This window comes from Castanea sativa, chromosome 5, assembly GCF_040712315.1.
Source record: "Castanea sativa cultivar Marrone di Chiusa Pesio chromosome 5, ASM4071231v1".
Taxonomy (NCBI): domain Eukaryota; kingdom Viridiplantae; phylum Streptophyta; class Magnoliopsida; order Fagales; family Fagaceae; genus Castanea; species Castanea sativa.
The window spans coordinates 74,417,460-74,478,407 of NC_134017.1; the positions used below are offsets into that span (position 1 = coordinate 74,417,460).

The 60,948-nt window shown below is 36.1% G+C and overlaps 5 protein-coding genes and 1 non-coding gene across 9 annotated transcripts; 4 read left to right on the forward strand and 2 right to left on the reverse strand.

Moving 5' to 3' along the window:
* The first annotated feature begins 14,371 nt into the window (after nucleotides 1–14,371).
* Nucleotides 14,372–18,523, forward strand: LOC142636666 (uncharacterized). The gene is made up of 5 exons (XM_075810944.1): nucleotides 14,372–14,830; nucleotides 15,776–15,839; nucleotides 16,097–16,261; nucleotides 17,620–17,685; nucleotides 17,888–18,523. The coding sequence occupies exons 1-5, from the start codon at nucleotides 14,538–14,540 to the stop codon at nucleotides 18,086–18,088; spliced, it is 789 nt and encodes a 262-aa protein (XP_075667059.1). The 5' UTR covers nucleotides 14,372–14,537; the 3' UTR covers nucleotides 18,089–18,523.
* A 902-nt stretch (nucleotides 18,524–19,425) lies between these two features.
* Nucleotides 19,426–23,179, reverse strand: LOC142633588 (glycerophosphodiester phosphodiesterase GDPD6-like). Of its 4 annotated transcripts, none has more exons than XM_075807834.1 (8): nucleotides 23,019–23,179; nucleotides 22,553–22,728; nucleotides 21,837–22,026; nucleotides 21,579–21,653; nucleotides 20,956–21,065; nucleotides 20,531–20,791; nucleotides 19,903–20,058; nucleotides 19,426–19,812 (listed from the first exon to the last, which is right to left on the reverse strand). In XM_075807834.1, the coding sequence occupies exons 1-8, from the start codon at nucleotides 23,035–23,037 to the stop codon at nucleotides 19,633–19,635; spliced, it is 1,167 nt and encodes a 388-aa protein (XP_075663949.1). In that variant the 5' UTR covers nucleotides 23,038–23,179; the 3' UTR covers nucleotides 19,426–19,632. The 4 variants fall into 4 exon arrangements, with proteins under 4 accessions (XP_075663949.1, XP_075663946.1, XP_075663947.1 ...); XM_075807831.1 differs by having other exon boundaries at nucleotides 22,923–23,177; XM_075807832.1 differs by having other exon boundaries at nucleotides 20,531–20,761; nucleotides 22,923–23,176.
* A 10,725-nt stretch (nucleotides 23,180–33,904) lies between these two features.
* LOC142636950 (uncharacterized) lies at nucleotides 33,905–36,652 on the forward strand. The gene is made up of 4 exons (XM_075811241.1): nucleotides 33,905–34,025; nucleotides 34,344–34,507; nucleotides 34,666–34,795; nucleotides 35,965–36,652. Exons 2-4 carry the CDS (start codon nucleotides 34,372–34,374, stop codon nucleotides 36,500–36,502), a joined length of 804 nt encoding a protein of 267 aa, XP_075667356.1. The 5' UTR covers nucleotides 33,905–34,025; nucleotides 34,344–34,371; the 3' UTR covers nucleotides 36,503–36,652.
* A 336-nt stretch (nucleotides 36,653–36,988) lies between these two features.
* On the reverse strand, nucleotides 36,989–37,062 carry TRNAT-AGU (transfer RNA threonine (anticodon AGU)). Its single transcript has one exon. It is a non-coding gene; the product is annotated as a tRNA-Thr (tRNA).
* Nucleotides 37,063–42,980: 5,918 nt separating this feature from the next.
* On the forward strand, nucleotides 42,981–45,651 carry LOC142633495 (uncharacterized). The gene has a single exon (XM_075807738.1). The coding sequence runs from the start codon at nucleotides 43,041–43,043 to the stop codon at nucleotides 45,486–45,488; it is 2,448 nt and encodes an 815-aa protein (XP_075663853.1). The 5' UTR covers nucleotides 42,981–43,040; the 3' UTR covers nucleotides 45,489–45,651.
* A 14,237-nt stretch (nucleotides 45,652–59,888) lies between these two features.
* Nucleotides 59,889–60,275, forward strand: LOC142635793 (uncharacterized). Its single transcript, XM_075809875.1, has one exon. It carries the CDS (start codon nucleotides 59,889–59,891, stop codon nucleotides 60,273–60,275), a length of 387 nt encoding a protein of 128 aa, XP_075665990.1.
* Nucleotides 60,276–60,948: the final 673 nt, after the last annotated feature.

Consider the following 60,948-nt stretch of genomic DNA (forward strand, 5'->3'; position numbering starts at 1 on the left):
GAACAGTAGAACTGAACCTTCCGGTTACTATTTAAACACTTGAAGAAGGTGGTGTCAAGGGGAAAAAAAAAGAAGATTTGTACAACACGTGGATAAAGGACCAAGAGAAAAAGTATTTAAGGAGGGGGGAGGCCAAAGAAAAAGGGGGGGGGGGTTAGTCATCAAAAAAGGAACTAAGAATTGTAACCTTTAAGGGAGAAAGAGAAATAATACAGAAATTGTCCTCGGCTTATGTCCGAGGAGGCTCCATTGCAATAATCATTTACCATTTGCAAGCATTTTTACGCCTTAGCCTGTTTATTAAGTTTCCAGTACCCCTAACTAGATTTCAGATCCACACTCTATAAATTTCATTGTTTAAGGCTCATTGGGCCTGAGCCCATAGTTGTCTTTGGGTCCAGGTGCAATTGTGCGCTTACAATTGGTGCCGTCTGTGGGGATTTCTAGTCTTGAAGGAGCTGGAATATTATGGCAGGCTTAGGTTCACAGCACGTAGAGTCTCAAGGATCACAACTTGAAGATCTTTTCGAGCGTCTTGAGCGTCAGAAGGATCGAGAGGGAAGTGTTCATACTGAATACCTTAGAGCGAGTCATACTCATAGCAGAGGCAGCACCACCCACGAGGATGGTGCTAAGGCCATGCAGAAGGAGATTAATCATCTTAAAAGGAAACTGCGCCGCGTCAGACGGAAGCATTCACCATCCTCATCTAATCCTTCTTCAGGGGAGGCCCGGGGAAGTAGCTACAGCTCGAGGTCATGGTCGCTTCCCAGCGCAATGACCTCTTGTAAGGAGGACGACCCACCAGCTCGTAGGCGCAAGAAGCTCCCTTCCAAGGGCTTGGGGAACGATGCCATGAGCCAGGCATTGTACCAGCTCTCTAAATCGCCATTCTCACGGAGGATTGAGAAGGGGAGGCTCTCTAGGAGGTTTACCCAGCCTACCTTCACCATCTACAATGGCTGGACTGATCCGGTGGAGCATGTGAGTCACTTTAACCAGAGGATGGCGGTGCATTCTCATAATGAGACCCTGATGTGTAAAGTCTTCCCTTCTAGCTTGGGACCTGTTGCTATGAGGTGGTTCAACGGCCTTAAATCGGGGTCTGTGGGTTCGTTTGGGGAGCTTACTAGAGCATTTGCGTTGCGGTTTATCACATGTAGCAGAGTTCCTCGATCGTTGGACTCACTGTTATCTATGGCCATGAGGGAGGGCAAAACGTTGAAAGCGTACTTCGACCGGTATTGGGAGATGTTTAATGAGATAGATGGTGATTTCGATGAGGTGGCACTCAATACCTTTAAGGTAAGCCTTCCTATTGATTATGACTTGAGGAAGTCCTTGACCAAAAAGCCCGTTCGCAGTGTACGTCGCCTCATGGATCGCATTGATGAATACAAAAGGGTAGAGGAAGACCAACAGCAAGGAAAGGGTAAGGCGAAGATTATCCCGCAGGAGAGAAGGGATTTCAGGTCGGACAGATATCACAACAACAAGCCGAGAAGAGATTACACCGGGCAGTCTGGCTCGGCAGCACCTCAAGACCGTAAATACTGTGTTCCGAGAACCAATACACCAGCTACTGGAGAAAGTCCGTAAGGAGCCCTACTTCACGTGGCCTAGCAAGATGGCGGGGGACCCTGCGAAGAGGAATCAGAATCTCTTTTGTCAGTACCATCAAGACGTGGGCCATACTATCGAGAAGTGTCGGACCCTTTAGAACCACTTAGAGCAGCTTGTCAGTCAAGGAAAACTGAAGCAGCACCTTTATCAACCTAACGGGCAGGGCAGTCAGTCTAGCTCAAATAATCAGAAGAATAATTCATCTCAGCCGGCACTGGGAACAATTAACGTTATCTTTGCTGTACCTGGTAGGACCGGCTCATGTCCCACCAGGGTGATGGCAGTTTCGCATTCTCAGGCTGAAGAGGCAGGCTGCAGGCCGAAGAGGTTGAAGGTGAATTTGCCCGTCTTGGGATTTTTCGAGGAGGATAAGGTTGGGACCATCCAACCCCACGACGATACTCTTGTGGTCACTCTGAGGATAGGAAATTATGACGTAAAAAGAGTGATGATTGATCAGGGCAGCGGGGCAGATATCATGTACCCTGATTTATTCAAAGGGCTAAGGTTGAAGCTGGAGGATCTTACTCCTTATGACTCGCCACTTATAAGCTTTGAAGGTAAAGTCGTGATAACGAAGGGACAGATTCGTTTGCTCGTTCAATCTGGCTCAGAAACGGTTGAGGTGAATTTCATTGTGGTCGACGCGTATTCCCCATATACAGCCATCCTTGCCAGGCCATGGCTGCACACTTTGGGTGCTGTCTCCTCTACCTTGCATGTTAAGGTCAAATTTCCATCGGGGGAATATGTTGAAGAGATCCTTGGAAGCCAATCGGTGGCCAGGCAATGCATATCGGCTGCAGTGCTGCATCAGACAGAAGCCGAGTCCTCGGCTTTGATCATCAAAGACTTATAGCAATTAACAGCTCCGGTGACAGGAGAGGAAGCCCTATGTAAGGATTTGGAGAAGTTTTTGATAGCGGATGACCCTGAAAGATTCTTTCAAGTTGGCATACGTTTGCCACACCAGGAGAAGATGGATTTGTTGGAATTTCTGAAAGGCAACATTGATGTTTTTGCGTGGGATCCTTATGAGGCTCCGGGCGTAGACCCAAGCTTCATTTGTCATCATTTGAATGTTAACCCCGCCATTGTTTCGAGAAGGCAGCCACCTTGGCGTTCCTCCAAGGAACACTCCGAGGCTGTCAAAGAGGAAGTGCTCAAGCTCAAAAGGGCTGGGGCTATTAAAGAAGTTTTCTATCCCGAATGGTTGGCGCATACGGTCGTGGTCAAAAAGAAGAATGGGACATGGAGAGTATGTGTAGACTTCACGGATTTAAACAAGGCCTGCCCAAAGGATTCGTTCCCGATGCCACGTATTGATCAGCTTGTGGACGCCATGGTCGGACATCCACGGATGAGTTTTTTGGATGCCTTCCAGGGTTACCACCAGATTCCATTGGCGTTGGAGGATCAAGAGAAAACTGCTTTTATCACTTCAACTGGGAACTACCACTATAAGGTCATGCCGTTTGGTTTGAAGAATGCTGGGGCTACCTATCAAAGAATGATGACCAGAATGTTCGAACTGCAACTTGGTAAGACCATTGAGGTATATGTGGATGATATGGTGGTGAAGAGTAAAACAATACCTTCGCACGTTAAAGATCTGGACGACACCTTTCAAGTGCTTAGGAAGTACAAGCTGCGCCTTAACGCCTCAAAGTGTTCTTTTGGTGTGGGTTCTGGAAAGTTCCTGGGGTATATGATTACTCATAGAGGGATAGAGGTAAACCCGGCACAGGTTAGAGCTATTCAGGACTTACAGCTGCCTCGGAATCCAAAAGAAGTCTAGAAGTTGACCGGAATGATCGCTGCTCTCAGCAGATTTATCTCTCGGTCAGCTGACCGGTGCCGTCCTTTCTTCCAATTGTTGAACAAATGGAAAGGGTTTTAATGGACCGAGGATTGTGTGCTAGCCTTCCAACAGCTCAAGCAATACCTTTCTTGGCCACCCATTTTGTCTCGGCCTGAAGTTAACGAGGTCTTGTTTGTGTATTTGGCAGTGGCCGTCCACGCAGTCAGCCTGGTCCTCATAAGGAACGAAGGTGGGGTGCAGAGACCGGTCTACTACGTTAGTAAGTCCTTGAGTGAGGCCGAGGTGCGCTATCTACTTTTGGAGAAAGCATTGCTGGCCGTAGTCCATGCCACGCGGAAGCTTCCTCACTATTTCTAGTCCCACACCGTGGTGGTTCTGACCCACCTGCCCCTCAAATCAGTGTTATGCAGTGCCGATTACTCTGGGAGGATTGCTAAATGGGGAACCATTTTGGGAGCCTTTGATATCAAATACATGCCGCGCACCTCGGTGAAAGGCCAGGTTCTTGCTGATTTAGTGGCAGAGTTCGCCGAACCCTTATTACAAGAAACTCTGAAGGAATCACACATGAATGAAAAATCAGTTGGTATGATCACAGGTGCAGCGCCTTCAACTTGGAAAGTGTCTGTTGATGGGGCAGCTAATCAAAGAGGGTCTGGTGTTGGACTTGTCCTGATGTCTCCTGAGGGAATTGTCTTCGAAAAATCTCTGAGATTGGCGTTCTCGGCTACTAATAACGAGGCCGAATACGAAGCAGTCTTGGTGGGCATGAGCATGGTACGTAGGATGGGCGGAAAGGAAGTTCATATGTTCTCGGATTCTCAGCTAGTGGTCGGCCAGGTCATAGGGACCATAGAGGCTAGGGATCCAAGAATGCAAGAGTACTTGGCCCAGGTCAAATGTCTGCAAGCTAAATTTGATTCTTTTGTCCTATCTCATGTTTCCAGAAGTGGAAAAACACATGCAAATTCTTTGGCCACGTTGGCAACATCCTCGGCTCAGTGTTTGCCCAGGATTATCCTTATAGAGGATTTGCTAGAGCCAACTCTTACCACTATCAACGCGGCCCGTATCCATCTGATAAGGCCAGGACCTAGTTGGATCGACCTGGTGATATCATTTATGAAAAACGACATCCTTCCTGAAGACAAGTTTGAAGCAGATAAGATTCGTCGAAAGGCGCCACGTTTCTGGTTGTCCGAGGATTAGAAACTGTATAAACGATCCTTCTCCGGACCATACTTATTATGTGTACACCCTGAATCAACGGAAACGCTTTTAGAAGAATTGCATGAAGGGATTTGTGAGAGCCACACTGGGGGAAGGTCCTTAGCCCATGGAGCCCTGACTCAGGGATATTGGTGGCCCAATATGCAGAGGGAAGCTCAGGACTATGCAAGAAAATGTGACCAGTGCTAGAGGTTCGCCCATAACATTCATCAACCTGGAGGGGTTCTCAATCCTCTCTCCAGTCCTTGGCCTTTCGTGCAATGGGGATTGAACATAGTGGGGCCATTTTCGAGGGCTGCAGGAAACAAAAGATGGCTGCTCGTGGGGATCGACTACTTCACTAAATGGGTCGAGGCTGAGCCCTTAGCAAATATTAGGGACGTCGATTCCAAGAAATTTATCTGGAAAAACATCGTTACCAGATTTGGTGTGCCACACACATTTATTTCGGATAATGGCGTTCAATTCGACAGCAAGGCTTTTAGGAAATATTGTGGTGATATGAGCATCACAAATAGATACTCCACTCCAGCTTATCCTCAGGGAAATGGGCAAGCCGAGGCCGTTAACAAGGTCATAGTCAGTGGGCTCAAGAAAAGGTTGGACGATGCGAAAGGCAAATGGGTAAAAGAATTACCACATGTTTTATGGACGTATCGAATTATGCCACGTAGGTCCACTGGAGAAACTCCATTCTCTATGACTTACGGAGCCGAGGCAGTAATACCTCTTGAATTTGGTTTCCCCACGCTAAGGACGAGTTCTTTTAGCCCAGAAAACAACAATGGCCTTCTGGAGAAAGGCCTGGATTTAGTTGAGGAACGACACGAGGCAGCTATGGTCCAAATGGCTTATTATCAACAGAAGCTTAAGCGGGGGTATGACGCCCATGTGAAGCTAAGACCACTCGCGCCTGGGGATCTTGTACTAAGAAAGGTCGTGGGCATTGCTAAGAACCCAGCTTGGGGTAAGCTAGGACCAAACTGGGAAGGGCCTTATCGCATTATTTCTGTAGCAGGCATAGGGTCGTATCGGCTAGCTGACCTAGATGAAAAAATTGTACAACGCCCATGAAATGTAAACAACCTTTGAAGGTATTATTATTAATAAAAGATGCTTTGGTTGATTCGCAGTTCAAAGTAATGAGTTCATATGGGCTTACAAATACCATTCTTATCATATGTCAAACAGAAACTTGGTAATGCATGGTCCTCGGACCACATTCTTTGTGGAAATTGATATCTTATCATTTGTTAAACAGAACCTTAGTTATTCTGGGTCCTCGGGCCTTCTACTTTGGGAAAATTAACATCTGAAGTTCTATTCTTAAGTATCAAACAGAAACTTGGTAATGCATGGTCCTCGGACCACATACCTTGTGGAAAATGATATCTTATCATTTGTTAAACAGAACCTTAGTTATGCCGGGTCCTCGGGCCTTCTACTTTGGAAAAATTAACATCTAAAATTATTATTCTTAAGTATCAAACAGAAACTTGGTAATGCATGGTCCTCAGACCACATACCTTGTGAAAATTGATATCTTATTATTTGTTAAACAGAACCTTAGTTATGCCGGGTCCTCGGGCCTTCTACTTTGGAGAAATTAACATCTGAAGTTACTATTTTTAAGTATCAAACAGAAACTTGGTAATGCATGGTCCTCGGATCACATAGCTTGTGAAAATTGATATCTTATCATTTGTTAAACAGAACCTTAGTTATGCCGGGTCCTCGGGCCTTCTACTTTGGGGAAATTAACATCTGAAGTTACTATTCTTAAGTATCAAACAGAAACTTGGTAATGCATGGTCCTCAGACCACATACCTTGTGGAAATTGATATCTTATCATTTGTTAAACAGAACCTTAGTTATGCCGGGTCCTCGGGCCTTCTACTTTGGGGAAATTAACATCTGAAGTTACTATTCTTAAGTATCAAACAGAAACTTGGTTAAGTATGGTACTCAGACCACATACCTTGTAGAAATTGATATCTTATCATTTGTTAAACAGAACCTTAGCTATGCCGGGTCCTCGGGTCTTCTGCTTTGGGGAAATTAACATCTGAAGTTACTATTCTTATATATCAAACAGAAACTTGGTTAAGTATGGTCCTCGGACCACACACCTTGTGGAAGTTGATATCTTATCATCTGTTAAGCAAAAATTTGGTAAGGTATGGTCCTCGGACCTCACACTTCACTAAAATTAGTGTCTCAGGTTACAAAGTTTAACTATCACATGGGTTTCCAATGTGAGGCGCTGTTTACCATCTAAATTAAGTTAGTTCTTGTCAGGTTCTTAAATGTTTTACTTTGCAAAGCAAGTATGTGCATGGCTGTTTAAAGTTGTAATTGTTCAAATGTTGAAATTGGACTTATTTATTTCGTTCTTACTTTCGCTATGTGCTAATGAGAACTTTCATGGCAAGCGTAGAAATGACAAGGGAAAATAAACACAACTCAGATGAAAATCAAATAAAGCTGTTTTTCATTAATTATCTTGGTGTACATCATTACATGGAAAATTTGAAATACAGAAGGAAAGAAGCCCTAAGTTTGGCCCTAAGCATTCGGAAGGGGGTCTTGATGGGAAGTACTACCAGCCTCGGTGCTTTTCAACTCCACCTCAAAGGCAGACAAGACTTATTTCCCTTTGTCTGTTGTAGTTGTTGGAGGAATGATGGGCTCCACACTCTGGCTTTGTTCCTTCTCGACACCTCCACACCCATCCTTCTCTTTATTGGAACCTTCAGGTTCTGTAGGATCAGGGATGAGTTCTGGCATCAAGGGAGGAAGAGCAGGAGAGGCAACAACAAGAGTCTCTTCTATCTCCTGTATGTCAAGGGGAAGCCAAACGTTCTCGGGCTTCCTCAGCTCGGAAACCCCTGCTGCGTTTAAAGCCTCCCCCCAGACCTGCTGACAATATTCTCGGCATAAGGCCGCAAAAGCTTCTATCAGCTGGTCCTGTGTTGCAGTCACACCCTCCTTATAACTGGCTTGCTTTGCAGCCTCCAGTGAATGGCTGAAGGTGCGAGCTTCCTCCTTCATCCGCGCAAGTTCCTTCTCCAAGTCAGAGCATTCCCGTTGGGCTTGGGAAAGCTCATCATCCTTTTGGTGAAGAAGCTTACGTTGCCCCTCCACTTGGTTCCTCATTGTTCTCAAGCTGGCTTCGGCACCGTCTTTTTCTCTTTTTAGATCGGCCAGCTGAGAGCTGAGTTTCCCATTTTCCGCTAGGGCCTAGCCTAGAGACTTCTCTGTCTCTTGCCGGATCTCCTATTCCATTCCAGCTCGCTTCCGAGAATCCTCCACGAACTTCTCGGCAGCGAAAACTTCTTGGATGGCCTGTAATAAAGTGTCAGGGGGTTAAACACAGTAAAGTATTTACAAATAACCCTATATTATAAGCACGAAGTGAAACTTACCAGAGCTAAGTCCCTTTTCAAAGAAAGGAACAGCTGAGGCTGGCTCATCTTTTCCAAGGCTTCCATATCCTTGGGCAGCAGAAGAGGACGCTCCAACACATCGGCCAGGTGGAGGGCATGGCCTTGTTGGAACGCCTTGATGTTGGACTGGAGGGGAATAGGTGCTCTGTCCAGTCTCAGTTCAGGAGACCACATAGCTGGTGCTCGGCGCACCTCGACCATGTCTCTAATTTCCCTACTTTCAATTGAATGGGCGTGCCCTTTGCCCTTGTCCAGCTTTTGCTGCTGAGCCTGTTGCGGTTGCTGTTTCAGCTTTTTCTGTTTATCGCTACTAGCCCCTTCGGCCTCCACCTTCCTTTTCTTCTTAGGATCTTCAGCGGGAGGCTTGGGGTTAGCTGAAGGAGGGGGTGGTGGCAAGGACGGGGGAGCTTGAGATCCCCTCGCTCCTTTCTTAGCGACTCTCTCGCCTCTCATGGTGAGAAGGCCCTTAAGCACGTCCATATCTTCTTCAATGAAGCTGTTGTCTGGACGTGTAATCACTAGGCCAGCAATCCCAGAGGTCTCGGTGGGCTCTTCTTCCTCGTCGGAAAGGACGAAAAACTGGCTTCCTCGAGGTCTTTGGACGTCCTCAAGCTGAAACTGGTTTATCTCCTCATCCAACGTGTTTGACGAGGACACTTGCTCCTCTGGGACAACGGTTGCTTGAGAGTGCGTTGCGAGAGAGACCGCCGCGATGGGTTGCGTGTACAGGATGGTGTGGAGGTCGTCGGGAATATCGTGGTCAGCTAGAAAATGTGGTCTGGCTACGTTGATTCTCCTACGCCTCTGGTCACCCGCGACAATCGCGTTTCTATCTCCTGAAAGTCCGAGGATATAGGGTCGTACCCAAGTATCAAGTGAGCCGCTCTAAGCTGCAGGTCTTCACTCACGAAAACTTCTGAGTGTAACACTCGGTTTAAGTCAGCGACGTTGCAGTGGCTCAGGCGTGGGTGCACGTGTTGTTTATCTGTAAGAAAAGACACCAAAAACAGACAATCATGGTCAAATCTGTAAGGCATGTGACAAATCAAAGTTAAATGGTTTGTAAAGGTAAATGAACATTTCAAGATGTTTAGATGGGGTTACAGGGTTGGGAAGTTAGATCCTAAGGAGTCACACTTGGATCTCCCCATTCGACTGGGTAGTGGGGGCCGTCGTGCCAGTTGCCTGAGGCGATGAGGTAGTCGTCCTTCATGCCTTTATTGGACTTGGGCAGACAGGAAATTAGCCTAACTACACTAGATCGGGATTTAATATAATAGCCTACGCTTGTAAGCTTATGGCATTCGTACATAAAGACGACGTCATGCCAGGTCAGGTTTAAGCCCATCTGCTCATTTAGAGCGTCGACGCTTCCTAAGACCCTAAAGACATTGGGTGCGTACTGGTCAGGACACAACCGGTGGTTGCGAAGGTATTCCCTGGTTACGCTTCTCATAGGGAGGGTCATCCTACCTTCTATGAAGGCAATCATAGGGATAATGACCTCTCTCGTCTTCCTAGACCCACCCACGGCTTCCGCCGGACAGTATCTTAAACCTACGTCGCTAGGAATGTGGTATTTGGCCCTAAAACCTTCCATCCCAGCGGCGGTGTCAACTAAACACTTAAATCTACCCATCTATAAGAGGCGAAAAGGCGAGTTTTAAGAAGGAAAGTGGTTAATAAGGGAGCCGAGGATGGAATCCGAGGAGAAAGGAGTAAAAGAAAAAATAGGAATTTACGAGTTTGAAGTTGTGCGAGTTTCCACGGGTTTCTGCAAAGAAAATGCAACAACTGATGTTTTGATGTGATTAGGCTCTGAAGAAATAAATGAAGGCGCATGTTTCCAAAACGTTATGACGTGCGGGAAGCGGCCTCGAAATTGCATCCGTCCCGCCCAAATTTTTAGGGGGTGACAAGGGCCGTTGGATGCTCATCTCACCGTTGAACGTGGGGAACAAGGTTTAACTTACGGTCATAAATGCGCGCGTTTTTGAAATTCAAAGCGCCAAATGGCATCTCTTGGAACACAAAACAATCTTCACACATGTGGTGACTTACAAAACGTGTAGGGGAAGTTCTCGTCGGATAAAAACCCTATTTTTCTCCTCGGATGCTGAAAAATAGAGTTTTGAGGGGCTATTGTGGGGAGAAAAGGGACCCGAAGCAAGTATTTGGGCCTTTGGGCTCTGACAAGAAGGGTTAATCCGTTCTTGATTAAAAGCCTATTAGTACTGCAAATCGGCTCATACGCCGAGGGTCCGAGGATATGTCCAATGATGAATTTCTCCTCGGATAGACCTGGGAGAACTCGGAGATTCGCTATAAAGATCAAGGCAGAGTTCTAGAAAGACTGTTGGTTAAAAGGGGGATCCCTGTACCCTCCAGATGCACTGGTGTTAGAGAAATATCTTAGAAAAAGGCTGCCACCTCCACATTAAAGATCCTACACCTACCTCCCTGGCCACATTAATGGGGAAGTGACCTCTGAACAGTAGAACTGAACCTTCCGGTTACTATTTAAACACTTGAAGAAGGTGGTGTCAAGGGGAAAAAAAGAAGAAGATTTGTACAACACGTGGATAAAGGACCAAGAGAAAAAGTATTTAAGGAGGGGGGAGGCCAAAGAAAAAGGGGGGGGGGGGTTAGTCATCAAAAAAGGAACTAAGAATTGTAATCTTTAAGGGAGAAAGAGAAATAATACAGAAATTGTCCTCGGCTTATGTCCGATGAGGCTCCATTGCAATAATCATTTACCATTCGCAAGCATTTTTACGCCTTAGCCTGTTTATTAAGTTTCCAGTACCCCTAATTAGATTTCAGATCCACACTCTATAAATTTCATTATTTAAGGCTCATTGAGCCTGAGCCTATAGTTGTCTTTGGGTCCAGGTGCAATCGTGCACTTACATTATGTATGGCCATTGTTGACTAACAATGATAATTTGTCAAGATTTTATCACTTTGCAAGGGTTTCTCTGTTGTTGTGTTATCCACTGCCATTGTTAGTGCCTTGAAAAATTTATGATAAAATAAAACATATCGAGTGATTTTATGTTAATTATAATAATATTTAATATTTAAATTTTACTTTACTAACATAATCTAGCAAGTTAAATTTGTAATGCAAAATAATAAAAAAATACACAAAACAATATATATATATATATATATATATATATATATATATATAATTCTTTAGTATTCACGTTTCTATACTTTCAAAACTAATCTTACTATTTAATTGAAATGATTTAACCAAAAAAAAAAAAAGAACATAAACGAAGATTAAAAAAATAAACTTAAAATCTATAAAATTATTACAAGTATTTAAAAACGTTAAAAGAAAAAAAAAACGTCGTAGTCGTCGAGACATTTTGGTAAATTATTACATTATTAGATGTGGGTGATTATTTAATGGTCAAGTTGCACAAAGATATTTTCTCAAAAAAAAAAGTTGCACAAAGACACCTTTTTGCAGGTGGTCTGGCTGAGAAATGAGATAGACTTTTATTATTAAAGATTGGAATCAGATATGGCTTTATCAGAATCAAAATCCAGATAGACTCCACACAAACAAACACCACACGTTCCCACCACCGGCTTTTGCTTGAGTTGAGCCTTTTATTGGGGTCTATATTAATATACCCTGCCGTAGTTGAGTGGACAATCCACCCATATATGTCACATATATATACACCATTGATTAAACACTAGTAATTTATTCTTATTATTAGTACTAAAATTCTTGGTTTGGATCACTGTTAAACAATACAGCTCAAGGGTCTAGTGTTTAGTGGCCCCTGACGGCAAGATATTCTTTTTCTTTCCCTACCTACCTTCCTTCCATTTGATTTGATTCATCCATGCATTATCATCCACAAGTTTATTCTTAGATAGATCCTCTTCGCAAAAGCAACATTTGATTCCTGGATTTGATGTATCATCTCCACTATTCCATTAATTTTTTTTTTTAAATTTTTTTTTTAACATTTCTCTTATTTGGGGTCGGGTGAAAACATGGTTTTAAAAATTGGACTGAACCAATCTGTCAAACTAGTATAGTTGAAAATCGAGATCAATTTGGTCCTATAAAAACCCTAAAATAGGCCAAAATTCGGTAAAAACTGAGAATCGGTAGCAAAAAGGTTCATTGACCATACTAATTTTTAAAATCATGGGTGAAAGTAAGCCTTGTACGATCTATCCCATCTCATTTTGTTGTGCCATGAATGTGTATATATATAAAACACTCTTGATTTGATCTGATCTAGTTTATTTCATTTGTACATTCTTCATGTTGAAATCACCTCTTTATAGGGAAGTTAATAAACTCTCCTATTACATAAAGGTAAACCCCACATATAAGTATCACACATATGACTCACATTTGTGTGAGAGGAGTGTGTAGTACATCAATTGTACAGAATAATCACACTTATGTGAGAGGAGTATAATACATTAGGTGTAGTAAATAATTTTTTCTCATTTGGGAAGCCTAAATACTCCTCCTACCTATCTTACATCCCATCCTCAACTTGTCATAATAAGATTTTCGCTCTAATGAAGAAGGGCAAGGATGGAGCATACCTTAGTACCCATTTGGGTACAGCTGAAACCAGGGTGGTCGATACCGTACCGGTACCGGCCGTACCGGGTGGTCGATACCGTACTAGTACCGGTACACTTCTATATTGTACCGAAAAAATACCGGCTGTACCGGTCGCGTACCAGCCCTATCGGCCAATTTCGGGCAATACCGACCGGTACAGAAAAAAAGTTTTTTTTTTTTTTTTTTTAGTTTTGTAATTTTTAAATTTTTGTAAGGGCATAATGGTAACTTACTTACATTAACTTATTAGTATTATTTGTTTTCTTAGTATGCAATGAATAACTAAGCTTTCTATTTTTTATATTGTGTTTTTTTTTCTTTTAATTGATACTAAAGTCTAAAACTATGAATAATTTGTTCTGAATTGAGGTAATGTTTTCTGATAAATTTTTATATTTACTATAATATAAGTGAAATATTATATGTTTATAAACATGGTTCTAGAGATTTTGGTGTGTGTGTGTTTATATAAAATAGTGGTAAACCCGAAACAGTACACCGGTATTGACCGGTATCCGAAATATATCGTACCGGTGGCCAAACCGGTACAGCCTCCGGTACGGTATTGACTTCCTTGGCTGAAACAGGCGCGTTTTAGTGTTTGTGTTTCCTTCTTTTTTTATGAGTTGATTTTGTTACAATGTTTTCAATTTTCAGCAAAATAAGCATTATCCAAACCCACCCTTAATCTAATCCAATTCAGACCCACTTTGCCCATTGTCCAATCATTTATTAGCCATCTCTTTGGGTAGGCATATGCATAATCTTTTGTGGTTTTATATGTTTGTATATTTCATTATTGCCTCAAAATGGTATAAAAGAGTGGTTTTAAATAAGTTCAATTTTAAGTAAATAAATTAATCCAAAATAGTCACTAAAACTTTGAATACTTAATGCTACTACAACTACAAATTATTTTATAATATTTTTACAAACTATTGATGTGGCATTTTTTTATTGGTTTTTATCTAGATCCACCATTAACATCACTTTTTCATTTATCAATAATCATTTAGTACAAAAACAATTTGTAAAAAAAATTTGTACCTTTAACATTATTTGAATACTTAATACTAGTTTAGCCTATTTTTCTTTTATTAGATGAAGACATACATGATTTTAAGTGGCTAAATCAACTCATTTATAGGGTTCTGTTTTTTGGATTCTTTGTAATTTATTGGGTACTAAAATTAGAAACCCAAATGATTGGTTGTGTCAACCATAATTGACCCAACTCATGTTTCCTCAAATTATCTTAAACCTAATTTCATCCTATCCTCTTTAGTCAAATATAGTTAAATATTTTTACTCAATAAAACAACTAGAGAAGTAGTCAATTTTTGGTGGCTATTTTGTTTCAGATATTCTCTCAAAGTCACATGTAGCAGCCTCAATCCTAAGACCTTGGTCGGTTACTAACAATTCAAACAAGAAGAAGATTAAAATTGGACAGTTAATTATAGGTTAGAAATTAAAAAAAAAAGGTAATTAAAAAAATAAAAAAAACCTAAAAATATGCTAGATCTCACGTGGCAACAGTTGTACCGTCAATGTTAATCCCCACTGGGTCCCACATCTCCATTATTACCCGCCAACCCAAACCCAACCAAACCAAAACTTAAAAAAAAAAAAAAAACATAAACATAAAACATTAAACCTTAAAACACAATAAACATTCATGAAAAGAACCTGTCTCTCTCTCTCTCTGTCTCTTTCTCTCTCTGTCGCAAATCACAATTTAAAAGAAACGCACTATTTCCTAGTTCCTTAAGCAAGAGGGAAGGAAGGAAACCCTAGTTGATAATGGGGGATTTGGAGAAGCAAGAGAGAGTTGTTGTTGTTGGGGTTGGGGTTGAGAAGAAAGAGGAAGCAGAGGAAGAGAGAGAGAGGTTTTTGGAGGGAATGGCGGTGTTGGATTTCGATATGCTTTGCTCAACGGTGGCGTTGCGCACTCAGCAAGGAAAATGGAGGAGCTATGAGAATGTTTCAGAGGAAGAAGAAGAAGGAGGAGGAGAAGGAGGTGGGGTCTTTAGGATGTGGGAAGGTCAAGTTCTTGATTGCTTTGAAGATCGTCGTATCGCTCTTGAATCAGCTTGGTAAGTCAGTCTCTTTATTTTTCTTTTTTGGTTTTTGTTTTTTGGAAAAGGGTTTTAAGGGTCTTTTTGTTTTGATGGAAAATGGATTCCTAGAAAACGTTTTTGTTTTGTCCTTTTTGGGTGTTTGAAGAGACGCTAAATTAACAATTTTGTGGTTTAAAAAGTACCGATAATGGAAAAGTTTGACAGAAAATTATGCCCTGAAAGCGATTTTGGGTCTTTTGGGTGTTTGAAAAGAGGCTAAAATAGCAATTTTGTAATTTAAAAGAAGAGCTAATGGAAAATTTTGATATTTGATTTTTAGTTTTTGGGGGGGGATGTGTGTGTGTGTGTATATATATATATATATTTTTTTTTTTTTGGGTAGGATTTGGGGGAGATATTATTCATGGGTTGCTTTGGGTTTTTGTTTTTGAGCTGCCCAAGTTCTGGGATTTCTGAGATTAATATGAGAGTAATTAAATGATTATTTTTATTTATTTTGTATTTTGAGTATATAGTGTTTGATTTAATAATTTGTTTTTGTTTTCTGGATTGGATAAGGTTCCTGACTTTTAGATTTATTTGCATCTCTCTCTGTCTCTGTCTCTGTCTTCCTCTCTCTCCTGACGTTGAGCTATATGGTTTTGTTTTAGTCGAATAAAGTAATAAGTCTATCAATTTAATTCTATTTATGAATCATACACACAAAAAAAATTTCCTTTTGTGGGTTAGTTTCTTGTTCTTTTAGTTTGTTTCTGTGCAGGGAAAAACTGAAAAAAGTGGGCAGATTAAAAGCTTTGCTATTTATGTTGTACTTTTAGCTTCTTGAAATGGCATAGTTACTGTTAGGATGAGATTTTGCTATTACGGATTGTGGACTGTTTCTTTGTTGTTTGACTGCTTTTGAACTAATCTGGTAATTTCGTTATGATTGTGTGTGTGATAGTGTATTTGATGGTGCAGTTGTCCATGCTATAGATTTGGAAAGAACATGAGACGAGCTGGTTTTGGTTCATGTTTTCTTCAGGTAAATTTGCTGACTGCTTCAAAACAAAAATAGCAGTCATGGAAATAATATTTAAATATTAGTGTTATGATTTCAGGAGCGTGAGGCAAGTCATGTTGACATTATTTGCACTTTTCTTTACTCATCCAATTGAATTATTGTCCATTTGTGTACTTTGAGCTTCTAAATTTGTTTTTGGTTTTTCCCCTTTTCTTTTGTGGGCTTCTGAATGTATTATTCTTTCAATGAATTCTAAATTTTTCTATTTTCTTTTGCAGGGAATGGTTTATTTAATTTTCACTGTTGGTGCCCTTTTCAACTGGATTGCCTTTATTGTCACCAAGCATCATTCCTTTCTATATTTGGCAGTTGCTTTTACCATTTCCATAGGAGCATATTTGGGTTTTTTCCGTACGCAAATAAAGAAGAAATTTAACATTAGGGTGAGCACCTTTTTTCCCCTGTAATTAGCCTCACTAAATGCTAGATTTTGGCGTATATATATATACACACTCACACTCCCATATTCTTGTCACCATTGCAATCATGTTATCAGTTGTGTAATGGTTTATAAACATCCACATTGTCACCATCAGCAGGAATTTTTAGTTCCAAATGATCAATAATTAGGAAAGTAGGATTTATCTTTACAAAATAGTTCAGCATGCAAAAGCTTCAGAGGCTGTAGAAACATACTACAGCTTTAACTGTCAAGTATAGTAGGTGTGTATTGATTCATGAAAATGAATGAATTGGGGTCTGAATAGCTGTTGGATGAACCTTGGATAGCAAACTTTGATATTTGAACTGTTGAATTTGAACTCCTAACAATGGCCTGCCTCATTAAAAATTGGGGTTGGTGGAAAATTGTATAATATAACTGTGATGACAAAATGGAAGTCGTTGTTATCTTTCTCTCCATTTGCCGAGGTTTTAGGTTTGCCACTGATTTCACACCCACCAGTCCTGTTGAATAATAGATTATAATCTCTCCGTACATCTTTTGAAGTGAATTGACAACACATACTTCCCTGACTTGCATTTGGGTTAGTTCTGCTTAAAAGTTTGTAATCAAAAGTTGGATATGATCCGGGCCCACTATGAAATGCTTGCATTTATTATATGCCTCTGCTAGCTTTTATTTGCAGCATGATGAATGTTTGATCTTATCAATTCCACTTTACTTTTCCACCTAGTCACAAATTCTGTGGCTAGAAGTTTTAAGACATGGAAGGTATTGGGTATTTTGTTTGGGTGGAATGGTATGTAAATATTATGGTTGTTTTTAGGAGTTTCATATCCCGTGTTTCTTGTAGAGGACTCCAATTTTGTCTCCTTAACAAGAACCTTCTATTATGTAAAGTTTGATTGAATGTAAAAAAATGGATGACGAACCATCCTTTTGATATGTATTTGTTTCTTATTTACTTTAACTGAGCTGCAGTCATGGAGAATGGTGGGTTTTTTTTTTTTGGGAGGGGGGGGGGGGGTGTTAAGACCAATAGAATTGTCTTGAACTTTTGAATATCTTCCTGACCTTTTTTCTGTTTCTATGTGAAATTAATTAACTCTTAATGGATTTTTGCTACCTTCTTACCAATGAGCTATAGCTCAGCGGTACTTCCTCCCCTTATAATAATGGGATGGAGGGTGACTTCATGGGTTCAAAATCCGTTGGGTGAATGCATGTGTAACTTACCAATCAATTTTTTCTTTTTTGCTACTTTCTGTGTCTTCATCTCTTTTTGTTGCTTTTCTCTGCTGTTACTGACATTATGGTGGTAAAAATAATTGCTTTCAGGGCAATGATAGTTCCTTGGATGATTGCATCTACCATCTAATCTGCCCATGCTGCACATTATGTCAGGTGCTTTTCTTAGCGAAACCTTTGTCCACCGAACCTGATAATCTTGCCTGTTTTACATGTACCCTTTATTATTACCCTAGCAAAATAAAAAATAAAAAATTATTGGAAGTCAAAAAGCAATATTAGAATAGAACTTTAAAAAAACTTGGTTTCAAATGTTGTATTCCTGGAAGTTTATTAGAATTCTTGTAATATGGAGCAGGAGTCCAGAACATTAGAGATGAACAATGTCAATGACGGCACTTGGCATGGTCGGGGTGACACAATTTGCATAGGAGGCTTTGGTGAAGGGAGCAAGGCACTCTTCGACTTACAGCCACCACAAAATGTGGTATCAACTAAGTCTCCTCAGCCTTGTAGCATGCAAAAAGGTACAAGTGGTAGTGATCAGTCATCAACTTAAGAAGTAGGGTAGGGCTTTTTGAAACATTGATCTTCCATCCCAACATTGGCAATACCTATGAAGTAGGTGTTCATTTCCCATATAATTTATTTCCTGAGAGAGGAATGTTATGAAGGCTGCATCCCACAAGCTAGTTTATATTCAGAATTTGGTGGTAACCAGTTTTGGGATGTAGAGGTTCGCTGCATGGATTTGAGACTAAAGCCTTTCCCGATCTGGAACGTGGACATGTTACAGAAAATGTGATGAGGAAGGCGTTTGTCAGTCCAAGTGCATATGGGAAACTTTGTATTTATGTAGTTTGGGGGGTTTTAGATTGACTCCCTGTAGTTTATGTATACTACTTTAGTACCAAGTGGTAGATAATGTCATCATTATTGTTGAGTTTTTTTTTTTTTTTTATTAATTTTTTTAATGTTTTCTATATTCAGTTCATCCTACTGGGCGGGTTTAAATTTGTATTTTTATTGGTATTTTTTTATTCAAATGGAGAGCAATCAAAGGGAATTCATTGATTCTGAAATTCACACATTCACACGTACTTACCCTGAAAAAAGAAAAAGAAAATATCGATACAGTTGCTTGATTAAATATAAAGAAAAAAATATCAAAGGGAATTAGTTTTTTTTATTTATATATTTATAAAAAGGAATGCTTAAATGGTGTCGTTTTTTAACAAATTTGGACAAAAGATTGTTTTATTTCAACATAGCGAGACGCTTTTGACTAAAATGAATCCTTGTTATAATAGGGAATAATTTAATGGGTTAGGTTAATAGATGCTCTTAGAGTAATAGTTAACAATCTATTTTAGAAAAATTTTGACACAACTACTGTGGAAAATAGAAAGGACTATCAAAATTTTAATTTTTTTTTTTCTTTTTCTCATAAAACCTTTTTTTAAATGAATTATTAATCATTACCTTAAAGGTATTCGTTAGCATTTTTTTAATTTAGTATATGAAATAGAAGTTAAAAGGTTTTTTTTTTTTTTTTCATATAAGATAGCCTAATCTAAATGTATATGTGTGTAAAGTTCTCTCCTAGAAACTTGAACTCCGACTTTTGCCTCTTACACTTTATAAACACTTATATTTGTAGAGTGATTATCACACCAAAGACGTGCAATTGTAGAAATTAAAGGTTAAAGTGAATTTTAGTGAAAAGTCTAATTAATATCATTGAATCAAAAAATTTTCAAAAGCATTCTCCATATTCCACCGGATAATATGTGAATGAGGCAGTGCCTACTGCCAATGCTACTATCTGAACAATTTCCCAATCCGTACGTATATAAAGGATAAAAATGAAGAAAAATAAAATCAAAGATAAAAGAAGGAAGAAAGTCTCTGAAATTACGATTTAAAGATTTATGCATCTTTCATAACAATTTTTTTTTTTTTGATAAGTACATCTTTCATAACATGTTCAAAGTAACCTATCTAAAGCAAACTAAGATACTAAAGAGGAAGGGGAGGGGTTATGAAAAGAAAGCACCTATGTCTTATTCCAAGAGGCAATCATAGATGCAACAATTTATCATCTTAATTTTTAGAAGATAGAGGTGATGTCCATTCTTGGAAATCATGGAAGCTCCCTGTGAAATCAGTAAAGAGCCCATCAATGCCTATCTTGTTTATCCAGTAATCATATTCAGAATATGGATCTTGGTGAAAGTTGAGGTGAAGGAAAGAATTTTCATTTCTGAAAGTATATGGGTGCACCTGAAATGAGAAGAAAGAACTTATTATCAATAATGCTTAATAAGTTTCTTAACAAGTATTAGATATCATGCACCAAGAAAATACATGCACCTGTAGGCCACGAGCATGTGCATTGGCAACAAGATCTGTAACTTCATTCAAATAATTGTCTTCTGTAGTAACAATTGTATCCTTCCAGGGTCCAATCCCAACCACATAGTTTTTTATGAAATCAAGATAGCTATCTGAAGTAATATCATAGTATGTCTGCACAAAACAGCTACTCAATCAGGAACACAATTAGAAAAGTTGAAGCCAAGGTAGAGAAAAATTTACTTCATGCAACAGATAATAGAAAGTGACTGCATCAAAAGTACAACTTTGGAGCTAATATACCTAAACTAGGACTATTTAGACACAATTCTCAATTGTTCTGAAACCATATTGGAAAGTATTTTCTATTATCAAATTAAGCTATTAATAGCCAAAAAGGTCATAGCCTTGAGTTCCCTGTCAAATACAACACTACCTCTCATAGATATTGAATAATATTTATGCTACCTAATTAAATAAAAAAATTGCATAACATCCCTACTAGAATGCCAGCCCCATATATATATATATCACTGGCGACAAATTCATGCTTAGAAGTTAAATATTTTTCAACTTATTTGATATGTTGATCAGCTGGTTAATAACAAAGTCAATCGGATTTTCAGAATGAGAACAAAGAACAAACCTGATTGGTGTCTTCTGTTCGTACCGTCACATCATCAATTAATAAAATTTTGGGCAAGTCAGTGAGGTCTGCAGTATATGTGAGTGACGATGGAGCAAAGGACTGGACAAAGGCAGGTCGCTTCAGCCATTCTTTTGACATATATGAACCTTTGTATCCATATTTCGTTAGTGTCTCCACAAACTTATCTTCAAACTTCTTCCCATCTGACCATTTGACCTGTTGTACAAGCTTAAACTCGAGAGTTTGTAGAGGTGTTGGCTACATAGTTTATTGATGAAATATATGATGAATATAAAGGAGATACATGATCACTATCTAATTTATTCAAGTAAGCGAATATGAGAGCACCAAAAACGTATGAGTTGAATTGATATAGCTTTCATGCTTCCAAGTATGATGATAACACAAGGAAAATCACTTACATGCTTATTGATAAAAACTGGATTCTTTATCTCTGGATATATTCCAACAACTCTTTCTGCATTCAGTGCAATTGATATGTACTCTTCGAAGGTGATAATTGGATACTTCCCTGGAAAACAAATGATGAATTGATATATAAGAAATAATAGTCAATCAATGAGATAGTTTTAGTACTCTTAAAAAGAATTTAGATACATTACTAATAGTGCAGACATAGAAGTTACTTATACTCTAAATCATCTTAATTCAAACTAAACTCAATTAACCTTTTCATATTATATTTAACCAAGTTATGGCTTTTCATTTCACTCAAAGACACAAGAAGAAAAATTGAAAAAAGTTTTAATGAGTGTAGACTTGCATTAGGCAGTTTGGACATCTCCATGTGTACAATACTTTTTGAAAATAACTAAAACAAACTTTTACCATGTGACTATTATATGAAAGAGAAGAAAGCACTACAAGACAAGATGTGACAATTAATTATGTCTATGAATATTTTTATTAAGAAATTAATAGTATTTAATTAAAAGAAACCAAAAGCATACTTAAATTAGAGGATATTAACAGGTGTAATTTAAGAAAATGCATAATATTTACTAAATTTAAAAGGGAAACGAACCGTTATATTGTTGATCTCTATAACTGAATCGTTGATTCACCCTTAATAACTTCAATTCTTCCAGTGTAAAATCAACTACACACAATCAAAGTTAGCTAGATTTAGATTGATGAATTGTAACTTATGTTCGAGGCAATATATGAAAAACAGAAAAAAGTAGGGTTAAGAAATACATCATAAAAGTCATATGTCAAACAATCATAATTACATGTGAAACACAAAAATAGGAAAAAAAATGCGAGTAGCTTTGATACATACCTACGAACCACCCAGTCATGTTCACACCTTGGACCTCATAGGTTCTTTTTCGATCAGCAAACTGACTAAAATTTGCAATATTTGTACTCTTATTAAGATCAAGTGTTACATCGTGGAAGCATATTAGAACACCATCTTTAGAGGCGAGGATGTCTGTTTCTATGAAATCTGCCCCCTCTTCAATAGCTCTCTGTAGTGACCAAATAAAGTTTTAAGGACCATTTATTATTGCACAGAAAAATTACAAGATATAAAATGATATATAAAAATAACATAACATTCCAATTTGCAAACAAATTCATGGCAGAACACAAAAGGAGGCAGCTTGGTAACATAAAAAATCCATGTAATTTGGCAACTCTTTAACTTGATATAATACATTAACAACCTTATTCTTTACATATTCTATGATAAATTTGAACAATAAAAATATGAAGAAAAGGTGATCTAATGTATACCAGTTTTTATAGGCCTTGTATAAAACATGTAGAAGATGAATTATTAACAAATGAGAAATCTTAATCAGAACTTCAGGGTCTGTTTAGTTAGGCATTTTGAGAGCTTAAAAGAGCTTTTTAAAACCCAAAACTCTATTTTGCAATCGCAACTCCCCGTAACTTTTCTACAAACGCTTATTTTAAACTCAAAACACCATTTTCTAACAATTTATACAAATGCACCCTCAATATCAAACTACATGCAGATAAGAGGCATACCATGTATGCAGCAGCAGTTTCTTCAGGAAACTCCCCATTTGCACCTCGATGAGCAATGTTATATGGCCGAGATGTTTGTAGGGGCTGTTTATCAGAATCATGTAATTTGCTTGGGAGTGGTCTTCCAACACATCCCCAAACAGTTAGCAGAATTAGAAAAGGGACAAGAACAAAGCCTGTCAAGTGCACAACATCAATGTTCATATTTTCTTCAAGCTAAAATAGAATTTTAGCTTAGACTATTTTATCCAATTCCAAAATAAAAGAAAGAAAATAGAAACAAAACAATGTGATCAACTTAGCCAATCCAATGAAAGAAGGAAAAGAGAAAACAAAATTGAATTTATGAAAGAAAAAAAAAAAAACTTACCAGACGAAGACATTTTGCTTTTTCTTTCCCACTTAAAGAAATATATTGCGTAGTTTGAACTGTATTCTACATTTATATAGAGCAGTTTTGAAGTACCTGTTAGCCGTATCAGCATATAGAGCAATATTGAAGGGTCTGTTAGCTGTATCAGCTGTAGGATTTGATGGGCTGGATGTTGGGAGTATTCCTGTATTTTCGAATGTTAGGAGTATTCCTTTATTTTCGAATGTTAGGTGCTACTTATTACTATTAAGGGAATTTTTTTATAGAAAAATGTTATGTCAATGACGTTTTCATACCAAATTATATATGCTAAGTTGTTATTGGTTTAAAAATATTTTCATTAATGAAGGATAGCTTCGTTTGAAAATAGGGTCATAAATTTCAAATAACAAATTTCATTTTGAATTCAAAAAAAAAATTCCTAAAATTTAGGATTCATTTAAAAATTAGGTCATAAATCTCAAATAACAAATTTTATATTGAATTTAAAAAAAGAATTTATAAAATTTAGGATTTTTTTCCCGTTCAAAAAAGAAATTACAGTTATTGCTTATCTCTAAATAATGCCATTTTTATTTGTTTGAAAAAAAAATTCTAAATTATAATAAATACAAATTATTAACTTTTATCTAAAAAAGTAAAAGCGCTTATAAACATGTGCGCATGCTCATAGGCTAGTATATTATATTAAAATTTTTAAGTTTTGTGTTTTTATTAAAATTCCAATGATTTGTGTTTATGAAAGCACCAAAACCGTGGCTGAGGCGTGCTGAATAAAAATCCTACTAGAACTAGAACTCTTCCACCGTAGACTAGTTATAAATTATAATATGTAATCTACATCTATACTATTATCTTTATTCCACGTCTATATAGATGTACTTTTTTGATAGGTTAAAACTTATTGATGAATATTCTTAGTAGTTACTATGGCTTTCCAGCCTTTGACTCAAAGTTTTGAATACCCAAAAATATCCTCACATTCGCCTAATGATATTGTAAAAGGTTTAATCACCTCAAAAATATCCTCACATACCCAAAAATATCTTCTTCTTCGTCTTCTTCTTCGTCTTCTCTGATCTGTGTGTGTGGGTGTGTGGGTGGGTGTGTGTGTCTGGAGGAACTGAAGATAAGAAGATCAGGAGATAAGGACGGTGGGTGTGTGTGTCTGGAGGAACTGAAGATAAGAAGATCAGGAGATAAGGACGAAGGAGATAAGGATGAACAAAAGATGTGGGGGAGAAAAAAGTGAAAGAAAAAAAAAAAAAAAAAGATCAGGAGATAAGGACGAACAAAAGATGTGGAGGAGAAAAAAGTGAAAGAAAAAAAAAAGAAAAAAGAGTTTTTGGGTTTGGTTATGCAAATGCCTTTTGGCCTCAAAAATGCTCCATCCCAGTTCAAGTACCAGATATTTTTGCTGCCACACTTCATTACCAACTTGCTTACAGACTCCAGAACCATGCTTTTGATGTAGCCATACCAGAGTTTGCCCAGTCTAATGATGCTCTTTTGATCCAAGTTGATCCCGGCATGACGCCTTCGTGCACATTTGTTCCAAGACAGTTGGATAAAGAATAAATGAAAAAACTTTTTCCAGACAAATGGGTTACAAAATATGAAACTCTCCATCAGGCATCTCAGCCAATTCAGTCCAGCACTCCTTTCTTCATCAGAAACCAGAATGGTGAAGTTGAAGTCAGATTTAGGACAACCACACCAGAAAAAGAAGAAGTGACAGTCTTTCCAACAGCTATGATCCAGCCAGTTTCTTATGAAGGTCTTGATGGTCTTCAGATCAAAGCATTTCAAGAAAATGGAAAACCTGTCTATGAAGGAAAATCACCCACAGGCCATATATGGTTTGATTATTCTCCCCAAGCCTTGGCAGCCATAGCCTATTCATCCTCAGAAGAAGAATCAGATTCAAGCATTACAGATGATTCAGACCCAGAAATCCAAACCATATACACATCTCAGCCTTTTATAGCCCCAATAATTGGCCCCACACCAATAGCCCAAGTTCACATCCTCCTTGATACATATTCTAGACCCATCCCAGTGATAGCCTTGTTTGACACAGGAGCAGCGGCAACAATTCTTCATCCTAAGATTTTACCAGAAAATCTTTGGATGTCCCATCATCAGATGTTCAGAGCAGCCAATGGAGAAACATTCCTGATCACCCAGAAAAGCAAACCCATTCACATTAGAATATTCCCAACCCTTACCATTAAACACCAAGTCATCGGATCCCCTCTCACAGGCAGAGACCTCCTTATAGGATTTGACCTCCTCCACCAGATACCTAGCCTCAGATGGTCTTCAAAAGGCCTCTTGCATAAACAACACCTTCTCACATGGACCCAGGTACCACATTTGTTTTCACTAAACCCCTTTGATTCCTTGAAAGCCTAGATCATCAATGAATGTTGTGCAGCCACCCACTGAGAATTCCTCTTAAAAAACCCAAACCCACTATGGAAAAACCCAGCCTTTTTCATAACCCTCCCCTTAAAAAAGAATGAAGATGTTAACCCTACAAAAGCTAGCCATAGAGGTATGAATCCAGAACACTTGTCCCTAGCTAAGCAGGAGTTAGCTACCCTTCTCTCAGAAAGCCTCATTGAACCCACAACTTCTCCATGGGCATGTGAAGCCTTCTATGTTAACAAGCATGCAGAACAAGTTCGAGGAAAGCTCAGATTGGTAATCAACTACCAAGATCTTAATCATTTCCTTGCTGATGACAAGTTTCCACTGCCAAACAAAAGTGCTCTTTTCCAGCATCTTTCCAATGCCAAAGTATTTTCAAAGTTTGATCTTAAAGCAGGATTTTGGCAACTTGAAATCCATCCAATGAGGCTTTCTGAGAGAAGGGTAGCTAACTCCTGCTTAGCTAGGGACAAGTGTTCTGGATTGGACCATTGACCATAATGAGTAGGAACACAAATTATTTTACAATTTTTTTTTTAAAGTTGTGATGTTATAGAGTATGTAGTGGAGAAAAAATTATGGGTACTAGAACAACTTATTTAAAAGATAAGTGTTAATAAAATTTTATTTTACAAAGATTAATTTTAAATTAGTATTGTGAAAATATTGTGACATTTTATTATATCTCTAAACTTTTTAAGTTAGTACTATTTTTTTTTTAGAAAAAAATAGTACTATAGACATAATATTTTTATAACAATTTCATAATAAATTTTACATAGTAAGTTGTTATTAGTTCTCATCTAGACCTACTAGTGACATTTTTTTTTCCCCCTACTATTAACAACTTGTTATATAAACTTTATTGTGAAATTTTTGTGAAAATATTGTGTTCATAACTTGCATTAAAAGAGATAATTAAAACAAAAAATTCTTTTTATATAGACATTGTCATTTTTAGTAATTTACCCTTCAAACTGCCACTTTTATAAGTGCTAGCCAAACACTAAGTTTTTTCAAAAAGCACTTTTTAACAGTTTTTACCAAACACTCAGTTTTTTGAAAAATCACTTTTTCATTATGCACTTTTTAAAAACTCAACTTTTTCATTATGCGCTTTTTCAAAAAGCCCAACCAAACTCACCCTAAGTAAAACTACTCATTTCTAAATTCCTAAATTTTAGCCTTTTTTATTTCTACCTTTTTTAATATTTAAATTTACATTTTCTTCTGTCTAAAAAAAAAAAAAAAAAATTCTTTTTATGAATTTCCAAAACAAAATGACTGCAACTTTTCGGCACCTAAAAATTTTGGGTAACTCCCTTCAAAATTTTTTGCATTTCTTTTTTCTTTAAAAAATTATTTTATAAACTATTAGAAAAAATTTAGTACCAATAATAAATACGTCTTGACTCTTCTAAAAAAAACTAAGAAACTATGTTTGATGGGTCTCTCTCTTAAAAATTACTTATGTAAGCGGGCGTAAATACTTAGGCCGAGCTAGAATGGAAAGCTTAAGTAATATGTCCCAATACAATTAATTTATTAGAAAGTGGGCTTCCGAGGTCAACCTTGATCTGCTTGTATGGTTTTAAAAGATAGTAAATGGAAAAATATAGCATAAGGTACCAAAGGGTAGCAAGTTCTTTGCTTAACACTTCCTCAGGATAGGCCGAGGAACATAAGTTCATATAATATTCAAGTTTGAATTACAAGATAGTTCTCCACATGAAGTATTTCCTTTCAGTTTTTTGTCCCATCAGCATTTTGCTGGAGGTGGAAAAATGTGTTGCAAGTTGTGAGAACACTGTTCAGGGATCATTCCTCTATTAATGCGGCTAGTTTAGTTGATACATTGCATTGAAAGGTAATGATACTTTATCTGGATATTTCTCTTCTTCTTTGCTTGCATGTCTCTACTGTCTTTCTTAGTATTTTGTCTTCTGATACAAGTGGCCTGCTTGAAGTAATATGAGGAATGCTCACTCTTTGGGCTCCTCGGGGGATTAGCATCTTCGTCTCTCCCTCTTAGATTCTTATCCATGTGTCGAGTCAGCACTGTTGTGTGGGTGGGCCTCTCCATCTCCTCGACTGGGCCTATGGGCTCTATTTCGTACTCAGTCCCACAACTTATTAAATTAGCACCCTAAAGGTAACTTTCATGATTCAAAATGCTTCCCCCCCCCCCCCCAAACAAAACCATTTTTTCTATTTAAATTAAAAATTAAAACTTAAAATAACAACATATCAAAAATAACATCTACTATCCGAAATACTTATAAATACTCACATTTTACATTGTTTCTTATGAAGCAGTTCAAATTAGTAATTAAGAAAACGTTGTTGTTGTTGCTGTTGTTATTATTATTATTATTATTATTATTATTATTATTTTAGTTTTTCTTCTCTATATAAGATCGATTGGGTGGGCTCTTTTTGTCTCATCTTATTTGGTTTCAATTAAATGAATAAATGATAATGAAATTAATTAGTCTTAGAGGGCGTTTGGATCCGCGTTTGTGCGTCTACGTCGCGTTTTTGCTTTTATTTTTATTTTTATTTTATCCAGCAGCATATATTGACTTTTCAGCCATGAACAGTGCACAAATGCACTGTTCACGAGTCTCACAAATTTCACTTTTCAACAACTTTTTCATTAAAAATGGGTCCCACAGAACTATTCACACATTTAAAAATTATTTTGCTACAGTGTTTTCAGTTTTTAATTTTCAGTTTCAGTAAAATAAGTTCTATCCAAACGGACCCTTAGTGTTGAACTCAGTTCAATAAATTTCTTGGCTTTCCCAAAAAGCGAGAGAAATCTTTAAACTTCAGCGAGGGTTTTAATGTTAAATTGATACTGCACATAAGATTCCTAAAAACAAAAACAAAAAAACAAAAAAACTAGTTAATACTTCGCACAATACTCTCACAATGCAAAGGTTGTTATCAACGCAATTGCCACTGCCTTGGCTTGCTAAAATTGCCCATCATATACGCCAATATGGGTTGGTGTCCGGTGGGACCAAAAGTAATACGGAGCATATGTACCCCTTCTATTAGATTAGAGAATTATCATCATTCCTAAAAAATATTATTTTAGTCCCTACATTTTAGGGTCATATTTAATTTGATTATTATTTTAGTAACAGTCAATTTGGTCCATATCATTTTCAATTTATAATCAATTTGGTCTCTATCATTACTTCCAAAATGTAGGAACCAAATTGATCATAATCATTAAAAAATAAAAATTAGATAAAAGTCCAACACAAAAGTTTCCTTAAAAAAAACCCCACATGCAAAAATTCAAAATTTCTAACTTCCTTATAATTGCTTTTGTTAAAACTTCTGTCAACATGACTGATGTAAAATTTGGAGAGAACAAGAATGGTGGGTTTGGTTGGAAAATCTCTCATTTCACCCTTTTCCTATCCATTTTCCTTTTCTTTTTTCATCCTCCCTCTTGTCACCCCAATCAAATACAATGTAAGAGTTGAGCTTAAGTTATATATGTCTTAACTTTTGTGAATGTTACACTCCTTAATTAATAACTTTCATGTTTTCAGAATTTCAATATATATATATATATATAGAGAGAGAGAGAGAGAGAGAGAGAGAGAGAGAGAGAGAGATACACACAAAAAGCTTGAGATTATTGATCAAATGGTAAATAATATTAGATTATCATAAAATTTGGCCTATATATGTTAAGAACATAAAAAATATGTAATATAATAATGAGTTTCACAATATCAATTAAACAAAAAGTTATTAAGTAGCATAATATGTATTGCGATTGCTTTGTAGGCATGTAGATTTTGATGGCTATTAGAGAGGCATACAATCCCTCCAGATTTTCATTGTCAAACTTTGGGGGAATGGACCATGGATATGATTAGTTCCCCCGAAAACCAGCTGTTATCCTTAGATTATTTGGAAAATTGCAAGTTAAGTGGCTTGAAGATGCCATCTTCAAATTTACTTAAACTCAACACATAGAGCACAATGCTAGAAAATCCGGGCCAAGCAGATGTCTGAGGGTTTTTTTTTTTAGTAACTATGTTTGAGGGTTAATCAGAGATAGTAGTCAACTTTGCTTGGGATGTTGGTATTCAAGATGCCCATTTTAAAAGCGACTCACTTTTACTATCTGATTCTATTTAGGGTTTGAGTTGTCCACCTATGGCTATCTCTAATATTGTTTTTTGGGATTTTTCATGGGTTACAAGCTTTTTGTTCTGTGCAAGTTTCCCACGTTAGGCGGGAAGGTAATAAGGTTGCGCATATTTTAGCTCAATATGCCAAAGGGTTAGATAGTTTTGTAGTTTGGGTAGAGGAGAATCCAATTATCATTGAGTTAGCTTTGGTTCAAGATGTATTGAATTTATCTTCATCTTAATAAAGTTTAATAGGACCAACAAACCTTCTTGCCCAGATGATCCCATCAGACACCTTCGTCCATCTGGCCACGTCATGGACGAAGGAAGGCAAGCCATTAATAGAGGATTCAATACCTCGGATAGTTACAAACTAGCTGTCAGATCGTTGGAAGCTCATCATAGCCCACATTAATGAGCCCAGAGGCGTTACAAAAAAAGCACTAAAACCACAATAAAAACCACAATGGCTAGAAGCAATGGAGCCATATATAAACACCACTTAGAACCAGACAAAGTACATTCACAGATCCTAATATACAAATACGCTGTAGCTCTGATATTCTAAGTTCTCGTACTTTCTTAAAGCTTCTATACGCCAACTTTATCATCGGAGACTCTGTGGCAGGCACCACACGGGTGACCACCTAAGGAGGGCTTTTCACGGCAATTACAAGTACAGGGATGAGGTTACAGACTCATATGGACGAACCTACTCGACTAATGATTTCCACATCATCAAAGTTACTAGTCTTTTCATAAAAAAAAAAAAAAAAAAAAAGGAGATGGTAGTCAGGGATTTTATCCAGAAATATTGGCTGCACAAACACTGTGATAGAGAAATTCTGGTCACTTAGAGATAACCTCAAATTAGCCCATGGTATGCTGATTTGAATGATCATATTAAAAGTGGATGCCAAATCAGTAGCAAATATATATTCTAATATCTTCATCTAATGCAGCTAACCTTACCCATGTAGTAGTGCTTTAAATTCTTATTGTAGATCACTTCTCTAACTGTTGGCTGATGCTTGGGGTGTTTATTACCCTAGACTCTGTGTTATTAATTATGTTATTAATTTTCCTTTGTTTTGTTCACAAAAGGTAAGAACATATACATAAACGCCTAGAAATCATTTGGGCTTTGGGAGGACATTGAGTAGGTATTGGTGTGTATCGTGTTGACTATATATACACTTTATTTGGTTTAGTATTTTAGCTGAGGCATGATTTTATTATTATTTTTTTGGTAATAACAGGATATATATCATTAAACAAGAGAAAAAAAGTTCTATTCATCTGCGGACCACATGATGGCTTGAGCAGGTTTTGCCTTTTTTAGATTCTTTGTTGAAAATTACCATCCACACTAACATAATTCATGGTCTTTTACTATAATAGTATATGACGAGTGGAGACCGGCCGATAGATCTTATTTTAAAGAAAAATTAAATTATTGAGCAAAATCTAAATGGACATGCAGGATCTTCTAAAAAAAAAAAAAAGATATGTAGAAATATTAGGGTCGTTCCCATTTAAAATCGATCAATTTTATTATTCAAATTAAGTGTCTATTTAAGAACAGTTTATTTTTAGTTAAAATTGAAAATATTTTACTGAAAGTACTGTAGATAAAACTAACAACTAGCTGAAATAGTACAGTGAAATTCATAAATAATACCAAAAAGTGCAATGTGACCCATAAATAGTAGCAAAAATAAGCTAAATTGTAAAAAAACGGACATAGTAAGTCAATACCAAACACAACTTATGTATTAGAAATTTAAAGTTGTATCTATTATCGTGTTATTTCAAATTATATGTCATTTTATATTATCATGTAACAACATACCACATAGGATTTGTTGTAAAAATGTTGTGAAAATATTGTGGACATATCATTTTTTTTTTATATAATATGTATATTATTAGAACGAGGAAATCAAATCTTAATTGTGAAATCTACTCTCTATTTTAAGTGAAATGTAGGCAACTAAAAAAGATGCATATACTCTATCCTTATTTAATTAGGATAAAATTAGATCGAGTTATATTTATATGAGGAAAACCATGATCCCTACTAAAATTTCACTTAATTTTGAGTCAAAACAAGGTACTTTTATACCGCCCCTCCTTCCATAGTTCCATACTTTGAATTTGAAAGTATGAAATGAAGGCACGCGGTGTAGAAGTTGCCAAAGGGTGACTTTGACATTAATGTTGATAGTACATACTTCAAGTTCTAAAGTTTTGAAGTTTAAGATTATTTCTCAACATGTGATAAGCGCTTCAATTTGTCTTTTATTGTATTCTTCCAAAGGTCACCATCTACTTCTTTGAAATCCGCAGGTTTTCCCTCAATAATTAATTCAAAATTATAATCCCAATTAGTTACTAATCTCACTCAGAATTTGTACTTTCATTTAAAAAAAAATTGTAATATCTTAATTGTCGCATTTATCATGAGCTTATTAACAATTAATTGGGACATTTTCAGTGATCATAATCTCCCAGAACTCACTCTGTAATATGCATTAGCCAGGTTGTCCTTGCAGCTTATCTTTGTTGAAAATCTACGTCTTCTTCTTCTTTTTTTCAAATTAAAATTAGTACACTTAACTGTTTAACATTAAGTATGATTATAATTTATAAGGAATATTCTTAGCAATGTACAATTATTAACAACTCGTGTTTCAGGAGGTTTTTATGCAACTCAAATTCAAACTTGGTGTACTGTTTGCATTTTCTCCGTACAATTGTAAACTATAAACAACTTGTATTAGTGAAAAAAAAAAACGATTTTTTTTTAATAAATAAAATTAAATTTTGTAATTTACCTATAAATTTAGTCTACGCTGCCCGACACTGATGGCCAATGCAGATGTTGAAGTTGCTATGAGCAACTAATTTTATTGTGTTGATGTTTCTATCATGAACTTTAAAGTGCCTTGATTAACATAAATATAGTATGTGTATATATATTTGATTATATAGACCATTCACTCAATCATATTACTTTGTCACTTATGCTAGCTCAGAAAGTTCATAGGCTATAAACTAATCAAAGTATATCATTTGAGGGTTGAAGGTTGAAACAGTCTTTCAATACCATGAACCTGTTGAGAAACCTCAAATCTACTTTATAATTTATATGCCATAGTCTTAAAGCCATAGCTATCTGTTAGTCATATAATAACACATCTCTATCTTCCTCTTCTCCAAGTTGCTATCATTAATGTATGTACATGTTCTAGGTTGACTTCATCTTAACCTAGGGAAACTTCCACTGTAATTCTTTTCTCCCAACTTGTGGAATATAAATTAATCATCCATCGACCTCTCAGTTTGGTAGTCATCTCTCATTCATGAACTGAATAATGAATATCGTAGACATGACGTCTTAATTTTATGTTGTTTGTCTTCTACAGGAAACTAATTAATAATTTTTCTATGTAATTGCGCTGTCTAATGAGAACTTTTGCTTATAGTACATGATTTATTTATCTTATGATTAAATATGAGCCATTCCATGACTGATACCTTTAAATTTTTTACAACTTGTGGAATGTTTCCTATAATGTAATTTATGTTGTGAACTAGAAGTTGACAAGCTATACGGAAGTTCCTACTGCCTTGTCAAATGAAAAATGGAGGGAGGAAAGTAAGATCGAGATTGAGATTTTCATTCATTTGATATGAATAAAAAGTGAGAGGATAAAAATTAGCAGTGAGGTATTTTTTATTGAGTCCCCAATTTTTAATCAAAGAGAAAGAGGAAGGAAAATATGGAGAGATTACATGTGCAATTACAATTTTACCTCTTATGTTTATCCAAATATTCATTTGTTAATATAATATAATATTATTATAATAAAATTTAAAGTATCATTATAAATTATAAAATAAATAATTTCTTATATAATAGAGGAATAGGAATAATTAACACAAAATTTATTATTTCTTTCAATCATTTTTTTTCTAGGAAAACCCACTCAAATAAAGAAAAATTATATACATTTCTTACAGTCCCACTTTTCTATCTCGTCTACTAAAATCAATGAACGAAAGCAACCTTTTTTTTTCTTTCCTTTAATTTTCTGTCCTCCTTATATATTTTCCATTCATTCAACCAAACATAGCTAACATTATTGATGTAAACATTTTTCCACTTCTACAATATGAATGGACATGTATTCAGAAACTTTATTGTTTTGAACTTCCAAGTTCAATTGGTCAAACCACAATCTTCAACTTTGATCAAAGAAAATTCTCTTTTCCATTTGTCGTGGCATAGTTTTGATGCTCACTTCACCAATGAAAAAAGGACTCTTAAATTCAAGAGACCATACTTTCACCATTTTTCCAATCAAAGGATGATAGTAGTGGTAAATGTTGGGAGTGTCCCTCCAAAGCGCAAAGTGTCTCTAGCTAGCTTTTTCCACAATTTGAACCTTTACATGCCTCCTTCCAAATGCCTTGACTTTGGCCGGCGCCATTGCCCTTTCAAGTAAATATTCAATTATTCCCTTTATTACTAGCTGTGTTATGCTTGACTACATAATATCGTTTGCTTGCTGAGGGAATAAATATTCCAACTTGCCTATCACAAACAAAAGAAACTTAAAAAAATTTATATTATTGGAAAAGACTAAGAATTTTTTATGTCAGCTTACTAAATGGAATTTAAATATCATGTTCCATGAGGGACCCTCCCTTTTTGAATATGCTTTCTGTGTCTTTGAAAAAACCTTTGTATTATTCAAACTTCCACGTTTTTGTACTATAAGTCATATGATAAATAGCTAATGGTTTTGAGGTTTGGAAGGTGAAAATGAGCTAGACTTTTAACAGAGATGGTGAAAGCACAGCATGCTGAGGAGAAGATGCCTTTGAGAAAAGGTGCATGGACTCCTGAAGAAGATAAGAAGCTGACTGCTTACATTAAGCGATATGGCATTTGGAATTGGAGTCAGATGCCAAAACCTGCAGGTAAGATACAAGTAAATGTTCAATTTCAATGAATAAAAGCTCAATCATCAAATTGAAATGGTTTTTTTGCATTTTTTTTTGGGTGCTATATATGGTATATATGTTATATCTGGTACATACTTTGATTGGCCTTCTCTTTCATTTTTTTTTTCTTTTAGATTTGGCAAGGTCTGGGAAGAGTTGTAGGCTTCGTTGGATGAATTACCTTAGGCCAGACATTAAGCGTGGGAACTTTAGCAAGGAAGAGGAGGAAACCATACTCAAGTGCCATGAAGAGCTAGGAAACCGGTAAATACTCATATATATATATATATATAGATAAATACTTCTCAATTGTAAGAGTGTTCTTTAACATTTTCATAGAATCTGTCTTCATATGAAAATCTTTGTGTTTAAATTTATTTGGTTGAATTATGATTTAGATTAGATGAATGGATAGTTCGGAACAATGAAAATATGCATATTTTTTTTTTCCTTTTTTCGTCTTAAATTTTTTATATACAGTATATATTAATATGGGTTGCTGCATCATCTATTATGCAAGTCTTTCCAATTGAATTCTTGGCTGCCACATGTGTAAACCCTAATGATGGTTATTACATGCAGAACTGTAAGTATAAACTAAAATATCAATGATGTACCTGTGGTGATTGAAGTCTGCAAGGTTTTCCTGAATTATTACATAGTTAGCAAGAATAAATTAGACTCTTGCAAAATCACTCAAAAGTAGAATTCACAAATTACACCTTTTTGTGAGATGACAAGTGATACCATGATTTGATTATCTGAAATTTAGAAAAGCAAGGGCTTAAAGTTGAGCTATACCTTGATTTTAATATTTTTAGTAATATGAACTCAGGTATCACATCGATTGATAGTAATAAAGAAAGAAATTATAAGGATGCTTGTGGAAGAAATTCTAATTGAACCAATTTTGAACTCCTTATGCACGAAGTGATTAATATGCATGAAGTTCAGCAAAACTACGTTAGATGAAAGGAAAAAGAGAGATTAAGCTGAGTCTCTCTCTCTCTCTCTCCTCCTAGCTAATTGGATCAAGATCAAATAAACTTTCAACACCTCTTGTTTGTGTTAAGAATCCTAGAAATTAACTAAGTTGAAGATATTCTAAGATCATTTATAGAGCATCTAATAATTAATTGTAAGTAAGGAAAAATATAAAAGGCGTCCTTTTGCTCCTTAGCCTACGGGGTATTAGCAGCTGTTTCCAGCTGTTGTTCCCCTCTCAAGGACTTGTTTTTTTTTTTTTTTTTTTTTTTTTATTATCAAAACTAGCTGTCTCATCATAAGAAAAAAAAACGTGTTAGGTAGTTATTTAAATGAACCCTCTTTCCTAAATCTCTCCTTATTCTACTTGATCAAAGCATGTAAACGCTACATTGATCTTTTACATTACAATTGGTAATGTTCTTATCATTTTTCTCTTTCTTTTTCAGATGGTCTGCAATTGCAGCAAAGCTTCCTGGAAGAACAGACAATGAAATAAAAAATTACTGGCACACTAACTTGAAAAAGCGCTTGAGGAACAATTGGAGTACTAGTTCAACAACTGCATCACTTACGGTGCAAAACCGGGATGTTGAAGCTAACCAGAATGATTCATCTGGGATTAATCTCTTACATTGCGATGCCTCAAAAGTGTCAAACTTGGATGGCAATCATCCTATGTCACCACAACTGTCCACTGATGATCCCTCTACATCAAGCACCGACCCTGCTGCTGAAATTGATAGAAACCAAAGCATAGAAGAGAATGTTTGTTTATCTGAAACATTTGAAGAACTCCAAAGTTTCTGGGAGCAGCCATTTTCATTGGAGGACTTATGCATGGTGGAAACAGACACTGCAGGATTTATAGCTCAAACTACTAAGACGTGTTTCCCAGAACCCATATATCCATGTATTTCTTATGAAGACGTCCATCATGATTTGTGGTTAAATCTACCTAATCAAGAAGAAATGCATGGTATGTGATAGTGTCTATATGTTAGTATTGATTTGAACCAGTGGAAATCACATCCCTTGTTAAGTTGTTCCATTATTAGAATGTCAATAAGAATTAAGACATTTGAATCCTTGGGGTGTAATTAAACAGTTCAATCTATATGTACTATTGCTAGCTAATGTGCATGAAATATGAAGATAGAGATACTCTAGATGCTCTAGTATTGCATAGAATTTTTAGTGTGTGAGAAGGTTATGCAGCTGATATATGAACGGTTTTATTTGTTTTTCTATAAAGTTCATATATTAAGTTAGCAGCTGGTAAAATAAAGGTACAAGATTTGGTGCAAAATTTTGTGTATATATGATAAAGCATTATACAGCATACATACGTGCAAGACCCAGATGCTTCACATTCATAAGTTATGCTTTACATTCATAAGTTTTGAAAGACAATAGTCAAAACTTTAGCATAGAAATTTCAATTGCAGACGGATATGGAAGAAAATAAATTTATGCTTTCATTGAGAGTCGAACTCAAGACCTCCCGCTTACTAAACGGGTGCTCTAACCAACTGAGCTATGAAAGCTGACTTCGGTAGGAACTAACGCATGGAAATTAATAATCAAATCTTCAGAACTGAAAATTTCCTAAGTAATATTTCTCTTATTATTTGTGCACAGCTTGTTATCTTCAGATTTCAAAGTTTTTTTTTTTGAATAATATATTTTATTTAAATTAAATTATTTATTTTAATCAGATTGATATTTATTTTTAATTATTTTTTAACTTTTTTTAATTTTTTGAGCTAGCTTTTTATATTAATTTAAATGCTGACGTGACATTTAAAAAATGCAAAATATAATTTATTATTATTATTTTATTAGTCACGTTAGTATTTACTGTATCAACAATGCACTCTATTTACAACATATGATTTTTCTGTTATTGAGATGATAACAGAGACTGAAATAGAAATGATTTTCTGATTTCAGGGAGGACCGAGGTAGACGCGAAATCAAATTAGGGACCAAAATAAGAATAGACCCAAAATATAAGGACTAAAAGTGTATTTTCACTTTTTGAAAATGTAAGAGTTTCAAAACTATTGATTGCTATTTGCTAGTGTCCATGAGGCCCAAGCCCATCCTTGGGCCTATTATTCTGTCGTACTACGTTCTACTTTGTAATATTGTACTAATCTGTTTCTTGGTTTAGATATAAAGATGTGGTTGGGAGTGGTTAATCTATTTCACTCCTTCCTCGAAAGATATTCCAAAAATCGCATGATAGTGTGGTGGATTGAACTTGAGACTTCTCCAATTACAACACATTCCAAATCAATGAGCTCACCGCCCTGCTATGCTCATTAGGGTATAATATTGTACCACTAACTACATTGTTGAGTATTATTACTACTCTGTGGATAGTATAGAATTACACAATTCGATTAGAGAATTATATTCTCAATTAAAATATGATATTATGTAAAATTGTGATTTACAATTATATTTTATGTTGGCTTTATTCCATGACAAACAGTATTGTAATTGCTTTAATTTTGTTTCTTGTATTTTGTGAGATTTTATTGTATTGGGTTTAATATTAAGTTGGTGAAGAATCGAGCATGAAATAAAGAATCAGGAGATTTCGCAAGTGTCTAGCTAGAAGCTTACCCATGAAATAGCCATGTGAGATGCACATGCTAGAAGCTGAAGAGTCGTGTCAGGCTGTCAGTTTCGCGAGTAAGGCCTTCCTGCGAGATACCTGCAAAACTCTCTGCCTGAAGGATTTTCAAGTGTGACTTTCTTACCCTTCACCCATACTATATTCTCGCAAAATATACGCAAAACTAACAGCCTAGAAGATTTTTAAATGTGATTTTCTTACCCTTCACCCATACTATATATACCCTCATTACCAATAGAAATTGTAAGGAGACCATTTAGAGAGAAAAGCCCTAGATAAGTTTTCTACAACACACACACACACCTATCTTTTAGAGAGAGAGCTACTCATCGTTAGTGAGAAATCATTGTAGCCTCTTCTTCTTCCCTCTCCCATTGTCATACCTTGAGAGGAGATTTGTACCCAAACACAATTCACACCTTTTTAGAGTATAGAGAGCATTTTGGAGCTTAGGAAGCTTTGAGGATTTGCTAAAAGAATCTCGTGAGGCTTGGCGGATGCAATCGGGCGTATTGTGGGATCCGGAAAGCTAGATAAGATATAGTTTCGAGAAGCCTTGTTGGAGTAGGAACTTGGAGGGCTTAGGTGCACTGAGTAGATTAGGCTTGGAGGGTCTCTTGCTATTCATGTATCCCAACTTATTTTCTAGTGAATCGATTTACCGCTTGGAGGGCGGCGAAGAGGTTTTTGCATCTTTCTTCCCTTTCTCTTGTACTTTACTTTTATTGTTTGTTGTTTATATTTATGCATTAGAGTAGTTATTGGTTTATTGCGCTTCATTTACTCTTATTCCGCACTTAGATAAGTTAGAGTAAAATCAACCGAGACATAACTTTTAATTTAGGGGTCTAAACAGCTCTTGTGTCTTTAACACCAATTCGAGCTTTCATATTAGAACTAAATTATGACAATAACTTTTTCCCAACATTTCCAACACACTAACCTTCTTCTCTTGCATCCCACCATTATTGTCAACATAGTTTACTGCCACAAGACCATTACCTTCATTAGATGTTCTCATTGAGAGTTGTCCTTTTAGTCGCCAATTTGCTTCACTTCACTAGATCCTACAAGATCTTCACTAGATTTTTTGCCTCTCTAGTGTTAACTGATATCCCCATCACTTACGGGAGGTCCATTCTGCTACTCCTCTTTGGTTGATGGCAGTTTAAGTTTTCTTCCACGTGATCAAATTAGGTTGGGTGAGAGTTAAGCACAAACCCAACTTGATCCAACCTGTGGAAAACCTAATGTCAACTTTCATGTCACTTCCTTGATAGTAATAACACACTAGCATCTGCATGCATGGCTTGCTCCATCGGTAATTTGTCATGTTAGCATCCGCATCACTTGACATGTTAAGTTATACCTAAAAAAGATAAATTTTTTAGAATATTAAAGCACACTTTTGGCCCTTTAAGTTTGCAACAATTTTCATTTTTGGTCGTTTTGTTTCAAAATTTTTATTTTAGCCCTCTATGTTTGACTTTCGTCTTTTTTTTTTTTTTTTCATATTGGAACTTTGTTGATGCCCCTTTTTTTTTTATCCATACCCAAAAGCCCACACAGAGGAAAGCCCAATGAAAAGCAAGGCCCAAGGGCCTACCAAGAAGACCAAAGAGCAAGAGAGGTCCAAAGAAAGAAATGCAAAGGAAAGAGATTTGCAGCAAAATATGAATCTGCAACAGAATACAGCTTTACCGCAGAATACAATTCTCTGGCAGAATGGCTTCGGCAGATAAAGACAAATTGGGCCCAAGACCCTTTTGATCCAGTCAACATTATTTGGCCCATAAAGGTCCAAATCCTTTTGTATAAAAAGATAGGTTTGAAAACTAATATGAAGAAGCACGATGAAAAGAAACAAGGAACAACAAGAAGTGTCAGCAGTAGGAATTGTGTGAAGGAAAGAAAAGCCAAACCAAAAGAAATGACTAAACACAACAGGAAACGCATGAAGAAATAAGACAAAAACATGCAGCAGAACAAAACGAAGCTAATCTGCTACAACGGAAACGGCGTAGGAACAAAAGAAGACAAAAACAGAAGATAGTGGAGCAAGCATAGAAGGGCTGGGGCACCACCAACATGTACCCAACTAATATAAGGGAGGTGGGCCCACGGTCAAGGGGATTCAAAGGTTGTGGTTTGGTGGTTGGGGGAAAAGGGGGTCTATATTTGGTTTCCTGCCATGACTTCTTTTGGGAATATACTTTGCTGGGATGGTATCTTACCCAAAAGTAATAGATGGTTGGGACCATCTGATGCATGCCATAGAGCTAGATAGTGAGGTAGCCTAATCCTTATCCATTTGAACATAGAGGTAGAGATATACAACAAGAACAAACAAAAGGGAATTTTGTTGTGAAATGAGTAGTGGTGCAGCAAACATGTACTGAGCAATGGCAGTGGTTGGGGCAACCAATGGGTTGGTGGGCAGTCCTAAAAGGTTGCCCACAACAAACCAAAAATAGTTGGTGAAGCCCTAGAGGTAAAAGGGATAAATCCCATTGAATTAGCTCACTATAAAAGGAGGAGGTAGCCATGGATGAAAGGGGGAGAATCGACGGGGTGAAGTGCCTAAAGGAACAACCCACGACGAGAGAGTAGTAAGAAACTAAGAGTAAAAAGAACGGAGAAAAAGAAAGAAAGTGGTAAAAAGAAGAGAGAAAACACGGCAAGAATAGGGGCACGCATCAATAGACCATCTTTTCCCTCCCTCTTAGCAAACCCACTCTTTGAAGTCTCCAAAAGTAATAGCTAGTAGCCATTTAGGTCTATTCTCCAAAATGCACAACTTTAATGGCAGAAGCCTATGACAAGGTTGTTCAAGTTGGGGTTTGGGTTCCTTATTGGTTTACTTATTCTATAGGAAGATTCAATACTTGATTTCGATTGCAAATATATTTGATTTCACTCATTAGAACTTATATCTGCTGTATTTATTTATTCTGCTGTAGCATGTTTTTATCACGTTTGCTGCATCAGTTGTCCTGTTGTGGTATCTTTACTTGTTGTACTAGTTATTCTACTGTAGCACATTTTTATTATATTTACCGTGTTAGCTACTATACTAGCTAAACCTTTTTTGTCGAACCTTTCTTCTTTATTTGTTATTACGTGTTTTACTTTTGACAAAAACTAATTATTATTCTGCCATAAGTGTGTATATATATATATATATCAATATCTTGTTTTTCATGTTCTGCAGAATATATTTTATAGATGTATATGTGAATACGTATAAGTATATTTACGAATATACGTATGTATATATTTGAGAATATGCTAACCTATGTAAGCTAACATTTACTTGATTAGTATTTTCTTTGGGTTTTAGATTTGTTTATGTGTAGGAAGTAGAAAAGTATTTCTGCAGTAAAAAATGAAGAGTAGTTGTTCACATTCCAAAAGGCTTTACTGCACGGCAAAAGGCTTTAATGCATAGTAGAAGACTTTATTGCACAGCAGAAGGCTTTAATGCACAGCAAAAAGCCTTCAATGCACAGCAAGAAGCTTAACTGCACAGCAGAAAACTTTATTACATAGCAGAAAATTTTTACTTCACAGCAGACAGTTTTACTGCACAGTAGAAATTTTTGCTGCATAACACAGAAGTCAGATCTATGGTAGAACTGGAGAAAAGTTCATTCTGCGGCAAAAATAGAGGATCCCACTTTGCAGTGTTTTCCCTTGGACTTTGGACTCAGTGTTTGCGCACAAACTGACAGCAGTAGAATGGTACTTTGGAGCCCATTCCGTGGAGCGCTAGACCCAACTTTCTTCTTAGAAAAAGCCTAGACTAAGCATTGTCCAATAACATTAAGACGCGTGTCTAAGGTATAAGAAACGAAAAAAGAACCCTCGACAAACTTCATCTATTATGTTCACAATATGACCATTAAGTACCATTTATAATTAATTATTTAATGAAAAAATTTTACTAAAATTCTATGCAATGCAAAAACTTCATTGTTGTGGGCAAAAATACATATTATGGATGATCTAATTAGTAATGGAAACTAGCCTCATCACACGCGTTTCGCGCATGCGATGAGGCTTTCTTTCTTCTTCTTCTTTTTTTTTTTTTTTTTTCTAGTGGTTGTAGCAAAAAAAAAAAAAAAAAAAAAGAAGAATAAATCTGTGTTTTTTTATTATATATATATATAATTTTTATTTTGAGAATCTAATTTATAAGTGCATAAAGAAATTTGAAAATTAACAAGAAAATGGTCACATTTTTTAGACAATGTTTTAGTGGGAGTTAGGGTTATATTTTTACCAAATTGTCCTTAAGTTTTGTCTCTACTTAAGCATATGGATGTATGAGTATTTTAGAACAAAAAAATCCGGTCAAAACCGAGAAAGTCCTTCAAATAATAGTATAGATGAACAACAAGATCAATATAAATAGCCAATGAATTTGTTGTTGAATTGGCATTTCTCTATGCATTGAGAAAGAGAAATGGGTAAAATTACAGGATTAGCAACATGTTATAATTATCTCTAAAAACATATCAATTTAAAAATATAAAATCAAATATGAAAGGTCATAACAAAATTTTGAAACATTAGTAGAAAAAAAGAAGAAGAAAAGAACCAGAACTTTTAATGACCAAAACCGAGAAAGTTATTTTGAACTAACTTATTAGAGAAAATCTCATTTTAGTTGCTATTCATAACTCATGAGAGCAGAAAAAAGAAAAAGAAAATGCGGTTGCCACTTGCCTGAAGTCAATATACCCGTTGACCCCTAAATTATTTGGATAAAACACCTACAACTACAAACTCCAGCTTTCATTTCAGCTTCATCTTCATCTTCATCTTCATTGTCTGCTTTCTTTGTTTCTAAATTCTCCCGAAAAAAAAAAAAAAGCCATGTCTTCGTTGGATGATCTCTCCAACTTCGCATATTCCACCGACAACTTCACCGTTGCCCAAATTAACGAAGTTGTCATCCCCGCTCTCATTAAACGTCTCTCCCAAGCCAAAAGCTCCATCTCCACCACTTCCACCTCCGCCACCGCCACTACCACCGCCACCGCCACCAACAACAACAACAACGACAACGACAGCAGCGAGGAAGAATACCGCAAGATGGAAATCCAGCTTGAAAAGTTAAGGAAAGACATAAACTACATAGGCCTCGCTTTCACCAATTTCACCAGCTTTGAAGACAACGCCGCTGCTCTCTTCAAGGCTCTCTTGCAACACACTCTCGACAAGTCCTTGAACAATTTGAGAGCCACTTCTCGCAGCCCCACTTTTCTGATCAATCAGCTTAAATCCAAGCTTCAGTTGCTGAGCGAGATCGTCCTCAAGTTAAAGCTCCAGATCCCTTTGCCGCATAAGCTCTCCGCCCCCGACTCCGACGCCAAAAAGTACACCCGGGTCGGTGTCGGTGCGGATTACGATGATCGCCAGGTGATTGATGAATTGCCTGACTTACACTTCCACCCACTTTTTGATAAAAGCTTCGCTTTTAAGGATTTTAGGCACGTTTATGATAGTCTTGATGCTAGAACAAAGTTGTGTTTGTTGTGTTTCGCTTTGATTCCGGAGAATGAGGTTGTGAAGAAGAGGTTTTTTGTGTATTGGTGGGTTGGAGAGGGGTTGATTAATAGTCCATTGGGTAGTGAAGAAAAGACGTATGAGGAAATGGGTGATGAAATTTTAGAAAAGTTAGTGAAGATGGGCTGTGTTGAGGCTGTGAATAAGAAGCATAGAAAGGTCGCGGATAGTTATAAGATGAATCCTTTTATTCGTTCCGCCATGATTGAGTTTGCAAAAGATGCTGGGTTCTTTGATTTTGATAAAAAAGGGAATCCCACCGCGGATTTTTCCAAGTGTTACCGGGCATGTTTAGTACTAAATCACCCTTCTCAGAAGCTATTGAGAATTGGGTCCAAATTGGATCAAGAGAAAATGCCTGAGAAATTGCAAACTATATTCAATGTCAATGAGCCTTATCCTGACTTTTTCGAGTTGGAGTGGTTCTCAAAGTTAAAGAATGTCAAGGTTCTTTATCTGGGGAGGTGGCAGAACTCGGCGAAGCATCACATTGAAGTTGAGAGCAGTGAATTCTTGAATGGGCTGAGAAGTATGAAATTTTTAAGGTTTTTCAGTCTTCAAGGAATCTCTAGGATCACAAAACTTCCTGATTCTGTGTGTAAGCTCTCAAGTTTGAGGATCTTGGATCTTAGAGCATGTCACACTCTAGAGGCGCTTCCGGATGGGATAGGCTCACTGAAACAGCTGACACACTTGGATATATCAGAGTGTTACTTGCTTGAATACATACCCAAAGGGATTGCCTTGCTCTCAGAACTCCTAGTTTTTAAAGGGTTTGTAGTTGGTGATCGCGTAAGTGCAGATTCGTGTGCTCTTGATGAGTTGTTAAAATTGAGGAAGTTGAGGAAATTGAGCATCTACACGAACAAGATGACTTTTCCCACAGATGGAGAGGTAATTACTCTTCAACAATTTAAAAGGCTTCAAAAGCTGACAATTGTGTGGGGAGGTGGAGTAGATAGCCATGCTAAGCAAGACAAGGGTGCAACACAACCAGAGGGAGCAACCACCGTGAGTCCAAAGAAGAGTGCAGATAAGAAGAAGCAAGACAAGGGTGTGGCACAACCAATTGCAGCAATCATCACTAGTCTGAAGAAGAGTGGAGATAAGAACAAGCAAGACAAGGGTGTGGCACAACCAAATGCAGCAACCAATACAAGTCCAACGAAGAATGGAGATAACAAAAAGCAAGACAAAGGTGTGGCACAACCAATGGTTGCAACCATCACAAGTCCGAAGAATAGTGGAGATCATATAAGGCCAGACAACGGTGCAGAACAGCCAGTTGCAGAAAGCACCATGAACCCAGAGAATAGTGGAGATAAGAAGAAGAAAGACAAGGGTAAAGCAGAACTGACATTGGAGTCTGGCGCTAAACCACATTTCGCAAGAAAATTATTAAGAGCGGCCACCTTGAAGCAAGGAACAAAGCCAGTAAGTCTGGAAGAATTTAAGGAACTAGAGAAACTGGATCTCCAGTGTTACCCTCAGATGACAGCACCCAGCTGGTTGATACCTGGAAAACTTGACAAGCTAAAGAAACTGTACATCAGAGGAGGGGAACTCCAAAATCTAATTCAAGGGAACGATAAGTGGAAAGTTGAGATACTACGTCTGAAGTTCTTGAGTAACATAAAGATGGATTGGAGAGAACTCCGGGCGTTGTTTCCTCACTTATATTACTTGGAGAAATTCAAATGCCCTAAAATCACTTTGTTTCCATGTGATGAGAATGGATTATGGCTAAAACCATAAACTGAGCAATGGAATGAGAGCAGTTGCAAGACATAAATCTATGTATTCACTCAGTTGTTCTTGTCAAGATGACTAACATAATCAGAAGTATGTAATGTTTCTGGCCCAATTTTTTAATTTAGTTCTGTTTCATGTCCACTATATAAAATTTACTAAGTTGCAATTGCTTCTTGTACATTTTCTTCTTCCTTATTTGGAACTAGCTGGGAAGGTTTTGTTGTATTGGAGCATGAGGCATTCTTTTAAAGAAATTGCTTCTAACCAAAACATAGGGGATGGATTACTTTATCAAATATTCAGGTTAAAAAAAGAAAAAAAAAAGAGTACTTTATCGAACAAGTCGTTGATTTATACTTGTTGCTTTATCAGGCTTATATTGCTGCAATGCCTGTTCCAAGAAATTGGCTATAAAACATAATAGATCAAGTTTAGAAGTGATGTTAGGGTCAGGGAATGATTCACTTTGCTCCAAGTGACTATCTATTCCTTCTTTTTTATTTTTGGCATCTAGCCTATGAACTTTGCACCAGTTAGCTTATCCCACTTAGTGACTAAAGACTTTCTTGACTTAAGCAATCTGATTCGGGTCACTGAAATTACTATAATTAGGCTCATTAATTTTTTATGCAGACGGTTGAAGTGAACTATTGATGAATAAATTTCTCTACTGCAATTACTACAACCCCAAGAGTTCAATTTAAGACTGGATTGATATTGCAGATTGCGTGCCCTTGTAAGATTTTAAGGATACATTTTATCTTATGAAATACTCATGCTTGCAGAGAACTAATCTTCACTGTGACTTGCCAGCATTTTTGTTACAAACTCATGAATAGAACTCACCCTTTAAAAGGGCTTGCAAGGAGAGGGTGTTCAAGAGCTTATAAACACATAATTAAGCTTATACTTAATCTATATGGGACACAAGGATCATTAATCGAGGTGGTGGTTGGCTTTGATATTAAATGTTACAAACTCACAGGTAGAATTCACCATTGAAAACTGGCTTTTAAAGGAAAAGTGTTCAAGAGCTTATAAATGCATAATTAAACTTATACTTAATTTATGTGGGACACTAGGATCATAACAATTTTACATTCGCAACACAAACCAGAACTTGCACCAAATGAATATGGAGTCTGATCAATCTACTACCGTGTCCATGTCATGATCTATCAATGAATAATTTGTTACTAAACCACAGGCTCGATAATCTATGGAAGCAAGGAATGCACAAACCTTTGTGCAAAAATGGGTGGGGAGAATGTTTGGAGTTAGAACATTAGATTTAATGGGGTTTTGTACAATAAAGTAAGTAGACTGCTGTTTAGTCGCTCAAAGGGCATCTGAGTGTAAATATTTTATTTATTGGGTAAAGTTTCTGTCTAGTGCTTTATTGAATGAGACACGATATAGATATGTAATCAGTTTTAGACACGAGTTTGCATTAGGTCATCTCTAATGCACTAGAGTACTCAATTCCATAATAGTGGATTTATTCCTCACAAAAAGAAATTTTAACACCATCACAAATAATGTTCCCCTCCTACGTCCTAACCAAAGTTATTGAAACTTAAATATGCTATATATATCCTAGCAAATATTTAGAACCCTTAATACTAGATTTTATGGCTAAGTTGGTTTTAACACTAAACTAATCAAAAGTTAAAGTGTAAGTGACTTAGCAAATTTCCCAAACACAAACTACACTACACAAGCATGTCAATATAGAAAGCTAAAGGAAATAGAGAGAGTAAGACAATCAAACCACACATAACACTAGAAGTGTTATGGAAGAGGAAAACCCGAGCATCGGGCGTAAAAACCTCTCCTTCAACCACTCGTCAAAAATCTCCACTAGGTAAGATAGTTGTAGTACACAAGGAATATAATGATCCCTTTAGGCCCAAACTCCTGAAGGAAAAATTCTGGTTTTGTATCTCATACAAAACCCACAGCGGAAGCGACAAACTAGGATCTATTTCATTCATGATTGATAACGTGCACTACATAAATTTCAGTATTTAAGAACAAGATAGCGTACCTTGGTGTGAAGAAATTCAAAACAAAGATTAGAAGCACTTGGGAACACTTTTAATCTTCACTCCAATTCCACTTTACGCCCAAGATGTGTGGTCTCTCAATCAGTTTTTCAAAGGGAGAATGAAAGTGTGTCTCACACTCTCTCACACACCGTTTCTTTTTCTTTTCTAATCTCTTCTAATAAAAATTCTGTATGTTTCTCCCTTTATAACTAATTGATTATCTAATTGACTGGCTTTATTGGGCCTTTCTGGGCTTTAGTGTGTGGCTTGGAGTGGGACTAAAAGGGACCAATAAGACATTAGCTCCAATGGGCCTTGGGCTTTTCCGTCAACTCTTGACAAGTCCAAAGTTACCATTAATTATATTTAATACCACTATATAAATATAATTGCACTTTAGGCCTTATTAATAAATTATATCCCAAGACTTTATTATACACGTAACCCCTTCATAAAATATTCGTAGTAACACAAAGTCATAAACGTAGACTGTCACTTTGTAAATTACTATATCTTATCCTTGAGTACCCGGTTTAATTCTTTAAAGTTATTCATTATATATTTATGAAATCCAATTTCATAAATATATACTTTAGTAATTTCTTACTAAAGTGATTAGGTCTAACTCTCTGAATAACTGAAACCATTAAACTTATCTCAAGGGAATATTTTATATCTCCATCAAGAGACTATGAATTCCATCTTGAGAATATATGTTCCATCAACACTAAATGTGACTGCTCAACATACTGAGGTTTTGACCGTCACTTCAGATCTCACTCCTGATATATCAAAGCAACCTACACTTCATGATCAGGTCCATTATTCTCTCAGGATTAAGAGTTCATGCAAATAGAAGTCGTAAAATTTATTATTCATTTGACAGTCGTTAGAAGAATAATAAATTTCACAGCAGTCCTGTTCAATATGTTTTAACTCTTAAAACATATCAACATATCAACTAGAAGTTTCAACTTCCATGATCAAGACAAATCATCTTAGTTGACACGTTATAGTCTTTGCAAATGAAATGCCCAATTTCATCACCGACTACGAACTATAAATTCTGAGTTTACAAAGAACTTGTGATTTACATCTTCTGTGACTTTTCACATAAATCACATACAATGCATCTCATGGACTATATGATAATGTCTCATATTCATGTTACCATTATTTTAGATAATAATAAAATAACTTTATCAAACACAATATTAAGTCATACATCATGTCATACATAATGTCATACATAATATTATACATAGCATCATACAATAGGATTTAAGGGCACAAATCCTAACAATCTCCCACTTGCCCTAAAGACTATTGTACACTAATCTGACTCCCATTCCCTCCAAATGTGACTCGAAAGTCCTTTGAGGTAAGGCTTTGGTAAAAGGATCTGCTAGATTATTTGCACTTTCAATCTTTGCTACCACAACATCTCCACGAGCAACAATGTCTCGAATGAAATGATACTTCCTCTCAATGTGCTTTCCTTTCTTGTGATTCCTTGGATCTTTGGATTGTGCAACCGCTCCACTATTGTCGCAAAACAATGTGATGGGAAGTTGCTCCATTCTTACAACACCAAGATCAGAAAGGAATTTCTTGAGCCAAACAGCCTCCTTTGTTGCTTCACAAGCAGCAACATACTCGGCTTCCATGGTGGAGTCCGCAATACAAGATAGCTTAACACTCCTCCAACTTATGGCTCCACCTCCCAAGGTGAAAACACATCCTGAAGTGGATTTTCTGAAATCTAGATCCGATTGAAAATCTGAATCTGTATAGCCAATGGGAATCAAATCCTCACTATGGTAAACAAGCATATAATCTCCCGTTCTCCTAAGATACTTGAGAATATGCTTTACAGCTTGCCAATGTTTTGGTCCTGGATTTGATTGATATCGGTGACCATGCCAATGAATAACAAATATCTGGTCTAGTACAAAGCATGGCATACATGAGACTTCCCACTGCAGAAGCATAAGGAACTTGTCTCATCATATTTTCTTCCTCTTGAGTCTTAGGTCTTTGGTCATCAGACAGAGGAACTCCATGTCTAAAAGGAAGCAATCCTTTCTTGTAGTTTTGCATGCTAAACCGTTCTAGAACCTTATCTATATATTCAGCTTGTGATAAGCCTAACATCTTATTCTTGCGATCTCGCCAAAGCTTGATCCCTAGAATAAAGTTAGCCTCACCCAAGTCCTTCATATCAAATTGGCTTGACAACCAAACTTTTACCGATGACATAACCCCTACATCATTCCCAATGAGTAGAATATCATCAACATAAAGCACTAGGAACATTACTACTTTGTCTCGATGTCTTTTGTACACACATGGTTCATCGAGATTTTGTTCAAAACCAAATGACTTGATTGCTTGATCAAATCTGATGTTCCATGACCTAGATGCTTGTTTAAGTCCATAAATGGACCTATTCAACTTGCATACCATATGCTTTTGGTTCTTTGCTATGAAACCTTCTGGTTGCAACATGTATATTTCTTCTTCAAGATTGCCATTAAGAAATGCAATCTTGACATCCATTTGCCAAATCTCATAATCATAATGAGCAGCAATGGATAAGAGAATTCTGATAGATTTAAGCATGGCTACTGGCGAAAAAGTTTCATCATAATCAATACCTTCTTTTTGTGTATACCATTTCGCCACTAGTCTTGCTTTAAAAGTTTCAACCTTTCCATCTATCCTTCTCTTTCTCTTGTAAACCCATTTGCAACCAACAGGTTTAATGCCGTTAGGCGCCTTTACAAGATCTCATACATGATTGGAATCCATAGAATCCAATTCAGATTTCATAGCTTGGACTCAATGATGTGCATCTATATCATTCATTGCTTCATCATAAGTGTAAGGATCCGATTCAGCCTCTTTTGAGATAGCCTCATAAGTTTCTCCCAAACCTATGAATCTTATAGGAGGCCGAACAATTCTCCCACTACGACGAGGCACCTGTCTATTCCTAGTTTTATCCATTGGTTGTTCAACTATCGGTTCATTCATTTCAGCCAAGACAGCCCTACTTCTCGGAGTAAAATTATTCATATAGTCATTTTCCAAGAATTTGGCATTTGTGCTAACAAACACTTTATTATCCTTATGACTATAGAATAAACCTCCAACTATTCCTTTTGGATATCCTACAAAAAATACCACTTCCGTTTTAGACTGTAACTTGTCAGACTTTCCTTTCAACACATGTGCTAGACAACCCCAAATGTGGAGATGTCTCATACTAGGCTTACGCCCATTCCACAACTCTACAGGTGTTTTAGGAATAGACTTCGAAGGTACTAAATTCAGAAGATACATTGCAGTATTTAAGGCATATCTCCAAAAAGAAATTGGTAGAGTCGAATAACTCAACATGGACCTAACCATATCTAAAAGAGTCCTATTCCTTCTTTCTGCTACACCATTTTGTTGTGGAGTTCCAGGTGCAGTCAATTGGGATATAATCCCATTTTCAGTCAAGTAATCCTTAAAATCACCAAAAAGGTATTCGCCACCTCGATCAGATCGAATGGCCTTTATGTGTTTACCCAATTGATTCTCAACTTCAGCCCTAAACTCTTTGAACTTTTCAAAGGCTTCGGACTTCCGTTTCATTAGGTACACATAACCAAATCTAGAGTAATCATCAGTGAAAGTAATGAAATACTCATAGCCACCTCTTGCTTGGATTGACATAGGACCACATACATCTGAATGTACTAGTTCTAACAAATCTTGCGCTCTTCTACCTTTTGCATTAAAAGGTCGTTTGGTCATCTTACCTTCCAAACAAGATTTGCAAACTGGAAAACCATCAAAGTCCATGGGCTGTAAAAGTCCATCTTTGATTAGTCTTTGAATCCTACTTGAATTAATATGACCTAAACGCAAGTGCCATAGATATGCATCACTAGTAGAAGGAAACTTTCTCTTTAATGATTTCACATGAGAGTTACTATCCAATTCAGAATTGTATAATTCATGCTTATCAAGAGTTAAAATATAAAGACCATCCACAATATTGCCAGAACAGATAAACACTTTATCCTTCTTTATTACAACATTGTCTTTCAGGATAATACAATATCCATGTTTACCTAAGTAAGTTGCAGAAATTAAATTCCTACGAACATTAGGTACATACAAACAGTCTTCCAATATTAAAACTCTAGACTTAAAACACAAATTAAACACTCCAACAGCTTCAACCGGAATCTTGCTCCCATCAGCCAAAGTAAATAATAGCTCTCCCTCATTCAACTTTCTAGTCTCCTGGAACCCCTGCAAAGAATTGCAGATATGATTAGTACAACCTGAATCCACACACCAGGAATCTGTTGGATTCTGTACCAAACATATTTCAAGAAGAAATGAACTTTTCATACCTTTTATTCTTGGCAGCCTTGAATGTTGGACAATTCCTCTTCCAATGTCCTTTCTCACCACAATGGAAACACTTTCCTTTGATTTTCTTTCCTTTGTTGGCAACCCTTAAGGCAATTTGTTTACCATCTTTTTTAGTGAAGTCCTTCTTCTTCTTCTTCTTACCCTTGCCTTTCGACTTAGATTGAGAAGTAGAAGCTTCACCCACATTGGCTTCAACACTAGAAGTACCAAGGATGCCTTCCGCCGCTACTAACTCATTCATTAATTCAGACAAAGAATAAATCTTTTTGTTCATATTATAATTGAGTCTGAATTCCTTGAATGATTCTAGTAGTGACTGGAGTATCATATCCACTTGGGATTCTCCATCAATGTCGGCACCTAAAACTTCTAATGTGTTCAGATTAACAATCATCCTAAGACAATGCTCCCTCACTGAACTTCCTGCAGCCATTTTTGTATTATAAATTTGCCTCATGGTTTCTTACCTTGCAGAACGGCCTTGCTCACCAAACATCTCCTTCAAACTATACATTATGTCCGAAGCAAGTTCTACATCCTGCATTTGATGCTGTAGAACATTTGAGATAGATGCTAGGATGTATCATTTGGCCATCTCATTAGATTTCTGCCAACGATCATATCGCTGTTTTTCCTCAAGAGGAGCATCTAATGAAGGAAAGTTAGGACATGGTTGAGTAAGCACATACTTGTGCTCTTCAGCAGTAAGAACAATGTCCAAATTTCTTTTCCAGTCAACATAATTGGATCCAGTCAGTTTGTTTTGGTTAAGAATAGAAACAAGTGGGCTAAATGATGCCATGACAAAATCTAAAAATAATAAACATGAATATAATAAGTAAATTGGATATTATCAATTTAGCATAAAAGCATATAATATGGAACCTTAATAAAACCATAAAATAATATATGCAACGACAACCCAATCTTATATTCAATATCCCTCAGCATAGAGTGAACATAAAATACTATGATTGATTAAGAACTATTCTCATTATTAGTACTATCATGATAACTCTTATCAAACACTAACAATATGCCGTTTTACATTTAGCCTCTAAGTAATAATAGTAAGAACTCAGCCTAGAGGATACTATAATACTTAGTCTAGTGTATACCATTGTCTAAAATCATGTGTAACCACATTTCATCCCTTTAACAGGCTTACTTTGTAGTACCATGATAAAACACCCTCCGCATGGAATGCAAAGCTCGAAACTAAGACAAGGTGTTTATCAAACCACTATAAACCAGGAAATTCAATCTTATAGGACTATGAAATAAATACTCTCCGCATGGAATGCTAAGCTCGAGGCAAAGACAAAGTATAAATTTCACACTACTATGAACCAACAATGGAGGCCGTGAGATCCAACCCTTGAATCTCTCTCCCACTAGATATTTTAAAATAAAGGTTTTTAAGATTAAGAATAATAATAATGCTAGACACGTTAAAAAAAAAATAATTCTAATCTCATTAGGAATAAATTTCATTAAACTAGCATTAACGTATATAAATATATATAATGTACTAAAAACCTTTATTATATATATTTATATACGTTAATACTAGTTTAATGAAATTATATATATTCATATACGTTAATACTAGTTTAATGAAATTTATTCCTAATGAGATTAGGATTATTTATATAAAAATTCTGGTTTTGTATCTCATACAAAACCCACAGCGGAAGCGACGAACTAAGATCTATTTCATTCATGATTGATAACGTGCACTACATAAATTTCAGAATTTAAGAACAAGATAGCATACCTTGGTGTGGAGAAATTCAAAACAAAGATTAGAAGCACTTGGGAACACTTTTAATCTTCACTCCAATTCCACTTTACGCCCAAGATGTGTGGTTTCTCAATCAGTTTTTCAAAGGGAGAATGAAAGTGTGTCTCACACTCTCTCACACACCGTTTCTTTTTCTTTTCTAATCTCTTCTAATAAAAATAATGTATGTTTCTCCCTTTATAACTAACTGATTATCCAATTGGGCTGGTTTATTGGGCCTTTCCAATTGGGCTTTAGTGTGTGGCTTAGAGTGGGACCAAAAGGGACCAATAAGACACTAGCTCCAATGGGCCTTGGGCTTTTCCGTCAACTCTTGACAAGTCCAAAGTTACCATTAATTATATTTAATACCACTATATAAATATAATTGCATTCTAGGCCTTATTAATAAATTATATCCCAAGACTTTATTATACACGTAACCCCTTCATAAAATATTCGTAGTAACACAAAGTCATAAACGTAGACTGCCATTTTGTAAATTACTACATCTTATCCTTGAGTACCCGGTTTAATTCTTTAAAGTTATTCATTATATATTTATGAAATCCAATTTCATAAATATATACTTTAGTAATTTCTTACTAAAGTGGTTAGGCCTAACTCTCTGAATAACTGAAACCATTAAACTTATCTCAAGGGAATATTTTATATCTCCATCAAGAGACTATGAATTCCATCTTGAGAATATATGTTCCATCAACACTAAATGTGGCTGCTCAACATACTGAGGTTTTGACCGTCACTTCAGATCTCACTCCTGATATATCAAAGCAACCTACACTTCATGATCAGGTCCATTATTCTCTCAAGATTAAGAGTTCATGCAAATAGAAGTCGTAAAATTTATTATTCATTTGACAGTCGTTAGAAGAATAATAAATCTCACAGCAGTCCTGTTCAATATGTTTTAACTCTTAAAACATATCAACATATCAACTAGAAGTTTCCACTTCCATGATCAAGACAAATCATCTTAGTTGACACGTTATAGTCTTTGCAAATGAAATGCCCAATTTCATCACCGACTACGAACTATAAATTCTGAGTTTACAAAGAACTTGTGATTTACATCTTCTGTGACTTTTCACATAAATCACATACAATGCATCTCATGGACTATATGATAATGTCCCATATTCATGTTACCATTATTTTAGATAATAATAAAATAACTTTATCAAACACAATATTAAGTCATACATCATGTCATACATAATGTCATACATAATATTATACATAGCATCATACAATAGGATTTAAGGGCACAAATCCTAACAACTCCTACATGTACTTGAGTCCTCCAAGCTCCAGCTAGCAATTGACTTCACTGAGCCCTTTCTCTTCCTAGCTTACTAGAGACCCTCCATTGAAGCTCCAATGGAATTACCACCAATGAAGATTGAATTTAGGTTGTGGCTTCTCAAGTTTCCTTACTCAATCATTCATTTCAAGGTATGTGTTTGTGGATGAGGAATGTGTTTACAGAATCTCTATCAATGGAATGAAAGAGATGAAAGAGGGAGATGAAGAACTTGGGTTTTCTTTAAGGAAAAAGCTCTCCCTTTTCATACAAAGGAATGGCTTCACTTTCTTGGCCCCCTTAGGGTTTCTATTGTTTGGTAATTACTTATCTTAAGCCCCTTGCCATGCCTCATAGCTGTGTATATATGTGCGCACTAGTAGAAAAGTAGTGATTGGTGCAATTTGCAGAATACAGAGATCGAGCAACTCGCGACTTGTTTGTCCCTAAGGTTGCGAGATGATCGCGAGGTGCAAATCTGCACTCTCAGACACGTGAACACCTGCCACATGGACTATGTGGGCAGCTTAGGACATGAGCAAGTTGCCTCCAAGTTGTGAGATCTTGGGTTGATGATGCTTCCACTCTTCAAGGAGAGGGTCAAGTACACTACCCTTACTTAGATGAAATCCCAAAAAACAATATATCACCAATAAAATGTATTACATATAAAGTTTTGTCACTGAATAAATTCCACATATAAATATGACTTCTCAGTTATCGACTCCATTCTAGTGGCTGTTCTAGTTTATCTATTACAGTGAGGTATTTCGCTAATGTCTATAGTTTATCCATGGCATTCTTCTTTGGCCATTTGGATTAATTTTTTATTTCTAGTCAATGCACATCAATATATCTAAAAGCAGATATGTAACGTGAGAAAGCATGAGATTTTGCTAAGTGACACATTCTATGTAAAGAGAATTAAAATATTTTCAAGTGTCATACTAGAGATAAGAACAAATTAAATATTGGCTTTTTGTTTCATTTGGTTCAATGTTTCAAGGCTTTTCTAATTAAAAAATAAATATTCTTTGTATTTTTAAATTCAAGTATCAAACATATGGGAGAAAAATGAAAATCATAGTCGGTATCCATAGTTGTGCCTCCCACTTCAATGACTCATCCCAAATCACCAGTCGGTGGCTTTAAGGGAAAGTAGTATTTTCTCATTCTTTGCAGTGCAATGAGCGGTGCATTTTTAACTCATTGGGCTCATCAATACTATTATTCTTGTTTCTCAAAAAAAAAAAAAAAAACTATTATTCTTAATCACGATAGTCATGGTTAATTTCTGAAGTTTATTAGAAAAAGCGTAAATAATAGGCATACCAAATCCTATTATCATTAAAAACCAAATCTACGAAGTTTGTAGAGATTTATAAATCCCAAACACATCCCCCTTCGGTGCAAATGTGGCTCCGCGGAAACTATCTTTCATGTTCGTACTATCTTTCATGCTTGATTGCTTCACTTCTCTTTATCTACTTACCAACACTAACAGCAACTTTTATGTACAAAGATGTATCAACGTTGCTGGCAAAAAAGCTCTCAGCTGTGAATTCTTATTATAACGTGAATATATCTCATATGAATTTAAAGTGTTTGTCTCTATGAAGTGCTCGTACAAACTTTTCCAAATGGTCCCTGCACCCGTCAGCTTTTTATATTCCTTCCGTCTCAATTTGTTTGTCCTGTTTAAAAAGTTAAATTTTTTAAGGGAACATTATTTATTGTCTTGTCTACCTTATGAAAATGTATAAGATTACAAAACTACCATTAAATAAATTTATCAGCTTTTTAAAAAAAAAGAGTTATTCTTAATGAGGCAACTAAAAAAGTGCCCCAATTAGATTAATTTTTTAAATATTAGTTATTTTTCTTTTCAAATATTTTTGAAAATAAAGTAGGGATATAATAGGAATATTAGTAAATTAATAACTTTTATTTTTAGAAACGAGACAATATTTTGGGACATACTAAAATGGAATAGAAGACAAACGGATTCAGATCTTCTAGATTTCTTAGGGTACTCTACTAGTAAATTTCCTTAAATCCTAACCACTCTTTAATGATTTAATGGTTAAGATTTTGCCATGTCAGCATTCCACTAACAATATTCTTAAAATAATAAAATAATGTTGAAAGCAAAACAATTAAGATTATTGTTAGTGGAATGCTAACATGACAGAATCTTAACTATTAAATCATTATAGAATGGTTAAGATTTAAGGAAATTTATTTGGTAGAGTACCCTAGGAAATCTAGAAGATCTGAATCCAAGACAAACAAACCGGGAGGGGATTTTTTTTTATGAAGTGCTTGTATATTTTCATTTTGATTGGCCACTCTCAGATGAACTAGAGATTCAGATATTAATATTTACTTATTATAAAAACATGTTGTTGTTGTTGTTGTAGTAATAGTCAATGAACTGATCTAAAAAATAAGACAGTGAGCATGGGATGAGAAATACCGTAAAAGTATAATGACAAAAAAAAAAATTCAATACTTTTTTCACATCTGATGAAGTTTAAGGTTGTGATTGATGCTTAATAAAATAGTGTTAGTGGAAGTGATGTTACTCCACAATTTGTCATCTCACACTTAGAAAAAGAAAAAAGAAAAAAAGAAGAGCATCCCTGAAACCATTTTGAAAAATAATTCATGTCAGGCCCATAAGTGTAAGAAGAGATAAATCAAGGCCCAGAGGCAGAGTAGGTGGTCTATTTAAAATTAGGTTTGTGATGTAGTACTAGTTGGTAAACGAGAGATCAGTCATTTAAGGATGGGAAAAGATGCGAACTAGAGGTTTAATTGAGGTGGAAAAGCAGCTAAGCAGAGGAGGATAAGACCTCGAACCAGCAATATTATGATCTTCTTTATTTGGATGAATTCATTTTATGCTTTAGATTAGATATTACAAATCTAAAGCAAGACAATAATGTATTAAAAATCTAACTAAATTAAGAATTCTTTTTGAGTAAGTTTTTCTTTCATTAAAGTTTAAATTGGTAGATGTGAGGCAACTGTAACTTCACATTTAGTTGTCCTTTTTAATCATTCAAGACGATGTCTTATTGGATATAAAATTGAACCATTAGTTAATTAATCTTCACAATAATTATCTTATATATCTGGCATATGTATCCTCTCTCTCATAATATGTGAGCACCACATTGTGAGAGAGAACGTGTATAGTTATGATGCCCACGTGTCGTAAAAGATATCTTCTCCTATTCCCGCTCAACTCCTAATGAATTGGAGATTGCAAAATACTTCCAGCAGCAAAACCCTTTCTCTTTTGTTTCTCTTCTTTTGTGTGTCCATGAAAGGGCGTAAAATATGTAGCATTTCAGGTTCCCTAGCTCTATTAAAAACTTTCCGTGCAAACTACTAAACAGTCAGCCAAAAAATTCATGACAATGACGAGAAGCATTCTTGAGATAAAATTAGCAGCAAGAACACAAGAAGTACTAGTGTTTTCATACAACATTACATACATCTCCATTCCTACTTGAGATGTAAGGACGGAATGATAACTTACTTGCATTAACTTATTAGTATTATTTGTTTTTTTAGTATGCAATGAACAATTAAGCTTTCTATATTTTATATTATGTTTTTTTTTTCTTTTAATTGATGCTAAATTCTAAAATCATAAATAATTTGTTCTGAATTGGGGTAATATTTTATGGTAAACTTTTATATTTATTATAATATATATACACACACACACACATGTACACACACGCGCGCGCGCGTGCACACACATACATACATACACACACGCGCGCGCGCGCGTGCACACACACACACACACACACACATATATATATATATTTATAAATATAAAAAAAAACGGTAAACTCGAAATGGTACATTGGTATTGATTGGTATTGAAATATATTGTTCCACTAGTTAAATCAGTATAGCCTCCAGTATGAAATTAAGTCCCTTGAAAAAACTATTTTGAGAAAACGGTATAAAACCACCAACCTCTAAAGAGGTGAGAACTTATTGTACAACCTAAGGCCATAAATTTTAGTTGTAGTTTTTTTTTTTTAATATTCAAATATCAATCAAATATTATTTATTCAGCTTTATACATTTTTTAATTAAAAAAAACTGTTTTACTGGTATTTTGAGATGCAAAATTGATAAATAAATTTTTACTTTTAAGTTTAATTATAAATGATTATTCGACACAGCGATAGCAATTTTTTCTGGTGAAAAAGTATAGAATAAATTGAGCTGGAATATTTCTATCAACAATATATTTTGGAGCCCTCTCTCGAAGGTGGGGGAAAGAATACAAATTGCATCTAAATTTTTTTCTTGAAAAAAAAAAAATCAATTATTACGCCACAATTTTAGGAATTTTTTACAATTCTAGAGAGCTTTATTTATATAATGGGATGCCTTTGGAACATGTGAAACCTCTCGATTGTTGAACTCTGGAGCATCCAAGAACTTGGCCAAGCCAGAATTCTTGTCGTGGTTCATATTCTTAAATCCGCAAACCTACCAGTGTTAATGTTATAACTTATAAACTTTGTGCCGTTAGGTTACTGTCAGAAATGTAGGAAGATGAAAGTTCATAACTGCTCCGGCAAACTTGGGTCCCAATATTCAATAATTCTGGGCATAAAAAGGAGATATCAAAGAATATGCTTTCGAAAGAGACAGATCCTCTCTTCTTTTACTACTATCTTTCATGCTTGATTGCTTCACTCCTCTTTATCTACTTACCAACACTAACGGCAACTTTTATTACAAGGATGTATCAACGTTGCTGTCAAAAAAGCTCTCATATGAATCCAAAGTCTCCAAGCTCTCATCTGAAGGCCTTGGAAACAGAGGCTAGGGCAATGCAGGAAGGGGTTCAGCTAGCATGGGAGCTGGGGTTGAGGGAGATCATAATTGAAGAAGACGCCCGAGTAGTTATCAAAGCCTTGCTAAATCCTGAGTCTTGCCCGTGGTCTATCCAGAAAATAATTGAGGGCTGTTTGCAAAGACTTAGCTGCTTTAAGGCGTGGATTGCATCCCATGTTAGCAAAAAAGGAAATGTAGCAGCTCATGTGATGGCTAGGATGGCCAAATCTATTGTGGATTGCAAAATATGGGTAGAAGATACTCCGCCCATTATTGCTGACCAAGTGCTCAAAGATGTAACAAATTTGTATCATGTTTCGGTCTAATGAAGTTCTATCCAGATTTCTAATTAAAAAAAAGAAAAAAGAAAAAAAGAATCCGAAGTCTTTGTCTCTATGAAGTGCTCGTACAATCCTTCTCAAAAAAAAAATAAAAAAAAATAAAATAAAATAGTGCCCGTACAAGCTTTTCCAAGTGGTCCCTGCAGGCCTGCACCCCTTAGCTTTTTATCTTTTTTTTATGAAGTGCTTGTCTATTTTCTTTTTGATTGGCCCCTCTCAGCTGAACTAAGAGAGAGATTCAGGTATTGGGTTGTTTTGTTAATATTATTCTAATAATGTTGTTTATATTTTTAGAAAATATGTATGAGTGAAAAAATGTGTAAAAATACGTGTAATACTGTTTAAAAATTGAAAACTATTGTTTAAGTTGTGGTACCAAACAACCCTAGATATTTATTTATTATAAAAACACTAGTCGCGGTAGGTTCTAGTTAGTTTAATTGGTAAAGTTTTTGATAATTAAATAAGAGATATCATCAAGAGCGGACGCCATAGATTGAGACACTCTCAAAAAACACTAGTCGGGGACCCGCGCATTATGCGATAAATAGTAATGTATTTCATAATCATATTTTCATTTGTTTAAGGACAATCACAAATATAATATATATGATTTTTATCATTCCAAAATAAAAACAATACAATTTTTCTCAAGAAT

Coding starts and splice junctions, on each gene's coding strand:
- LOC142636666 (XM_075810944.1), top strand. CDS start 14,538: ATGGGGGATTTGGAGAAGCAAGAGAGAGTTGTTGTTGTTGGGGTTGGG. Junction 14,831..15,775: donor ATCGCTCTTGAATCAGCTTG/GTAAGTCAGTCT, acceptor TTGATGGTGCAG/TTGTCCATGCTATAGATTTG. Junction 15,840..16,096: donor TTGGTTCATGTTTTCTTCAG/GTAAATTTGCTG, acceptor TTTCTTTTGCAG/GGAATGGTTTATTTAATTTT.
- LOC142633588 (XM_075807831.1), bottom strand. CDS start 23,037: ATGCTGATACGGCTAACAGGTACTTCAAAACTGCTCTATATAAATGTA. Junction 21,066..21,578: donor TAGAGATCAACAATATAACG/GTTCGTTTCCCT, acceptor TTTGTTTTCCAG/GGAAGTATCCAATTATCACC. Junction 20,792..20,955: donor CAGTTTTTATCAATAAGCAT/GTAAGTGATTTT, acceptor TAAACTATGTAG/CCAACACCTCTACAAACTCT.
- LOC142636950 (XM_075811241.1), top strand. CDS start 34,372: ATGGTGAAAGCACAGCATGCTGAGGAGAAGATGCCTTTGAGAAAAGGT. Junction 34,508..34,665: donor TCAGATGCCAAAACCTGCAG/GTAAGATACAAG, acceptor TTTTTCTTTTAG/ATTTGGCAAGGTCTGGGAAG. Junction 34,796..35,964: donor CATGAAGAGCTAGGAAACCG/GTAAATACTCAT, acceptor TTTCTTTTTCAG/ATGGTCTGCAATTGCAGCAA.
- LOC142633495 (XM_075807738.1), top strand. CDS start 43,041: ATGTCTTCGTTGGATGATCTCTCCAACTTCGCATATTCCACCGACAAC.
- LOC142635793 (XM_075809875.1), top strand. CDS start 59,889: ATGAATCCAAAGTCTCCAAGCTCTCATCTGAAGGCCTTGGAAACAGAG.